Source organism: Triturus cristatus, chromosome 3_1 (assembly GCF_964204655.1).
Source record: "Triturus cristatus chromosome 3_1, aTriCri1.1, whole genome shotgun sequence".
Lineage (NCBI taxonomy): Eukaryota > Metazoa > Chordata > Amphibia > Caudata > Salamandridae > Triturus > Triturus cristatus.
The window spans coordinates 369,155,282-369,227,370 of record NC_140583.1 but is presented as its reverse complement, the minus strand read 5'-3'; positions in this window follow the sequence as shown (position 1 = coordinate 369,227,370).

Below are 72,089 nucleotides of genomic sequence, written 5' to 3'. Positions count from 1 at the left end.
ATTTGCTGATGAAGTTGCACGGTATTGTACACTTGTGACTTGCACATTTAATGAGGCTTACACAAAGGAACCTGAAGAAGAGACAGATTTTTTAATGTTGTTGTCAGTGGCAGATACATGGGAAGAATTATAGAGTTTGCAGGAAAATGTTTCAGACGAACAGTAGGGTTGGATCAGAGCACGATGTGGGGAAAATGCAAATGACATTTGGATTTCAGGAGATAAGAGACCAGCACTTTCAGATAGTTTCTTCTTTCTCATGACATGACATTTCTGTTGTCCAACACATTTAGGAAGAGATGCAATAGTGGGATTATTCAGACAGAATTGGTTTAAACCGAGATTTAGGATGCCTGCAGAAGAATTGTGCCATTTATGTGTGACATGTCAGCAGATGACTATAAGGAAAAGGACACCAGCAACACTTAGTCACATAGGAAGAATAGGTGGTTCCTTCAACAGAATGCAGATGGACTTTATGGAGATGCCTGTTTGTAACGGGTTGAGATACATCCTGGTTATAGAGTGCATTTTCTCTTGATGGGTGGAAGCCTAACCAACATGGAAAAATCACAGTCTCACTGTAGCAAAAGTGCTGTTGCATGAGCCGATATCCAGGTTCGGGTTACCAGTTTTTTTCTGGAGTCAGACAGTGGGACTCATTTCAACAATGATGTCCTTAGAATGCTTTGTGCAGCTCTACAGATAGAACAGAGATTACACTGTAGTTATCGTCCAGAGGATTCTAGAGTTTTTGAACAACTCAATGGAACAATAAAGTCCCGGTTAGTGAAAGCCATCATTAAAATGACCTGATGCTTTGCCTTTGGTGTTGACCAGTCTCTGAAGTACACCTGACAGGAAGACAGGGATATCGCCACATGGAATCTCATTAGGCAGGCAATGAGATTGCCTGCTGTGCCTGCAAATGCACTCTCGAATATCACAGATGACATGATACTCGATTACTGCAAAGGATTGGCTGATGTGGTACATTCTGTCTCTCCACAGGATAAAGCTGTCACTGCAAATCCACTTCTAGAATAATGCCACAACCTTAGTCTTGGCCACTAGGTTCTGATAAAGAAACATGTGAGAAAGTCTCGTCAGGAACTGAGATGGAAAGGTGATTCTCATCACAAATACAGCTGTTAAGTGTGCTGGAGTCCCAAACTGGGTGCATGCATTGCAGACCCGGAGAACAAGAAAGTCATATGAAGAAATAGTGTTCTTTGAGCCAGAACCAAGAACGCTGGTGACAATACCACTGCAAGCTGTACAAGTATACGGCGCAATACCATAAGAGAGACAACAGCAGAGAAAAGAAAGGGGTGAAGAATCACAGACAGTAGCACCAATCCAAGTTCCTGTGATTTTTAGAAAGTAGCATTGATGTTTCCAGTGAAGAAGTGACAAGAGCTGAACCTAGGGTAACAGTTGAGATGTCCCCAGAACAACCAGAAGATCCAGATGAAGGGACAAGTACAGGATGAAGAAGAGTTCCTTACAGTGTTCAATGGCCACAACACGATGGTCGGAAGAAATTGAGATGAAGTGTATCAGTTGAACGCTTACCGCCAACAAATGCTGAGGAGACAGAATCAAGTGGTATACCTGGCACCACAGAAGGAGATCAGCAAATACCCAGGAGATCAAAAAGAGCGAGAGTACCTTTTCGGAAGTATTCTGCACCTGAATGGATTTACTACGTTAATCAAGTGCTAAACACAACAATATCAGATTTGATTGACCTGAGATCAGAAATGTTTGACCCTCCATGACATAAAAATAAATAAGTATTCGAAAAAGCTGATGAAAAAAAAATTCTCAAAGAAATAAAAAAAAGTCTGATAAACCTTTTGAATGAAAAGTGTAAAATACTGAAAATAAAGATTGATAAGTTGTTAAATAGAAAAAAGAATTAAGAATATTTTCCTAGGTCCAAGGTTGCAGTAGAAGAGTAGGGATAGCCTTTTAGAAGAAGACGGAGTAAAGATAGGGATGACTGTACGAAGATTGCTGTGTCAGTCTCACCTGTAGTTTCCGCAGGGGCAAGAAGCAAGGGTCAGATGCAGGGTCCCAACTTCCCACATCTGCCAGTGTCAGCCCAACAAGGTCAAAGCCAGACACGGTGGGATGGGGAAGAGGGGAAACAAAACAAGGAAAGTAAAAGGAGACGTGGAATTCTTGCACTGCCGTTATAGGTGGAACGGGTATATGCAATTCCTAGGTAGACACGAAATACAATGGTTACCTAAAATATAGTTAGGCTGGGATATTTATCTATATCTAACGTTATTTCCCTCTAAGCGTAACTACCTTCGCAGAGTCCCTCTGCCGTTTCAAGCAGTGCATAGAGAAGCAGAAAACTAGTAAAGTACAGGTTGATATAGCTAGAAATAGATAAGCTAAGTATTAGACAATATACTCTATGTAACTACAGAATTACATATGTAAACATAAGTAGTGAAACTATCTTGTTATATATCATGAATCAATCCAATCAAGCCCACAACTTACATCCAACATATCCCAGGAAAAAAACTAAAAACATTTTCCCAGTTGCACAGAATAGTAAAATACACAAAGATGTGCAGGAACTATTGATCTAACTAGTTCCTCATCAGAGGCATTACGTGGTTAGAATATCAAATGCACCAACGGAAATTCCTTCTTTTATTTTGGTGATATGGAAATTCAAACTGCAAGTGCAGTGCTTCATGGGAACCGTAGTGCAAAATTTTAATAAATGAAGCCCAAGTGGGCTGACATCGCCACTTCACCCGCAAACTATCAATGGCGAGGACTCCATAGAGGCAGCTTTCTTTTAACACGAGTCCGGTTGTGCCACACCTGCCCGCCCAAATAAGCAGACTGTGGCCCTGCTACAATCCAGCAGTGGTGCATTTCGCGACCGGGCTGGCCGCTAATGTGTTTCAAAGAAGAGTTGCCCCAAAGGTGAAATGCTCACAACAGCCGGTTGATCCTCACGAAAGTAGCTTCATAGGAATCCTTTTCCCAGCCAAACATGCCTGACGCAAGCTGCGTTTCGGGCCACCGCCCTCATCTGAGGCATTACGTGGTTAGAATGTCAAATGCACCAACGGAAATTCCTTCTTTTATTTTGGTGATATGGAAATCCAAACTGCAAGTGCAGTGCTTCATGGGAACCGTAGTGCAAAATTTTAATAAATTAAGCCCAAGTGGGCTGACATCGCCACTTCACCCGCAAACTATCAATGGCGAGGACTCCATAGAGGCAGCTTTCTTTTAACACGAGTCCGGTTGTGCCTGCAAATCTGCAAATTCTATTTTGAATAACTTTGGTGCCGGTTGACGAATCTTCGTGAAATTTTCAAAACTAATGGGGCGCTCTGCTCAGCTCCTACCCTGAAAGTCTCGGGGTGATTCGTCAAGCGGGGGCTGAGAAAAAAGGGGGGTCCCAAAACGCGTTTTCCCCATGCATTTTCCCATAGGACCTTTAGTCGAAGGTACAGCCCGAACGGCTGAACAGAATTACTTGAAATTTGGCAAAGAGGTAGTCCTCAGGTCAGAGATGTGCCTTTTGGATATATGGTGTCAATCTGTTCAGTAGTTTCTGAGAAAACTGCAGTTAAAAGTACATGGTGGTTAGATGTCAGTCAACATTCGAATCGGTCGAAATCAGGAAGTGTCAGACGCCATTTTGTGTGTGGCAGTGAAAAACAAAGGTGGAGAACGTGAAAAGGGGGCAGGGTAGAGAGTTCCTGAACCCCTAGCCTTTGTCAGGGGGTCCCTGAAGGACCCCGAAGGGTGAAAAAAACATTTTATTTTTTTTCAAAACTTCGCGGTGTGCGCGCACGGTGTGCGCACGGTGCGCGCACGGCGGCAAAAAAATCATTAAAAAATAGAATTAAAAATCAAGTTTAAGTATTTAGATGTTGGTGAGTCCTGAAAAGAACTGTTTTTTTGTCTTTTTTGTTTTGTATTTTTTTTTAGTTTTTTAAGAATTTTGTATTTTTTTAAATTTTTTTAGAGCAGCAAAAAAAAACAGGGAACGAAAAACTGTTCAACAGGAACAAAAAAAAAAATGGGAAAAATTATGGGGTGGAGCATGTGTGCTGCTGTATTTTGTTCTCTATTAAGTTGATGCTGCTCTCACCATAACAGAGAAGAACATTGCACACATTGAACCGTATATGAACCTTCTGGAACAGAGGGTGGATATCCAGAGGTCTTGAAGCAGGTGAATCTGCGGCCGCAGATGATGTGCTCGGCTGAGCTCCTGGAGGGTTGTCTCTTGTGGCTCTTGTAGATTCACGAGCATTAGCCACAGGATGCACTTTTTGGAAGTGCCTCATCATAGAATAAATACTAAAGGAGTATTTTTTTTTTTGGATCTCCTCTAGATAGGACAACTCCACAAACAGTGCATGTGACTTTTGGGGCATTGACCTTCTTCTGCCCCTCTGGAAAAGTAAAGAACTTCCATATGAATGAGTCCTTTTGTTTCCTCTGGCTTCTTGTCACAAAGGTCTCCTCTTCACTCTCTGTAGAAGATTGTTGTTCTGCCATTCTCACGTAGTGGAAAAGCTGTTCAGCTCCTTCTCCCATGAAATAAGAAGAAATAATGAGGGGAGTGGGTGTGGTGTTTGAAGATTCTGCAACTGAAACTACTATGAACCAATGAAAAGTGTTGTTTCATAATCACATGACTTGCCGTGCGCGCACCGTGCGCGCACGGAGCACGCACGCATGCGCACACGGAGCCGGTGCGCGCACAGTGCGCGCACCGCGAAAAACCCTAAAAAAAAAATTTAAAAAAACAGTTTATAAGTTTATGGAAGATATTAACTATGCTGTTCAACTTTATCCAAATTAAAAAAAAAAGAGCTGAGCCATTCCATATTACAGGATACAGTCAATCTATAACTATATACATAGGTAGTTTATTGTAAAATAAATATATAGAAAATATAATAATACATACATAAATTAGCATTTAAAAAACCTTACAAATTCACTTAAAAAACCATAGGTTTCACACACGTTATAGTTAGGAATTAGCATTTAAAAAACCTTGCAAATTCACTTAAAAAACCATAGGTTTCACACATGTTATAGTTAGCTGGACATTTCACTCGTAAAAAACCATTGAAATTCCCCCGTTATAGTTAGTTCAGATAACTATAACTCGCGCGACCGCCACTCTATCACAAGGATGATGTCATGAGTGATGTAATATGTGACGTCATCAGCAGTGGATTGCGGGCGCGTGAGTTTAGTTAGCTGAACTAACTATAACAGGGGAATTTCTAGGGTTTTGTACAAGGGAAATGTCCAGCTAACTATAACGTCCCTGAAACCTATGTTTTTTTCAGTGAATTTCTAAGGTTTTTTAAATGCCAATTCCTAACTATTACACCCCTGAAACCTTTGGTTTTTTCAGTGAATTTCAAAGGTTTTTTAAATGCCAATTCCTAACTATAACGTGCATGAAACCTATGGTTTATTCAGTGAATTTCAAAGGTGTTTTAAATGCTAATTCCTATCTATAACTTATCTCTAAAGATATCATGTTTAATGATTTTCATTGGATTTCTATATTTTTCAAATTCAGTGTGTCAATTTCATTAATTATGTTTTTTTAGAAATACTTTTTATCACCATTTTTTAAACTTATTTTTTCAATTAATTCTTTTAAAAATTCAAAAATATGATTTGTTTTTATTGGGTTTTTCAAACATATTTTTTTATATTTTTAAAAATATTTTTTTAACTATATGTCCAAAACTTTATTTTATATATATTTTTTCCATGTTTTTGGATCCGCGCACCCTATGCGCACCGTTCTCGATCCCTACGCGTTAGCATCCGCGCATGGTATGCGTTGGGTACATGTTTAGTGCGCGATCGCAATACGACCGGTACGCGACTCCCAGCCTATACGCAACACGTTCGATGTACGTGAAATATTTAACATTTAAAAAAAACATATATATGTATTTCATGTGAATATTAATTGAAGACAAACTCTAAACTAATCTTAAAAGTAATATATTTTTACATGTAATCCTATATTTTTTTTAAATTCAATTTCGCGGATCTGCGCTGGGTGCGTGATGCGTAAGCGCAGGGTGCGCGGATCCCATGTGACCTGCAAAAAAAGAGATTTGATTGGTTCATTACACTTCCTGTTCTAACTATTGAAATACCCCACCCAATTCAATCATTCTTCTTTCACCTTCTTTGGAGGAGCATCTCTTTGCAGAGAAGAAGATTTTTTAGACTAAGTTTACACTTAGCTCTTACTTTTCACAACTAAAAATGGCTTCAGGGCAGCAGGCATCACCTGCATCTCCTTATTCATCTGAGGATGATTTTTTGGAGGAGACACCACCCACACCACGTTTTTCATCTGTGGTGTGGAAATTTTTTACGTATCCTGAGGGGCAAACTAAAACCAATGCCACCTTGGTCACGTGCAAGATTTGCAAAAGAGTGCTGTCGCGAGGGGATCCTAACAAGAAATACTCGTGCGGCACGGCAAGTATGATGAAGCACCTAAGGAACCTTCATCCGAACAATCTTGCACGAGAAGAGTGCAAACGGATGAGAAACACTCCTGCTCCTGCGCCTTCCACCTCATCGCAGCCGAGCACTTCAAGAGTGCATCCATCAGCCCAAAACTTATACATCTGTCCTCAATTTCAATTTTTAAAAGTGCTCTGCACTAAGTGCAATGCGACTTTGTGCTACGGTGAGCAGTCGATCGATCTGATCTTTTTTTGTTTTTTTTGTTCCCTGAAGTTCATTGCTTGGTTCCTCCTGTTTTTTGGGTTTTTTTTTTCCAGAAAACCTTCAAAAATCACAAAATTTTTAGAAAAACCAAAAACTAAAACAAAATATAAAAGAAGAAAGAAGAAAAAAAAAAAGTTCTTCTAAGAGCTAACTTTCCTGGTTTAAAAAAAGAGCTAAATTTCTTTGTTAGTGTGTGAAAGTTTAGATGAATGTATGTGTAGTATGTAATTGACTGAATGAATGCATTAGTAGCGTATGGTGAATGTATAAGTGCAGAACTATGAGGAAGTGCTGCAGCATCACACAGTAACCTCTTTAACTGCAGTGTGCTGTAGTACTTCCGAAGCACAGGGATGCAACATATGTACATAAATATGTTGCAAATCTATGCTTCTCTCTGCACAGCTGCTTAAACTGCAGCCATGTGGTGACACAGGCACCCTTGCACCATAGTGAAAGGATATCTGTGTCATATGCTGTTTGTTTTTCTGCAGGAAGACACACCTGCCTGCACAAAAACAATGAGAAAATGCATTTTTCTCCTTCAACGTATGCTGAACATTTCAGCAGGCATTGAAGATATAAAAATGTGGAGAAATGAAAACAATTCTCCTTGTTGTGCTTTCCTACACCAATTTTAGAATGGTGCAGCATTCACACACATATCGAGATCTATGATTTATGATAAATCTAGACATGTGTCTTGTTCTATGAGTATTCAGTGCAATCATGCACAACAATTTATTTATTTATTTATTTATTGGGTTTTTAAAGCGCGACAGCTACCCAAAAAGGGTTTCCCGGCGCTAAGAGATATTTAACCACTTGAGCAGGACTAAAGACTCAGGGGAGAGGCGGGAGCAAGTTACTGGCAGAAGAGCCAGGTCTTGATGGCTTTGCGGAAGCGGATATAGCTGGTTTCCACACGTAAATGCTGAGGGAGGGACACACTTATAGAACACCCTTTCAACGCAAAGTGGTGTGCATAATGAGGTTGTATTTACATGGAGTATAAAAAGTGCACAGAGTGCCTTTTCCTCTCTTTGTAAATATGAAAGAGTGTCTTGCGCAATAACTATGTTACAAAAAGTGACATATTTCCGGTTTTAAAATTCCTTGCGAATGATAGAAGGTAAGCACAGAGTTTTGTCTGCAAAGATGTTCAAAGAAGAATGATTGAAATGATTGCGGTCCTTTAATTGGTACAATGGGAAATATTATGAACCCCTCAAATCTTTTTTTTTGCAGGTCACATGATATCTGATTATGGTCAGATTTCAAAACTACATAGGTATAAACAGAGTGTTTTTAGAAACGTGTTTCAACTTTGTAGCTTCTTGCAGACCTCCTCAGTCTACATATTGAGACTAAGTTAAACTTACCTTCACAATAATAGGAATAAAAAATGGTATACATTTTTTTCAGATTTTCATTGCAATCTAAATTCATATAAATTGCTTATTTTAAAATTTGGATTTGTGAAAGAAAAGAAAAAAAAATTATTACATGTAATAATACATTTTTTACAACACAGCATAATTTCCACAAAGTAATTTGTTTGCCTATTTTGCTGTTCTCAGAATATATTGCAATTTTACTAGAAATAGTGATTTCAATCGTACTCATCACTTAACAGCGGGCAAAAAAAAAACAATCAGAAAGATTGTTAAAAAAAAACAACATGCTATTCTCAGTAAAATACCACAAGATACAAATCACACATTTATAAAATGCTTATGGCTAACAACATTTTATAAGTTTAACTTACAAAAACTGTAAATGTTGTCGCTTAAAATTATTCACCGAATCTAAGGATGAATTTTTGGAGGAGGCACCATGCCCATAACGTTTTTCTTCAGTGGTGTGGAAATTATTTACTTTTCCCGAGGGGCAAACAAAGACCAATGCCACCTTGGTCACGTGCAAGATTTGCAAAAGAGTGCTGTCGCGAGGGGATCCTAACAAGAAATACTCGTGCAGCACGGCAAGTATGATGAAGCACCTAAGGACCCTTCATCCGAACAATCATGCACGAGAAGAGTGCAAACGGATAAGAAACACTCCTGCTCCTGCGCCTTTCTGAGTTTCTTTTCTTTTTCTTTTTTTTTCTGCCATGATTTCTCTTTTTTAACGTTGAAAAACAGTATCTGTAAAAAAGAATCACAAATAAATGTATATTAATAACTTTCAAATTTACACTATTCCATTACTGTACAAACACATTTTATATAAAAACTGACTAAGAAACTATAGCCCTGAACCACAAGTGTGACGATGGTTAAAACACTACATGCATAGTGCATACTATTTTGAAGCAGTTCATGCCCTGAAGCCTACCTCACTAACAGCCTCATGCATCAACCCAAAATCCAGTCGGTAAAATACCGATTCGGTAATAGCTCCCGGTATTAAGTAAAAAATACCCAATCCCAATGCATCAACCCAAAAGCAGAAATCGCTATTTAAGGAATCCTTAAATAGCGATTCCTTAAATAGGGATTCCTTAAATACCGATTCCTTAAATAGCGATTGCATTTAAGGAATCCCAAAGTGAGATTCCTTAAATGCAATGCATCAAAGTTAAAAAATTAGCGATTTCGCTAATAGGGGGAGCAAATTACCATGAAGATGAACTGCATGGTAATTTGCAAAAACTTTGAAAAATGCACTTTTGTGCATTTTTCAAAGTTTCATGCTGCGCACACACATGCCCTTAGAGCATGTGTGTGTGCAACATATGTGCACATATCATTTTCAGGGGTGCAACAGGGTGTCCTTTTGACACCCTGGGACCCTTGAAAGTGCTCCCGCTATTAGCGATTCGGTAATACCGAATCGCTAATACAGACTGGCTTTACATTCATTCCTATGGGCCTCCAAGCCCATAGGAATGAATGGGTAGGTATTCCTTATTACCGATTCGGTATTACCGATTCGGTAATAAGGAATATTAAGGAATCGCTATTTGAATAGCGATTCCTACATGCATAGCCTTTTGCTATTCCTTATTAGCGATTCCTTATTTTTCGCTAATAAGGAATCGCAAATGGCATTGTTGATGCATAGGCCCCTAAAAGACTACATGCTAACTGACTGAAGGATTACAGTACTATAAGGAGACACACTGGGTGAGTAACAGGGTGTTTGCTAGAAGTGTATGAATACTGACTGGGGAATTGAAGGTGTGAAAGACAACTGTGTAGGTGGTTAAGAGGACTGCATACATAGTGGATAGGCGTTTGAAGCAGTCTATGTACTAAGGCCTGGCTCACTGCATGAGTACTTGGGTACTGACTGAATGATTAGAGTACAGCAAGGAAAGTGCCTGGGTGAATTTATAAGTGGTTGGCTTTTGGCACAGTGAATGGATTAGTACTTGGTACTGAATGGGTCACTAGAGGAGTGCAAAGGGAGTGACAGGATGTTTGCTGGACTGTATGGATACTGACTAGGGAATTGAAGGTGTGAAAGACAAGTGTATAGTATATTAGAAGACTGCATGCATACTGCATAGACATTTGAAGCAGTCTATGTTGTAATGTATGGTTCACAACATGAGTACTTGGAAACTGACTAAATCATCAGACTACTGCTAGGACAGTGCCTGGGTAAAACTTTTAAATTTTCAGTTCTGGTGCAGTGAAGAGAATAGTACATGGTACTGCACTTTAGTGTCAAACCCTGACTCATTTTATCAATGCATAAGCAAAGACTAGCTTCTAATGCTACTAAAACTTGACAACATGACAGGTTTCAAAACAGCTATCTGTCAGCAAATACACAATGTTACCAAATGCTTCTCTCACAGTGTTTCCCAAATGCACACTGACTCACAGTGTGATTCTAGACAAGCACCACCATCTCTAGGAGTTTACCAAAACTCATTCACTACAGTGGAAGTGGTAAGGGAACTGCACACAATCTACATATTTCAGGACTGCACTTTTGTGTCAAAGCATGACTCATTTAATCAAACCATAAGCAAAAACTGCCTTCTAATGCTACTAAAACTTGACAACAAGACAGGTTTTAAAACAGTTATCTCTCAGCAAATACACGATGTTATCAAATGCTTCTCTCACAGTGGTTCCCAAATGCACACAAACACACAGTGTGATTCTAGACAAGAAACACTATCCCTAGCAGCTTACCAAAACTCATTCACTACTGTGCAAGGGGTAAGGAGACTACACACAATCTACATATTAAAGTACAGCACATTAGTGTCAAAGCATGACTCATTTTATCAATGCATAAGCAAAGACTGGCTTCTAATGCTACTAAAACTTGACAACATGACAGGTTTTAAAAGAGTTATCTGTCAGCAAATACACAATGTTACCAAATGCTTCTCTCACAGTGTTTCCCAAATGCACACAGACTCACAGTGTGATTCTAGACAAGCACCATCATCCCTAGGAGTTTACCAAAACTCATTCACTACAGTGGAAGTGGTAAGGGAACTGCACACAATCTACATATTTCAGGACTGCACGTTTGTGTCAAAGCCTGACTCATTTAATCAAACCATAAGCAAAAGCTGCTTTCTAATGCTACTAAAACTTGACAACAAGACAGGTTTTAAAACAGTTATCTCTCAGCAAATACACGATGTTATCAAATGCTTCTCTCACAGTGGTTCCCAAATGCACACATACACACAGTGTGATTCTAGACAAGCAACACTATCCCTAGCAGCTTACCAAAACTCATTCACTACTGGGCAAGGGGTAAGGAGACTACACACAATCTACATATGAAAGTACAGCACCTTAGTGTCAAAGCATGACTCATTTTATCAGTGCATAAGCAAAGACTGGCTTTTAATGCTACTAAAACTTGACAACATGACAGGTTTTAAAATAGTTATCTGTCAGCAAATACACGATGTTACCAAATGCTTCTCTCACAGTGGTTCCCAAATGCACACAGACTCACAGTGTGATTCTAGACAACAACCACTATCCCTAGGAGTTTACCAAAACTCATTCACTACTGTGGAAGTGGTAAGGGAACTGCACACAATCTACATATTTCAGGAGTGCACTTTTGTGTCAAAGCCTAACTCATTTAATCAACGCACAAGCAAAGACTGGCTTCTAATGCTACTAAAACTTGACAACATGACAGGTTTTAAAAGAGTTATGTGTCAGAAAATAAACTATGTTACCAAATACTTCTCTCACAGTGGTTCCCAAATGCACACAGACTCACAGTGTGATTCTAGACAAGCACCACTATCCCTAGGAGTTTACCACAACTCATTCACTACAGTGGAAGTGGTAAGGGAACTGCACACAATCTACATATTTCAGGACTGCACTTTTGTGTCAAAGCCTAACTCATTTAATCAACGCATAAGCAAAGACTGGCTTCTAATGCTACTAAAACTTGACAACAAGACAGGTTTTAAAAGAGTTATGTGTCAGAAAATACACAATGTTACCAAATGCTTCTCTCACAGTGGTTCTCAAATGCACACAGACTCACAGTGTGATTCTAGACAAACAACACTATCCCTTGCACTATACCAAAACACATTTCTTCATCTAGAAGGAGTACTACATTTTAGTGTAGAAACATAACTCATTTCACAAATTCATAAACAATGACTGGTTTCTAATTCTACCAAAATATAAAAACAGCACAGTTATCTGTCTGCAAGCACATGAAAAACACAAATGCTTATCACAGAATGGTTTCTACATGCACACACACTGTCAATAAGATTGTAGAGAAAAAAAGTACTCCCTACACTTTAGCAGGAGAAATACATTAGTCTGATTAAAATCAAAATAGTCTACATACATCCCCTCACAATTAAATAACTCACCTTTCAAGTTGTTTTGTAGATTAAGAAGTATATCAGTCACACACCAGATATCAGCCACACACCAGATTTTCTTATACAGAATCTCTGCACTGTGCACCTCTCAGCAGAACCAAAGAATGGCAAAGTTTCCCTCTCATTTCCCACACATATACATGTAAACATCAAATCACATTCCTTCCCGCATAAATTCAAAAGCAAACACACATTTCTATTGGTTAAACATTTCAACCCTTTCCAAATGGCATAAATTTGAACCCTTCCCCCAATCTGCCTTCTGCCCGTTACCATAGAAGCAGATCATGGAACACTGTACTGAGCACACAGGTCACAAGTTCAGCACACAATGTTGCTAATCAAGACAGCAAGTGTGCTTGACTTTTCAACATATCAGCTTATCATATATAATGTTCCTTACAATCAGTTTTTGTTAACCAATAAGAATCATGCGTTTAAAAAACAGAAATATACACCCTACCTTTCAGTGTAGAAGGTTGTCAAACAACCAATGATTTCTTGTCTTTTTTCAAAACTGCATCTTAGCCACCATTTTAGAAACATCTTACTTTCCAAACTGCCATTTCATTTACAGAGACCATCTGAGTGCATCCAGATCTCCTTTCAAGATGCTTAGAGTGTGGATTGTGGGACACAGCTATATTTTCTGGAGCCAAAGGTATGCAGAAAACAAAGGCATTCACAAAGACCTAGGTTTGCCAAATGTAGACATTAAATGGATTGGACAGAGAGGGTTAAAGTGGCACCAATTGATGCCATTGGTGAAATCCTTCATGCATATCCAACACCCTGACCTCATAATAGTGCACTGTGGTGGCAATGACCTAGGCACTTTGACTGGGGTAGGTCTGGAAATCCTTATGAAGGACACCTTTGCAGAACTGTTTTCACTTTTCCCCAAAACTGCCTTTGTGTATTCTAACATATGCCAAAGGCAGAAATGGAACTGGTCCGATCATTTTTGTCCACAAATTGAGAAAGCTAGGAAACATGTGAATAAATCTGTTTCTGCTTTTCTCCGAGACTATAGAATGGGGTCCATTTACAATAACAATCTGCGCTTTCATATGCAAGAGATGTATAGGAGAGATGGAGTACACTTTACTGATGAAGGAAACAGAGTCTTCCTCAACAACTTTAGACTCTGTATAGGTACTTACTTATAAGTACCAAAAACTCTCAATGAACACAACGGCTCTTTTTAGAGCCACTCAAGAACAAAACACTTAAGCTTGATCTTTAGCTCCCAAAAATGTCAATTTTTTTTCCTTGGATCCGCGCACCCAACGCGTTAGGATGCGTGCACCCTGCGCGCATTTCGCCATTTAAAAAAAAAGAAAAAAGGGGGCCCCAGGGGGTCCTTCTGGGACCCCCTAAGCACCTCTAGAGGGTCAGAGTATTTCCACGCTGCCCCCTTTATATGTTTTACACACTTATTCCCCTTGCTTCTTCAGCCTCGCTTCTACCGAGGCAGAAAATAGCCGCCAACAGTTCCTGGTTTCGAATGTAGACAGACACTCGATAGCCAATTAGCATTCAGCGCGTGATCGGGAGGGTGCGCGCTCGGTTCGGGGAGGATGCGCTTACGTGGCGGGTAGGGTGCGGGGATCCTCTCCGGCCATAGATATCACTAACTTTTTTACCCTAATTTTCTCAGGAACTACTGAACAGATTCACATCATTTATGCAAAAGGCACACGTCTGAACTGAGGACTACCTCTTTGCCAAATTTGGTGTCATTCCGTTCAGCGGTTCAGGCTGTAGCTGCGACAACAGATCCTATGGGAAATTCATGGGGAAAACGTGTTTTGGGATCCCCCCTTTTTCTCGGCCCCCGCTTAACGAATCACCACGAAACTTTCAGGGTAGGAGCGTAGCAGAGCTGGCCAAAAGTTTAGAAAATTTCGCGAAGATTTGTCAACCGGTGCCAGACTTATTGGGAATAGAATGTTGCGGATTTCCTATGGAAAATAGGTCCTAAATATAACTGTCTACTGGCGACCGCCAGTAGATAATATACACATACATATATATAAATGCATATGCATATATATATATATGTGCATATGTGTGCGTGTAGAGAGAGGTAGAGAGGTAGTGGTCTAGAGGTAGAGAGGTAGAGGTAGAGGCAGAGAGGTAGAGAGTAATAGAGAGAGAGGGGTAGAGAGAGGTAGAGAGGTAGAGGATGAGAAGTAGAGAGTAGAGAGTGAGTAGTAGAGAGTAGAAGAGAGAGTAGCAGAGAGTGAGTAGTAGAGAGTGAGTAGTAGAGAGTAATAGAGAGTGAGTAGTAGAGAGTAGTAGAGAGTGAGTAGTAGAGAGTGAGTAGTAGAGAGAGAGTAGTAGGGAGTAGTAGAGTAGTAGAGAGTGAGTAGTAGAGAGTAGTGGAGTAGTAGTGCGTGAGTTGTAGAGAGTAGTAGTAGAGTGAGTAGTAGAGAGTGAGTAGTAGAGTGAGTAGTAGAGAGTAGTAGAGAGTGAGTAGTAGAGAGCAAGTAGTAGAGAGTGTGTAGTAGAGAGTGAGTAGTAGAGAGTGAGTAGTAGAGAGTGAGTAGTAGAGAGAGTAGTAGAGAGTGAGTAGTAGAGAGAGTAGTAGAGTAGTAGTAGAGTGAGTAGTAGAGAGTAGTAGAGAGCAAGTAGTAGAGAGCGAGTAGTAGAGAGTGAGTAGTAGAGTAGTAGAGAGCGAGTAGTAGAGAGCAAGTAGTAGAGTAGTAGAGAGCGAGTAGTAGAGAGCAAGTAGTAGAGAGTGTGTAGTAGAGAGTGAGTAGTAGAGAGTAGTAGAGAGTGAGTAGTAGAGAGTGAGTAGTAGAGAGAGTAGTAGAGAGTGAGTAGTAGAGAGAGTAGTAGAGTAGTAGTAGAGTGAGTAGTAGAGAGTAGTAGAGAGCGAGTAGTAGAGAGTAAGTAGTAAAGAGTGAGTAGTAGAGAGAGAGTAGTAGAGAGTGAGTAGTAGAGAGTAGTAGAGAGCGAGTAGTAGAGAGTAAGTAGTAAAGAGTGAGTAGTAGAGAGAGAGTAGTAGAGAGTGAGTAGTAGAGAGTAGTAGAGTGAGTAGTAGAGAGGGAGTAGTAGAGAGAGTAGTAGAGAGTAGTAGAGAGTGAGTAGTAGAGTAGTAGAGAGTGAGTGGTAGAGAGTAGAGGGTAGTAGAGTGAGTAGTAGAGAGTAGCAGAGAGTGAGTAGTAGAGAGTGAGTAGTAGAGATTAGTAGCAAGTGAGTAGGAGACAGTGAGTAGTTTAATTTAAAAGGAACACAATGAGGGGGTTCATTTTGCCATAGAAATTATGATTAGTGCTGAAAAAAGAAAAATTAATGCACATTTTGAGTGACTTCTCAAATCCTCTTCTATTTCATTAAACAATTCTGACATGCAGGTGGCTTTTTAGCTTTGCTTGTATTAGTGTTTTTCAAACTTTCATGTACATAACATGCATATGTATGCATATATGAATATGTATGCATGCATTTATATTTGTATTTATATAGATATGCAGATTATATATATGTTTATATATGTATGTATATATATATTTATACACATATAAATGCATATGCATATATATACATATTATCTACTGGCGGTCGCCAGTAGATAGTTATAGTTAGGACCGTGTTTCCACAGTAAATCTCAAAATTCTATTTTGAATAACTTTGGCGCCGGTTGACGAATCCTCGCGAAATTTTCCAAACTAATGGGGCGCTCCGCTCCTACCCTGAAAGTCTCAGGGGGATTCGTCAAGCGGGGGCCGAGAAAAAAGGGGGGTCCCAAAACGCGTTTTCCCCATGCATTTTCCCATAGGACCTTTAGTCGAAGGTACAGCCCGAACAGCTGAACAGAATTACTTGAAATTTGGCAAAGAGGTAGTCCTCAGGTCAGGGATGTGCCTTTTGCATATATGGAGTCAATCTGTTCAGTAGTTCCTGAGAAAATTGCAGTTAAAGTACATAAATATCTATAGCCGCGCACCGTGCATGCACGGTGCGCACACACTAATGTGCACAAGCGTAATTCTGATTGGTGGTTACATGTCAGTCAACATTCGAATCGGTCGAAATCAGGAAGTGTCGGCTGCCATTTTGTTTGTTTTGAGTGCGAGAGTGAAAAAGGAAGGTGGCGAACGTGAAAAGGGGGCAGGGTAGAGAGTTCCTGACCCCCCTAGCCTTTGTCAGGGGGTCCCTGAAGGACCTCGAAGGCCGAAAAAAATATTTTAATTTTTTTTTTAAAACCGCGGGATGCGCGCACGGTGCGCGCACCAAGCGCGCACAGTGAAAAACCAAAAAAATAATTTTTAATACGTAGTTTATTGTAAAATAAATATATAAAAAATATAATAATAAATACATAACTTAGCATTTAAAAAAACGTACAAATTCACTGAAAAAACCATAGGTTTCACACACGTTATAGTTAGGAATTAGCATCTAAAAAACCTTGCAAATTCACTTAAAAAACCATAGGTTTCACACATGTTATAGTTAGGTGGACATTTCACTCATAAAAAACCAATGAAATTCCCCCGTTATAGTTAGTTCAGATAACTATAACTCGCGCGACTGCCACTCTATCAAAAGGATGATGTAATCAGTGATGTCATGAGTGATGCCACTGACCATGTCATGAGTGATGTAATATGTGATGTCATCAGCAGTGGAGTTATAGTTATCTGAACTAACTATAACGGGGGAATTTCATTGGTTTTTTACGAGTGAAATGTCCACCTAACTATAACATGTGTGAAACCTATGGTTTTTTAAGTGAATATATATATATATATATATCATCAAAAGATGCTCCTGAGCTTCAAAGACGCGACTATATGTGTGCGTGTAGAGAGAGGTAGAGGTGTAGATGTAGAGGTAGAGAGGTAGAGGTAGAGGTAGAGAGTAGTAGATGGAGAGGTAGAGAGATGTAGAGAGTAGAGAGTGAGTAATAGAGAGTAGAGAGTTTGTAGGAGAGAGTAGTAGAGAGTAGTAGAGAGTAGCAGAGAGTGAGTAGTAGAGAGTGAGTAGCAGAGAGAGAGTATTAGAGAGTGGTAGAGAGTGAGTAGTAGAGTGAGTAGTAGAGAGTAGGAGAGTGAGTAGTAGAGAGTGAGTAGTAGAGAGTAGTAGAGAGTGAGTAGTAGAGAGTGAGTAGTAGAGAGTGAGTAGTAGAGAGTAGTAGAGAGTGAGTAGTAGAGAGAGAGTAGTAGAGAGTGAGTAGTAGAGAGTAGTAGAGACTGAGTAGTAGAGAATAGTAGAGATTGAGTAGAAGAGAGAGAGTAGTAGAGTAGTAGAGAGTGAGTAGTAGAGAATGAGTAGTAGAGAGTAGTGGAGTAGTAGGGCGTAGTAGAGAGTGAGTAGTAGAGAGTAGTAGAGAGTGAGTAGTAGAGTGAGTACTAGAGAGTAGTAGAGAGCGAGTAGTAGAGAGCACGTAGTAGAGAGCACGTAGTAGAGAGTAGTGGAGTAGTAGAGAGTGAGTAGTAGAGAGCACGTAGTAGAGAGTGTGTAGTAGAGAGTGAGTAGTAGAGAGCAGGAGAGAGTGAGTAGTAGAGAGAGTAGTAGAGAGTGAGAAGTAGAGAGAGTAAGAGAGTAGTAGAGTAGTAGAGAGTGAGTAGTAGAGAGTAGTAGAGAGTGAGTAGTAGAGAGTGAGTAGTAGAGAGTAATAGAGAGAGTAGTAGAGAGTAGTAGAGTGAGTAGTAGAGAGTGAGTAGTAGAGAGTGAGTAGTAGAGTAGTAGAGAGTGAGTGGTAGAGAGTAGTAGAGAGTAGTAGAGTAGTAGAGAGTGAGAAGTAGAGAGAGAGTAGTAGAGAGCGAGTAGTAGAGAGTAGTAAAGTAGTAAAGAGCGAGTAGTAGAGAGTGAGTAGTAGAGAGCGAGTAGTAGAGAGTAGTAGAGTGAGTAGTAGAGAGTGAGTAGTAGAGTAGTAGAGAGTGAGTGGTAGAGAGTAGTAGAGGGTAGTAGTAGAGAGTAGTAGAGATAGATTAGTAGAGAGTAGTAGAGAGTGAGTAGTAGAGAGTGAGTAGTAGAGAGAGAGTAGTAGAGAGTGAGTAGTAGAGTAGTAGATAATGAGTGGTAGAGAGTAGTAGAGTGAGTAGTAGGGAGTGAATAGTAGAGAGCAGTAGAGAGTGAGTAGTAGAGAGTGAGTAGTAGAGAGAGAGTAGTAGAGAGTGAGTAGTAGAGAGTGAGTAGTAGAGAGTGAGCAGTAGAGAGTGAGTAGTAGAGAGTGAGTAGTAGAGAGTGAGTAAGTGAGTAGTAGAGAGTAGTAGAGTAGTAGAGAGTGAGTAGTAGAGAGAGAGAGAGTAGTAGAGAGTGAGTAGTAGAGTAGTAGAGAGTAGTCAGTCAGTGTCAGTCAGTCAGTGTCAGTCAGTCAGTCAGTGTCAGTCAATCAGTGTCAGTCAGTCAGTCAGTGTCAGTCAATCAGTGTCAGTCAATCAGTCAGTTAGTGTCAGTCAGTCAGTGTCAGTCAATCAGTGTCAGCTAGAGCAGCTCTGCTGACCTGGTTCTCTGGCTCTAAAGCAGCTCTGCTGACCTGGTTATCTCCCTCTAAAGCAGCTCTGCTGACCTAGTTTCTCTGGCTCTACAGCAGGTCTGCTGACTTGGTTCTCTGGCTCTAGAGCAGCTCTGCTGACCTAGTTTTTAGGCTACAGAGCAGCTCTGCTGATCTGGTTCTCTGGCTCCACAACAGCGCTGCTGACCTGGTTCTCTGGCTCTAAAGCAGCTCTGCTGACCCGGTTCTATGGCTCTAAAGCATTTCTGCTGACATGGTTCTCTGGCTCTAGAGCAGCTCTGCTGACCTTGTTCTCTCCCTCTAGAGCAACTGTGCTGACCTGGTTCTCTCCCTCTAGAGCAGCTCTGCTGACCTGGTTCTCTCCCTCTAAAGCAGCTCTACTGACCTGGTTTCTCTGGCTCTACGGCAGCTCTACTGACCTGGTTCTCTGGCTCTAGAGCAGCTCTGCTGACCTGGTTTTTAGGCTCTAGAGCAGCTCTGCTGCCTTGGTTCTCTGGCTCTAAAGCAGCTCTGCTGACCTGGTTCTATGGCTCTAAAGCAGCTCTGCTGACTTGATTCTCTGGCTCTAGAGCAGCTCTGCTGACCTGGTTCTCTGGCTCTAAAGCAGCTCTGCTGGCCAGATTCTCTGGCTCTAAAGCAGCTCTGCTGACCTGGTTCTCTCTTTCTACAGCAGCTCTGCTGACCTGGTTCTCTGGCTCTAGAGCAGCTCTGCTGACCTAGTTCTTAGGCTCTAGAGCAGCTCTGCTGACCTGGTTCTCTCCCTCTAGAGCAGCTCTGCGGACCTGGTTCTCTCCCTCTTAAGCAGCTCTACTGACCTGGTTTCTCTGGCTCTACAGCAGCTCTGCTGACCTGGTTCTCTGGCTCTAGAGCAGCTCTGCTGACCTGGTTCTTAGGCTCTAGTGCAGCTCTGCTGACCTGGTTCTTTGGCTCTAAAGCAGCTCTGCTGACCTGGCTCTAAAGCAGCTCTGCTGACTTGGTTCTCTGGCTCTAGAGGAGCTCTGCTGACCTGGTTCTCTGGCTCTAAAGCAGCTCTGCTGCACTGGTTCTCTGGTGCTAAAGCAGCTCTGCTGGCCTGGTTCTCTCCCTCTTAAGCAGCTCTACTGACCTAGTTTCTCTGGCTCTACAGCAGCTCTGCTGACCTGGTTCTTAGGCTCTAGTGCAGCTCTGCTGACCTGGTTCTTTGGCTCTAACGCAGCTCTGCTGACCTGGCTCTAAAGCAGCTCTGCTGACTTGGTTCTCTGGCTCTAGAGGAGCTCTGCTGACCTGGTTCTCTGGCTCTAAAGCAGCTCTGCTGCACTGGTTCTCTGGCGCTAAAGCAGCTCTGCTGGCCTGGTTCTCTGGCTCTAAAGCAGCTCTGCTGACCTGGTTTCTCTGGCTTTACAGCAGCTCTGCTGACCTAGTTCTTAGGCTCTAGAGCAGCTCTGCTGACTTGGTTCTCTGGCTCTACAACAGCTCTGCTGACCTGGTTCTCTGGCTCTAAAGCAGCTCTGCTGACCCAGTTCTATGGCTCTAAAGCAGTTCTGCTGACCTGGTTCTCTGGCTCTAGAGCAGTTCTGCTGACCTGGTTCTTGGCTCTAAAGCAGCTCTGCTGACCTGGTTCTCTCCCTCTAAAGCAGCTCTGCTGACCTGGTTCTCTCGCTCTTAAGCAGCTCTACTGACCTGGTTTCTCTGGCTCTACAGCAGGTCAGCTGACCTGGTTCTCTGGCTCTAGAGCAGCTCTGCTGACCCGGTGCTTAGGCTCTAGAGCAGCTCTGCTGACCTGGTTCTCTGGCTCTAAAGCAGCTCTGCTGACCTGGTTCTATGGCTCTAAAGCAGCTCTGCTGGCTTGGTTCTCTGGCTCTAGAGCAGCTCTGCTGACCTGGTTCTCTGGCTATAAAGCAGCTCTGCTGACCTAGTTCTCTCCCTCTAAATCAGCTCTACTGACCTGGTTCTCTGCCTCTAGAGCAGCTCTGCTGACCTGGTTCTATGGCTCTAAAGCAGCTCTACTGACCTGGTTCTCTGGCTCTAGAGCAGCTCTGTTGACCTGGTTCTCTCCCTCTAAAGCAGCTCTTCTGACCTGGTTTCTCTGGCTCTAGAGCAGCTCTGCTGACCTGGTTCTCTGGCTCTAAAGCAGCTCTGCTGACCTGGTTCTCTGGCTCTAGAGCAGCTCTGCTGACCTGGTTCTTTGGCTCTAAAGCAGCTCTGCTGACCTGGTTCTCTCCCTCTAAAGAGCTTTGCTGACCTGGTTCTCTGGCTCTAAAGCAGTTCTGCTGACCTGGTTCTCTGCCTCTGGAGCAGCTCTGCTGACCTGATTCTATGGCTCTAAAGCAGCTCTGCTGACCTGGTTCTCTGGCTCTAGAGCAACTCTGCTGACCTGGTTCTCTGGCTCTAAAGCAGTTCTGCTGACCTGGTTCTCTCCCTCTAAAGCAGCTTTGCTGACCTGGTTTCTCTGGCTTTACAGCAGCTCTGCTGACCTAGTTCCTAGGATCTAGAGCAGCTCTGCTGACTTGGTTCTCTGGCTCTACAACAGCTCTGCTGACCTGGTTCTCTGGCTCTAAAGCAGCTCTGCTGACCCAGTTCTATGGCTCTAAAGCAGTTCTGCTGACCTGGTTCTCTGGCTCTAGAGCAGTTCTGCTGACCTGGTCCCTTGGCTCTAAAGCAGCTCTGCTGACCTGGTTCTCTCCCTCTAAAGCAGCTCTGCTGACCTGGTTCTCTCGCTCTTAAGCAGCTCTACTGACCTGGTTTCTCTGGCTCTACAGCAGCTCTGCTGACCTGGTTCTCTGGCTCTAGAGCAGCTCTGCTGACCTGGTTCTCTGGCTCTAAAGCAGCTCTGCTGACCTGGTTCTATGGCTCTAAAGCAGCTCTGCTGACTTGGTTCTCTGGCTCTAGAGCAGCTCTGCTGACCTGGTTCTCTGGCTATAAAGCAGCTCTGCTGACCTGGTTCTCTCCCTCTAAATCAGCTCTACTGACCTGGTTCTCTGCCTCTAGAGCAGCTCTGCTGACCTGGTTCTATGGCTCTAAAGCAGCTCTACTGACCTGGTTCTCTGGCTCTAGAGCAGCTCTGCTGACCTGGTTCTCTCCCTCTAAAGCAGCTCTGCTGACCTGGTTTCTCTGGCTCTAGAGCAGCTCTGCTGACCTGGTTCTCTGGCTCTAAAGCAGCTCTGCTGACCTGGTTCTGTGGCTCTAGAGCAGCTCTGCTGACCTGGTTCTTTGGCTCTAAAGCAGCTCTGCTGACCTGGTTCTCTCCCTCTAAAGAGCTTTGCTGACCTGGTTCTCTGGCTCTAAAGCAGTTCTGCTGACCTGGTTCTCTGCCTCTGGAGCAGCTCTGCTGACCTGGTTCTATGGCTCTAAAGCAGTTCTGCTGACCTGGTTCTCTCCCTCTAAAGCAGCTTTGCTGACCTGGTTTCTCTGGCTCTACAGCAGCTCTGCTGACCTGGTTCTCAGCTTCTAGAGCAGCTCTGCTGACCCGGGTCTCTGGCTCTAGAGCAGCTCTGCTGACCTGGGTCTCTGGCTCTACAGCAGCTTTGCTGACCTGGGCCTCTGGTTCTAGAGGAGCTCTGCTGACCTGCTTCTTAGGCTCTAGAGCAGCTCTGCTGACTTGGCTCTCCGGCTCTACAACGGCTCTGCTGACCTGGTTTCTCTGGCTCTACAGCAGCTCTGCTGACCTGGTTCTCTGCACTCACGATGCACGCACCCGACTTCGCGAAAATATATTTAAAAATAATATACGTTTATTATAAGTAAAAATATTTTATTTTTATGAATATCTTAGATAATCTCTTGCCCTGATATGTATATTAAAGACACATACATATCTTTTTGGATCATAACATTTTATTGCGGGAGTTGCGCACCCATCGCGCCCCAGCACGTATATGACGTCACGTGGGACCCGCAACCGCGCATGCATCTCATACCATAATGCGCATCTGTCGCGAATGTGCAGGAGCAGGAGTCGCGGACGGGTCGCATACCAGTCGCGCACATCACGTAATATTAAATGTATATGATGTAACTGAAAAACACGCAGCCGTCGCACACCGTACGTGGATCCTTCACAACTTTTCTAAAATGGCGGCTAGAATGCGCACATGCACCGTGATGTATACGCGACTCCGAAAAAAAATGTGATTTTTTTTCAAGAAAATAATATAAATATATTAAAATAAAAAATGAAAACAAGAAAATTAATCAATATTTCAGTTTGAATTTTTTAAAAATCTTTTTTTTGCAATTTTCAAAAAAATATATAATGTTATTTAATGAATAAAATATTTATAAATGAACAGTTAAAAAACTGTAGAAAATCAGTACAAAAAAATAGGTATAACTACTATCACACTTAAAAATTAACATTTAAAAAACCTTTGAACTTCACTGAAAAAATACATAGGTTTCAGAGACGTTATAGTTAGAAACTAGCATTTAAAAAAGCTTTGAAATTCACTGAAAAACAATAGGTTCAGAGATGTTATATTTAGAAACTAGCATTTAAAAAACCTTAGAAATTCACTGAAAAAAACATAGGTTTCAGGAGTGTTATAGTTAGCTGGCCATTTCACTTGTACAAAACCATAGAAATTCCTCCGTTATAGTTAGTTCTGCTAACTATAACTTGCGCGCCCGCAATGCACTGCTGATGATGTCACATATTGCATCATTCATGACATGGTCAGTGACATCACTGATGACATCACTGATGACATCATCCACGTGACAATCAGATACACCTCATCATACACTAGTATAACCTTTCATCACTCACTGTAAAATACAGAGTACCATATTTGAAACTATTGACACACCAATACCAGTTACTACATACCCACTCACTGAATCCTAAGTCTACACGCACAACTACCCATTCAACAACAGAATCATTTAAACATGCAGTCACTAATTAATAGAACACTATCAAATGCACTTATACACATATATAGACATTGACACATCAGCAGTCATCTTAGTCGGTTATGCAGTCATCCTACTCACTCATGAAAAAAATTAATCACAGTTATATTTACTCACTTACACAATTATCCAACAACACCTCATTTATTCAAATACATAGTAACTCATAGTTAATATGTCAAAAAATCACCATTACAATTATACACTCATTCATATAGTTACTCTCACAATCACTGACTCTTACACATACTTATGTATATACACCAACTCTCACACACAATGCCTTTTATTTTTTTAACTTTGTTGAAGATGTACAACTAAAACAAATACTCGCTCACCAACACACAAATAAATACACTCAGTCACCCAAACAACTGTTTCCACATGCACTTTTGAACCTACACACCATTCACACATCTATGCATAGAGTTACACACACCCCATCCAACCACACACAAACTCAGTGTCCCATACAAATACTCACCCAACTAATCAATAACTAATATACACACTCATGTAGTTAGTGACCAACTGATGCAGCATGTTATACAACAACAGAGACAGTGCTGCACACATTCACATAGTTTAGTTACTAATCCATGTATTAAGTGAGACACTTTTAATTACTCACTTAAACAGACAGTCAGACAGCTACTTAATCCTCCATCCAGACAGTTATATATCCACTCAATCTTCAATACAGATTGGTATATATATAATACATATTTAAATTTCAAACTAAACCACATTCACTGGATGATGTCAACAGTGATGTCATCAGTGATGGCATTTGAGATGTCATCAGTGATGTCACTGACCATGTCATGAATGATGCAATATGTGACATCATCAGCAGTGCATTGCGGGCGCGCGAGTTATAGTTAGCAGAACTAACTATATCGGAGGAATTTCTATGGTTTTGTACGAGTGAAATGGCCAGCTAACTATAACACCCCTGAAACCTATGGTTTTTTCAGTGAATATATATATATCTATATATATATATATATATATAAATATATATATATATATATAGATATATATATATTCACTGAAAAAACCATAGGTTTCAGGCCTGATATAGTTAGGAATTAGCATTTAAAAAACCTTAGAAATTCACTGAAAAAACAATAGGTTTTAGGGGTGTTATAGTTAGCTGGACATTTCACTCGAACAAAACCATTGAAATTCCTCCGATATAGTTAGTTGTACTAACTACATCTCGCTCGCCCGCAATCCACTGCTGATGATGTCACATATTACATCATTCATGACATGGTCAGTGACATCACTGATGACATCTCAAATTACATCACTGATGACATCACTGATGACATCATCCAGAGAATGTGGTTTGGTGCGTTATTTAAATATGTATTATATATATAGCAATTTACATTGAAGAATGAGTGGATATATAAATATAAATATCTGGATGGAGGATTTAGTAGCAGTGTGATTGACTGTTTACTTGACTAATTTATAGTGTCTCACTAAATATATTGGATAGTGACTAAACTGTGTGAATATCTGTATCACTTTGTCAGTTGTTGTGTAAACTGCTGCACTAGTTGGTTACTAGCTACGTGAAAGTCTATATTATTTATTGATTAGTTAACTGAGTATTTGTATGGGAGAGTGAATGTGTGTGTGGTTCGGTGGGGGATGTGTGACTGCCCAAAGATGTGTGAATAGTTGATTCAGTAGGTATATGAAGTTAAAACTACATGTTATAACAGTTGTTTGGGTGAGTGAATATCTTTATGGGTGTGGCGATGAGCAAATATATGTCTCAATGGTACATGTCCAACAAACTAGAAAAATAAAAGCCAGTGTATGTGTTAGTTGTTGTAAATAAATAAGTATACATAACACTCAGTGATTGTATGAGTGACTGTATGGATAACTGTATAGTTGTAATAGTGATTTTAAAACACACTTAGTATGAGCTATTATCTATATGAATAGATGAAGTGGTGTTTTTATAAGTGTATAGCTAAGTAAAACTAAGTATGATCCCTTGTTTGCATAAGTGAGTAGGATGACTTCATTATTGATTAGGATTTGTGCTGGTGTGTAATGTCGATATAGGTGTATAAGTATATTTGATAGTGTTCTATTGCTCATTGACAGCATGTATGAGTGAATCTATAGGTAAGTGATTAGATGTGTGTATAGATTTAGGAATCACTGAGTGGGTGTTCAGAAACTTGTATTGGTGTGTCAATGGATTTAAATCTGGCACTCTCTATTTTACAGTGTGTGATGAAAGGTTATACTAGTGTATGATGAGGTGTATCTGATTGTCACGTGGATGATGTCATCAGTGATATCATCAGTGATGTCATTTGAGATGTTATCAGTGATGTCACTGACCATGTCATGAATGATGTAATATGTGACATCATCAGCAGTGGATTGCGGGCGCGCGAGATGTAGTTAGTACAACTAACTATATCGGAGGAATTTCAATGGTTTTGTTCGAGTGAAATGTCCAGCTAACTATAACACCCCTAAAACCTATTGTTTTTTCAGTGAATTTCTAAGGTTTTTTAAATGCCAATTCCTAACTATATCAGGCCTGAAACCTATGGTTTTTTCAGTGAATTTCAAAGATTTTTTAAATGCTAATTCCTAACTATATCAGGCCTGAAACCTATGTTTTTTTCAGTGAATTTCAAAGGTTTTGTAAATGACAATTTTTGATGTATTAATTGTTATACTGATTTTTTTTATACTGATTTACTACATTGTTTAAACTGTTTATTTTTAGATATTTTATTTTTTAATTACATTATACATTACAATACAAAATATACTTTCTCAGAATGAATTACTTTAGTTTAAATACTTTGCAAATAGACAATAGACTTTTAAGTACAGTAGTTACAGTTGTTGCAATGGGCAACACAATTTCAAACACAAAGCAACATTGAGCTCAATGTGAATTTCTAGTCAAATGCAATTAGTTACTTTATGGATTACTTTTCTAACCACAGGACTGGATGCTAGATTCAGTCCTTGGACATCTCATGTAAACAGTTGAGTAAAAGCGTTTTGGTTACAGTAGTGTTTTTTTAAGGATTATTATTGTATTTTAAAAGTTCGTTTTCCCATAGAATCACCAATGTTATCCTATGGCAGAAAATTCACTCAGCAGGTAAGTAGTGTTATCGTTACTTTTTCTTACTTAGTGGTGGATCATGGATCCAGCACAGGTGAATCTCCTGTAAACAGTTGAAAGAATGTGTTTAAGTCATACAGACGATTTTTTAGGAATATTTTTAGTTTGTGAAAATAGACACTTAGAAACTTTTCTACTTAAAAGCAGGCAATGGATTCCTATGGAAGGAAATACAAGTTACTGTTAAGTATGCTTTCAATTACTTTTCAGGGTCAGTGCTGGGCTAAAAGATGCAGCCCTGTATATAATCAACAAACACCCTTGAGCTTCAAGAATGCACATGGCAGTTCACCCACCATCCGGTCTGTCAATATAACTCTCCGTAGTCGCTCGGTTCTGAGTTTTCAAGCCTGACGCGTTTCGAGGCATGGACGCCTCTTCCTCATAGGCTTTGCTGTGACAAAAGTGCAGGTAAGGCCTTCTTTAATTTCAATGCCTTTTTTATCATTTCATCAACCTATAGTAGGTTTCGCCAGGTGATTAAGGCGCATAGCATGATGGGACACGTAGTCCATGATTCTACAATAATCCCTAAGTGGGGTCCGGTCACTTTTGTCAAAATTGTTCAGCATTAAAATCCTTAGGTAAGGTCCAATGGACCACGGTGAGTTTTCTTTACTGGGGTTCACTGCGCTGATTGCTTCGGACACAGTTCCGTGCACAGCCTCTCAATTTACATAAGATGGTGCTCCTCTTCACGGCAGGGCACGCCGTGTGGTAATTTCAATCAACAAATGCCCTTGATCTTCAAGAAGGCACACAGCAGTTCACCCACCATCCGGTCTGTCAATATAACTCTCCGTAGTCGCTCGGTTCTGAGTTTTCAAGCTTCTATGGAGAGTTATATTGACAGACCGGATGGTGGGTGAACTGAGTGTGCCTTCCTGAAGCTTAAGGGCGTTTGTTGATTAAAAATTATTTTAAAAAATATATATATATCACTCACTAATATATATATATATATATATTGTTATTTGCAGCTATCAAGAAGTGCAAGTACCAACATAGAGGATGATGTCCACTCACTCTTCAAAGCATGTAAGTTCCACTCGTTGAATTTCAGGATGCACAAGAGGAAACTGACATGTGTTTTTCCACAGCGAAAGGCAGCCATGGTAACTTGAGATCCGACATAGGAACAGGGACCTCGATAGATTCCCGGAAGAGACTGCAATGAACCGGATGCGGAAGCACAGACGTCCTACTAGGGAACCGCCGGCACGTCCGTAAACAGTGGCGTGGAAAATGAGGTAAGTAAATGCGTGCAGGGAAAGGGAGGCGCAGCGAAAAGGGGAACCGGCCGAGCTGAACACGAAGTGCGTTCAAGCGAGGCACAGCCCGTTTTGCACTGGCTTGACTTCGCTCCGTGAACACGTGCGATCGGTAGCCAAGCAAGCCGCACATGCTGTAAATAAAGCTGAAAGAACTAACTGCAACAGAAAATCAAAGAAACTGTTTAAGAAAAATCTGAAGCCAACTGTTGTCTCACTGCTGCTACATTTTTGCTTAACATTCTGAATACAGACAAAGGTGTTTTGTAACTTTGGCTAGAAGCAATATTATTATGGGTATTACATTTTTAGTAGTAGCTATAGTATTAATAATAGTTATAAATTACACATCAGAAACTGAGAAATCTATGTCTGTATTTAGTAACATGACATCTGCACACACTATAGATGAGACGAAGTTGAAGACATCACTTTTAGATTACATGGAAGAAGATTACACAACAAATGTTTATTATAAATCAGTTCAAGAATGGACACAGGCATTAGACCCAAAGCACTGTTCTGTATGTGTACATTTACCTTTATCAGCTGCAGAGGAAGTGGCATACCATCACATACCTTTGTCATATACAATCACATGTAGTATTTTGCTTAGTTTAGTATATTGGCAAGTACATTTTAAGTATTATTATTCAAATTATGACATGGTTCTTTCCAAAGTCCCCTTACAGAAAAACATTAATTTATATCCACGAGCAAAAGAAATGGACACAGCTTAGCATTATTTTAGACCATGTGTACCTATAGACACTGTTAAGGCCTATTAAAACAATTTGAACTGTCTAATGTGACCATTAGAAAATACATTTATCGTGAAGTTAAAAGAATGGAGAGCACACATTTCACATAGTAAACACAGAGAGGGAGATCTTTTGAAAAATATTTGGAAAAAGTAGGAAGATGAATTTACAAAGATAAGGATCTATTCTAAATTAAAATTATACAAAAGGGAAAATATGCATTTACAGAAGAAGAACTCAATCTAGAAAAATAATTGTAGGGATTAGCAGTTGTGAACACACATTCAAAATTATGGGAGGTTCTCTGCAAATTTTACAAGGAGGAGAGACAGTCATTCCATGAGTTTATTTTTTGTATATAGTATTGATGCTTTAACACAGTCGTCATCACACAGACATACACATAGCATAGGCGGTGGAACCCAATTAGTGAGTGATACTTTTGGAGTAATCATCCCACCAGTAGGAGTTGTCCTGAATGACAAGAAAACTAAAAAAATCTTTCAACAGTAATGGATAAATAGACAACTAGTACTTCTGGAGGTTTTTTTAGGAGTTAATTGCTTAGCTTTAGACACTTTGCTCACAGAAAAAGGAGGTGGAGTCTGCATGATGCTGATTGCTCAGCATTGCTGTACGTATATTCTAGATGTGAGTAAGAACATTTTCACAGAGAACATTTTGGCACTGAAACCTGAATTAGAATCATTAGAAATCACTAGTGTTTTAGAAAGTCTGGGAAAAGGAGTTTCTGTCATAGGCAATTGTTTTACAACAGCAGGTGAAGGAGGAATTCTCAAAGCCATACTAGTACCTATATGAATGAATGAATGAGGCATTTTGAATGAAGCATTTCTATAGTGCCCGGTTACAAAAGAGTGTCCCGGCGCTTTTAGGTATGCCGAAGGTCAGTAGACTCAGAGCCAATGCCCATACTCCCCCTTAGAGTTGAATAAGCATGTTTTCAGCTCCTTTTTGAATCTCACTTCTTCAGGGATCTGTCTAAGATAATCCGGTAGGTTGTTCCACATATTCGCTGCTTTGACGGAGAAGGAAGAAACGCCCATCTGTTGTTTACTGGGAACAGGGGGTCACATTGAGACCCGCTGAGCTCAATCGCAACAGCCTCCCGGGCAGTATGCCTTGACACGGTGATTAAGATACCTGGGTCTCCTGTTGTGGAGGGCTTGGTGTGTTAAGGTCAGTGCTTTATACTTAATCTGCCGATGTACTGGCAACCAATGGAGTTTACACCCCGAAAACTAGACACTGAAATATGGTTCAGAATTTTGTATATGAAGTGGAAAGCCATGTTCTGCATGACCTGTAACTGCTGGATCAGATATTCTGGGAGGCCAAATCAGCGCTCTAACCACTGTAATTTGGGCCTCGTTAGGAAGAAAATGAAGTAACTTCCTTAACATACAAAAAATTAGGCCTGGGCGAAGCACTACGCTACGCTCGCGTAGTTTGCGAAGTTCGCGCTACTTCGCACTACGCGAACTGCACGTAGCACAGTGCGAACACGCGTAGCGTAGTGTTGCGTAGTGCTGCGGTCATTTTTTGCTTCCTCGCGGTCCTCAACGTCAAGTTGGCGACCGCGAGCAAGCAAAATGACATCCTGGCGAGACTTTTTCCTTGTTCGCGATCGCGAGCATGGAAAATAAACCTCCCCGGCGAGATTCCCAACGCGAGAAGGTCAGGTTTCTCATTGCGAGGGGTCACGTATGCTCGCGACCGCTCGCGATGAGAAACTACCAGTTCGCGTTGAGAAAGCTGCAGCTCGAGTAAAAATCTACTCGAGCAGCAGAAAACTACAGCTCGCACTGTGCAAGATGCCATTTTCAATGATTGCACAGTGCCGGTTGCTTGTCCGCACTGTGCAATCATTGAAAACAACATCTTGCACAGTGCGAACATGTTACTTCGCAGTTCGCGAAGTGCTACGCGTAGCTCGCGTAGTGCGAACTTCACTTTGCGTAGCTTCGCGAAGTGCTACTTCGCGAACTACGCCCACCCTTACAAAAAATCCTAAAACAGGATTTCACCTCTGCTGACACCTGCACAGCGAAAGGCAGCCATGGTAACTTGAGATCCGACATAGAACCAGGGACCTCGATAGATTCCCGGAAGAGACTGCAATGAACCGGATGCGGAAGCACAGATGTCCTACTAGGGAACCGCCGGCACGTCCGTAAACAGTGGCGTGGAAAATGAGCTAAGTAAATGCGTGCAGGGAAAGGGAGGCGCAGCGAAAAGGGGAACCGGCCGAGCTGAACACGAAGTGCGTTCAAGCGAGGCACAGCCCGTTTTGCACTGGCTTGACTTCGCTCCGCGCACACGTGCGACCGGTAGCCAAGCAAGCCGCACATGCTGTAAATAAAGCTGAAACAACTAACTGCAACAGAAAATCAAAGAAACTGTTTAAGAAAAATCTGAAGCCAACTGTTGTCTCACTGCTGCTACATTTTTGCTTAACATTCTGAATACAGACAAAGGTGTTTTGTAACTTTGGTTAGAAGCAATATTATTATGGGTATTACATTTTTAGTAGTAGCTATAGTATTAATAATAGTTATACATTACACATCAGAAACTGAGAAATCTATGTCTGTATTTAGTAACATGACATCTGCACACACTATTGATGAGACGAAGTTGAAGACATCACCTTTAGATTACATGGAAGAAGATTACACAACAAATGTTTATTATAAGTCAGTTCAAGTATGGACACAGGCATTAGACCCAAAGCACTGTTCTGTATGTGTACATTTACCTTTATCAGCTGCAGAGGAAGTGGCGTACCATCACATACCTTTGTCATATACAATCATATGTAGTATTTTGCTTAGTTTAGTATATTGGCAAGTACATTTTAAATATTTTTATTCAAATTATGACATGGTTCTTTCCAAAGTCCCCTTACAGAAAAACATTAATTTATATCCACGAGCAAAAGAAATGGACACAGCTTAGCATTATTTTAGACCATGTGTACCTATAGACACTGTTAAGGCCTATGAAAACAATTTGAACTGTCTAATGAGACCATTAGAAAATACATTTATCATGATGTTAAAAGAATGGAGAGCACACATTTCACATAGTAAACACAGAGAGAGAGATCTTTTGAAAAATGTTTGGAAAAAGTAGGAAGATAAATTTACAAAGATAAGGATCTATTCTAAATTAAAATTAGACAAAAGGGAAAATATGCATTTACAGAAGAAGAACTCAATCTAGAAAAATAATTGTAGGGATTAGCAGTTGTGAACACACATTCAAAATTATGGGAGGTTCTCTGCAAATTTTACAAGGAGGAGAGACAGCCATTCCATGAGTTTATTTTTTGTATATAGTATTGATGCTTTAACACAGTCATCATCACACAGACATACACATAGCATAGGCGGTGGAACACAATTAGTGAGTGATACTTTTGGAGTAATCATCCCACCAGTAGGAGTTGTCCTGAATGACAAGAAAACTAAAAAAATCTTTCAACAGTAATGGATAAATAGACAACTAGTACTTCTGGAGGTTTTTTTAGGAGTTAATTGCTTAGCTTTAGACACTTTGCTCACAGAAAAAGGAGGTGGAGTCTGCATGATGCTGATTGCTCAGCATTGCTGTACTTATATTCTAGATGTGAGTAAGAACATTTTCACAGAGAACATTTTGGCACTGAAACCTGAATTAGAATCATTAGAAATCACTAGTGTTTTAGAAAGTCTGGGAAAAGGAGTTTCTGTCATAGGCAATTGTTTTACAACAGCAGGTGAAGGAGGGATTCGCAAAGCCATACTAGTACCTATATGAATGAATGAATGAGGCATTTTGAATGAAGCATTTCTATAGTGCCCGGTTACAAAAGAGTGTCCCGGCGCGTTTAGGTATGCCGAAGGTCAGTAGACTCAGAGCCAATGCCCATACTCCCCCTTAGAGCTGAATAAGCATGTTTTCAGCTCCTTTTTGAATCTCACTTCTTCAGGGATCTGTCTAAGATAATCCGGTAGGTTATTCCACATATTCGCTGCTTTGACGGAGAAGGAAGAAACGCCCATCTGTTGTTTACTGGGAACAGGGGGTCACATTGAGACCCGCTGAGCTCAATCGCAACAGCCTCCCGGGCAGTATGCCTTGACACGGTGATTAAGATACCTGGGTCTCCTGTTGTGGAGGGCTTGGTGTGTTAAGGTCAGTGCTTTATACTTAATCTGCCGATGTACTGGCAACCAATGGAGTTTACACCCCGAAAACTAGACACTGAAATATGGTTCAGAATTTTGTATATGAAGTGGAAAGCCATGTTCTGCATGACCTGTAACTGCTGGATCAGATATTCTGGGAGGCCAAATCAGTGCTCTAACCACTGTAATTTGGGCCTCGTTAGGGAGAAAATGAAGTAACTTCCTTAACATACAAAAAATCCTAAAACAGGACTTCACCTCTGCTGACACCTGCACTCCAAATGAGAGCTAAGAGTCAAACAACACCCCCAGGTTTCAGACCACTGTAGTTGCAGGGGGAATGGGGGGACCCTGTCAGACAAAGCCCCGACCCAACTAGGGAGGGGATCTCGCCCAAGTAATAAGACTTCCGTCATATTTGGGTTGCACTGTTGTCTATTGGTCTTCAGCCAATTTAACCGTGCCACCAGACAGTTGGCAAAGGCTGTTCTTGCCCTCTCAGGCTCCCCATCATAGTCGAGCAGGAGTTGGGTATCATCAGCATACAAGATGATCTTGATATTATGGGATTCCACCAAGTGTAAATGTTGAAAAGTGTAGGACTAAAAGACAAGCCCTGAGGCACCCCCCCATTTCAGTTCTTTACTTCCCATAGTGTATAGTTTCATCCAGACTACCTCTTTGCGGCCTTCAAGGAAAGAGCTCTGCCAGCTCAGTGCTGATCCCATTACACCAAGGTGTTTTAGCCTGTGCAGCAGGATGTTATGATCCATAGTATCAAATGCTGCTGACAGGTCGAACAGTACCAGTGCCACATTGAGGCCTGTGTCCAGATTAAATTTGATGGACTCAGACACCTCTAATAGTGTGGACCCGGTGCTGTGGCGGGCTATGAACCCTGATTGAGAGGGGTGTAGTAAGTTATTTTCTGTCAAAAAGGCGGTGAGTTGTCGATCTACCGATTTCTCCAGCACTTTTGATGCTGCTGGCAACAACAACACTGGTCTGAAGTTTGCTAAATGTTCGGGATCTGTACTGGCCTTTGTTAATAAGGGGATTACACTATTAATATTTGGTGTTTGTTTCCTGACCTTATTAGCATTTTACAAAGGTATCAAAGGTTATCTTGAAAAGAAGAAGTGCAGAGAAAGACACAACCAGATAAATAAGGAATTAGAATTAAATTATCTCATCAATCAAGAATATAAAAGGTTCAGGACATCTGAGAGTTTGAAAAGAAACAGGAAAGACTCAACTGAATATGAGTGAAATCTAAAGATTGATAAGTGAAGAAATTATGATGGCTGATAACCATCAGAGGGGGAAATGATGGGGCATTTTAATAAAAATTGGAAAATAATACAGTTATAATAAATGTGCAAAATTAACATGTAGGCTTTAATGAAAATCAATGCAAAATTTGTAGTAGGCAATAATATTTATTCTCTAGGCCTGAATAGCTGAAATTTCCTTGCTTCGACCTCACCGCAAAGAACGTCCCGCATTAGTCTTGCACCTGGATGAAAAAAAGAACATAATGAAAAGGAGAGACGCATTAACAGACTTGACTTTACTAAGCGCTGAGCTCAGTTGCAACATCGTGCTGCAAACAAAGGTATCCAGCGTTTTTGTTCAACTTATACATACTGTTGGCAGCGCCCTGCCAGAAAGGACTTGGGTGAGGCTAACCCTGTCCAAATTTCCTTGTGAGTTTGATGCTGAAATCACATACTCACCACAGTTTTGAAAATTTTGATAAAGGAGTCTCTATGGACAATCTAAATGAAAATAAAAAAAACCAACAAAACTAAAGGTTGGTTAAGATTTGAAAAGCTTTTGTGCGGTGATACCTTAAGAGACAGTGTTAATATTTGTTTGTTTATAGGTCCCATATCTGACGGTACCATTCATCAGACTGGTGTGAATGCCTGCTGCAGTGTTGCTGTTGAATAGACAAGCTACAGCATCTTTGACTCTACACGCTCTCACCGTCCCAACCCCCTTACACCAGGGATTTGCCACAGGAGCAGTGTCTACTCCTGTAAACCGAGGGTAAGTCTCAGGACGATTCGGGAGCTAGTGTTGCCTCCCCATTGGAATAATCTCAGATACAGGTAGGTAGCTTATGACATAAGGTTATGTGACATCATTTCTTAGGATGATGCTGGGAAGAGATTGTATGATGTCACTTCCTGTGACATCATTAAGGTCAAAGGGTATTTGATGTCACTTCCGCTACCGCTGGCATGTTGGTGAATCGATCTCCATGGTGTAGTCACCCTAAGGGTGAGTAGCCCATTGGCTACAACCTGTCACTCCACATAACACCCCTAAATTGAGTATTAAGGTGGCACCCTTGATGACAGGAACTTAGATTCAACGGACCCAGAAGTAGCGGACAAAGAAGAGCCACAAAAATAAGAACTGAAGATTTGCTGTGGACTTTTTGGTGCCAAACCCTGCCTGCCTACACCAGGCTCAACAACCATTAAGAAACCAATTTGCCCTGCAGCTGAAACTCTACCAATAACCCCGGTGGAGTGCCAGCCCATTGCAAATTGCCAGCAATTTCCCTTGGAGAATAGCAGCTACTTCCCTGCAGTCCGCAGGGACCAAAACATCAGAGTCCGGTTTACCAAGCTCCTGACTGACTAAGCAGCCACCCACGAAGTGGTCACAGTGTTGCTTCAGAAGGTCAGATTCGTCTCCCCACCAAGTGAGATCACACCAGGACCCCCGGAGCCACACAGCACCAATACCTGGGGTACCGGACATGCAGCAACCTAAGGCTTTTTGAGTCCATTGCAAAGTTCAACTATGCCAAGACCGAGCAGCCATCGAGGGACGTAAGTATCGCAGAGATCCACTTCCATAGTGGCCCAGCTGTCCTGATGTTTGCTCCTTCAACCGGTGAGACCCACAACTGCAATGATCTGTGATGCACAAGTGCAGCTGACTTAACCCCTCTGCACCCAAGCACCACTACCTAGGTTCTCGAGAACCGACTGTGCTACCTTGTTCCCAGGACCCTTGTGATCAGAGCCCCCTGTTAGGAGCTCCTGACTTTTACTTAAGTCCACCTCTTCAGCCCGTTTGTAGGTGCCCCCCTTCTCCTTTGGTGTAGCACGTAAGGCTACCAACCCGACCAGCACCTATGCACCAAGACGTCCAGGGCAGATAAACTCTAATTGCTGGTGGTACTTTGGACCGTACCTCCCCTACAACCATAAATCCTAATGGGGACCCCCGGAAGCCTAATGAATGATTCCAGTATACTGTACATGTCTTTTTCTCCCACAGGAAAGCATTACGAGTAAAGACGTATTTAAGTGAGCACTTGACTTACCTGTGAAAATCGATACCTTAAAAAGTAGCCTACCTGTGAAGGACGTTCTTGGTATCAAAATGTAAATAAAAATAAGAGCTATTTTTCCAAATTGGTCTCAGATTTATTCTTGGATCATCTGTCTCATTTATTGCCTCTATTAGAACAACAAATGCTTAGCACTACACTCTCATAAGCCTAAACTGCTCACACTACCACAAAAGAGAGCATTTAGTGTTTTAATTTTTGCCCCTGTAAACCAATAAGGGTTGCCTGAACTCTTTACACAGTGTATCTTGTTTTGGTGCACTATATAGAGAGCCAAGGAACGTAAAACAAGAGTAAACCCGTTTACCCAGTTGAGACCGGGTGAATTATGATAGCAAAACAACAATGTCCCAACCAGTAATTAAAAAGGCAATTAAAGTGAATGCATAAATCATTAAGGATGGGAAACAGGAGACCAAGATAAGAAAAAAAGTGTTATTATTATGCAAATGGTTATGACAGCACTATATTACAACTGAATTAAAGTAGCCAAAAAACACACCAATTGTGTACTGACCGTGCTCAGTGCAAGTGATAAGTGCAGTGACACAAGTGATATATATACTGCGTGAAGCGGCGCAAAAATAGAGACAAACAATAATCACAATCAAATAATATGAATACAATAAATAATTTGTTTTGAGGATTTAATCCTGTGTTGGCCGTAAATTACACTGGAATGTCAACGGCGTTTCGACCTTGTTCAATAAAGGTCATCATCAGGACAATGGCTACAATTTTTAAGAAGTGCTGTTTGGAAATGAAAGAAAAATAGAATAAGGGCTATGAAAGCACATGGACCATATTTAGAAAATGAGAAATATCAAGGGAGAAAGAGTAGGGGGGTGGAGGGGGGTTGGGTATGTGTAGGGGGAAGAGGGAGGGAGCGGGGAGGGGGGGAGGGGATAGGAGGGGAAGGGGTGTGAGAATTAGTTTGTCACCTGAAGGCATGTAGTTAACAAATCCCAAGAAAGTCGCAAGGGTCACTGAAAGGCGATCGCAATCAATGGATATTGTTGACAAATGAATTGAGAATGGGCATCAACGCTGCAAGGTAAAGGGATATGTTTATAACCAAAGCAAAACGCAGAAAAAAACAAAAAGGGAGATATAAGCTCTCAGTAGTAGATAATCATACCGGGAGATGCACAGGAACACTCTCCACAAGTTAACCAATGCAGCGTTATGGCCGTAAGTTCAAGGCTCAGTTTGGCAGAAGGATATCAGCTGTGCCGGTTCATGACTAGAAGACGACTAATGAAAAGTCTAACGGACAAAAAAAAAGAGGGGGGGAAAGGGGGAAGGGAAGAGGGGGATAGGGGATGGAATGGGTAATGAGCGGATAAGGGTCATAGGAATGAATGGAAGGGAGGAGGGGAAAGGGAAAAAAACGTGAATCAAAACTCGACTTTGTTCAATAAAAAGGATTGTGCACCATAAAATGTGGGTAAAGAGGAGAAAGTCTTACCGGTAAATGAAGGAATTCTTTTAGATTAGCTCCCAGTAGCAAGAAAAATCAGTGCACGGGCAAGACTTAATCACCAAAACGGATAAACCATATGGAGATGACACGGTAACCATTAGTAAAGCCGAATATCCGTGGTGCGCAAGTCGGGTGAACAAGAGAAAGGCTAGAACGTATAGAACGTCAGAGCTAAGTGCCCCGGGGAGACTAGAGATAGAAGAAAACGTCTCAGTGACTGATGACGAGACAGAAAAAGCCGGCAACTATTTATGAAACTCCATCACAGTCAACAGATTCAACGCGGAAAACATTACTCAAATGTAAATTTCAACAAAGACAACTTTTGTTGAAAAACCATAATTACATCTCCTGTTTCCCTTCCTTAATGATTTATGCATTCACTTTAATTGCCTTTGTAATTACTGGTTGAGACATTGTTGTTTTGCTATCATAATTCACCCGGTCTCAACTGGGAAACGGGTTTACTCCTGTTTTACGTTCCTTGATATTGAGCAACCGCTGGGTTGCGAGAGTATAATCTTTATACATTACATATTAATTGTGTTTTATTATGTACAAATAACTGGCATAATATGTTGTCTAGGGACACCCCCACTTATACGGACGATTATATCCTACGTATCCTCAGTGGACCTTCTTTACTTTCACATTCCTCTACCCCTTTGCCTTCAGCCCCAAACTCTTCTAGGGCCTTGATAGAAAAATTTGAAAACCTTAAGAAAAAACAGATCCGCACTGACTTGCATGCTTACGGAATATTTGAAATCGGACACCATTCCATTAGGCTTACAAATACGTAACGTTCCAGCAATTTTCACTCAGGATCCCAAATTCCGTCAGGGCTTTAGTCATCTAGCCACTACCTGTTCAAGACATTGGATGGTTTTGGGTATTGACACCGCAATAGAGCATAGTAGGAAGGAACTTGAAGAAATAGCGGAGCTTGAGAAAATCATCTTGGCAGATACAACTATCTCTGATGCTAAAGGACTTTTAGAAAAGGTCATTTGTGACTATTGCTACCTTTAATACCTTTGAACAAAATAAAAAGGTTAACAGGATTCAACAGGATATAAAGAACTATAAGAAAGATCAAACTTATCCTTACCTACACGACACATTCTACAATACTCCTTATCAACCTCCTAGAAGTAGGAATTGGGGCAGATATAGAAATAACCAGATTATAACTTTCTCAGATTCTTCCAATACTTCTATTGAAGACTCAGATCCAGGTGAAGGACCTAGCTCTGAACGCCCACAAAACAGAGCTCACCCTCCACCACTTCTGACTACTGGCCGACAGAGACAAAATTATCATTATCAATACGCCGGCGAACGTCAAACTCGCCGCAAGTTTTACCAATGGGGCCCACCTCAGTGAATGTTGAACCACAAGTAATTTCTTCACAGGTAATCTTGACTGACTCTATTGTAGAATCTACATCATTACAGCCACCGCAAGCTCTTTCTTTCCCTATTGTGTCCATGACAAATTTTCCAATGACTTCAATTATACCAATGGTAGTTGACGAAGTCCCTAATCGGTATATAGTGGATCATCCAACATCATGTTTCAATATGACCATCCCTATTTTTAATCTATCTAGACATTTATTGTCAATTGAGGAAACATCGCTTCTCTCTAAAGGTCTCTCTTTCGTACCAACAGACCGCAATAACTTCTTCAAATTACAGGAAGATCTGCTTCTATTTTTCAGACGTATTCGTCTGAAACATTTTTTCGCTGATAAACCTAGTACGGATAGACCTTTTGAGAAACAATTCCATTTGCCTTCTTCCTTTTTGCCCCCTGCGTCTATGATGCCGCCTGATATTCTTACCTTTGAGAGACTTGTGTTACATGAGGTTACGGAACTACAAAAACAATTTGAATTTGTTCCATACAATTTGTCGCTTTTGGAGAAACATGCCATTAATAGTCTGAGTAACAACAAGGGTATAACAATAAAGCCCGCAGACAAGGGTGGTGGAATAGTCATTATGGATCAGGACAAATATGATGCAGAGATCACACGACAACTCAGTAACCCTACACATTATTTAGCTTTGCCTTCAGATCCAATGTCCAAAATTCGTTTAGTAACTAATCAGGCCCTTTTTTTGGGCATCATAACCAAAAAGTAACATGCATTTCTTAATAATTCTCACCCCAAGATGCCAGTTATATATTTGCTTCCTAAAGTTCATAAAAATGCCTCTGAACCACCCGGCAGGCCTAATGTATCTGGCTGTGGCTCAATTTTGGAGCCACTTGGAAAATACATTGATTACTTTCTAAAGGAATTTGTTTCATTGACCACCACTTTTGTACGTGACAGTACACATATGATTAATATTATAGAGGACCATCCATTCCATGTCGGGACTGACCTCATGGTCGGTCTCGACATTGAATCTCTATATACCAATATTCCTCATAGCGATGGACTCTCTGTTATTAAACATCTTTTGGATACTAGACAAAGGCCTTTTCGTATCCCTAGTGAGTTTATTTTAGATCTATTACACATTGCCCTGACTAACAATTACTTTCTTTACAAAGATATTTTTTATCTTCAAGTAAAGGGAGTTTCAATGGGAGCTTGCTTTGCTCCAAATTTTGCAGTACTGTATGTTTATCATCTTGAAATCACACACATCCTATCTGTTCAGAATCCTTTTGTGATTAATATAAAACTTTGGCGTCGTTATATCGATGACATTCTTCTTTTTTGGCATGGTACACGAGATGAACTGAAATTATTCATCTCTTGACTCAACAGTTGTCAAAATTATTTGACATTTACCTCGGACATCAGAGGAAATGATTTACCCTTTTTAGATTTGACACTACACTCTGAAGATGGCATTATTGGTACCAAACTCTACCGCAGACCCACTGAGCGTAACACTTTGTTAATGTATAACAGCTACCACCCTTGTGGTTTACGCGATGGCCTACCATATGGACAGTTCCTCCGGATCAGGAGGCACTGTAAATGGCGGAAAGGTTATTTCCGCGAAGCAGCCATTTTGACTGAAAAACTTACAAATAGAAGGTATCCTAAACATCTAGTAAGAAGGGCTTCCAAGAGAGCTTGGTATTGTCATAGGGAAATACTTTTGTCTCCCTCGAAAAGAACCCTCAATCAACGTATCCCTGTCCTTCTAGTAATAAGGTCAGTAAAATAATCAAGAAGAACTGGACGATACTCCGGACCTCTGGTCTGTATAAGGACCCTCCTTTGTTTTCCTATAAAAGAGGCGACAACCTTTCTGACAAATTGGTCCATGCGATCACATGGCCTGAGAAAGACACGACTACCCCATCGGTTACATCAATGTGGGGTTTGTCCCCCGTTATAGGCCATTTTAAATCCCAGACATGTATTGCATGTGACCTTACCTTTAACACCAAGGTCTTTGCCACAACTGACCGTACTTATCAGTTGAAGCATTTCTCAAACTGTCGTACAACTAACGTTATTTGTGCAATACGTTGTCCATGCAATTTGTTGCATATTGGCCAGACTACACAAATGATAAAACAACGTATCAGCCAACATAAAAGCGGCATCAGGTGTAACGTTGATACGGCTCCATTGGTAACACATTTCAAACAACTTAATCACACAGAAACTGATTTCACGTGGCAAGTGATTGATCGGCCACAATTACCAACTCGAGGTGGTGATTTACAACTTCTACTCAATAGATGTGAGTGTCGTTGGATCGCACGCTGAAACTCTGTAAACTTTGGCCTTAATTCACTTGATGAATGGAATTCGGTGTCAGGCCGTGATGAAACGAGCCGCGCCTACCCCCGACATTCAGCAAGAACTACCTTTCCCGGCTGCCCTCTCCGGAGGGGAGGAGCCACGCGCATATAATTGCGTACGACGCTGGAAGCGTCATACGTGATACTGACTCGATTGCCAACAGGACGCGTTGGCGAGGAGAATCCGCGTTCTCGTGGAGAACGCCAGGAGCGAGGACATCGCCAACCCCGGGCTCATTTCGGAGCCACCCGTGTTGCTCCGTCGCACGGCTGAGCGTTGGGAGAACCTTGGGGCCTTTTTGCCGCAGTGGCGGACCTGCAGCTGGCCTCCCTCGGAAGCGGGAGTAATCGTCCGGGTCCGAAGCCGTGTCCCGCCAGACAACCAAAGACTCACCAAGGGGGACACAGTTCCTTGGAAGGGAATTCCCGGAGGGACTCCGAGACCCGTGGGCATGCCGAGAAACTGATTGGTAAGCCTCTTTACGTCCGGATCGGAGGTTGAGAGAATCCATTCACATTTCCTTGGTACATTTGGTCACCGCCTCTAGACTTCCGGTGAGGAAGTGAAGAGGCTCGTTTCTTTCTTTTTGTAATACTGGGGCGGACTGTGAGACCGTTCGTCAATTGACTCAAGAGGCCATTATTCAGGAATACTTGCAAGGGTCTGTGGTGTTAGAACATTTGCAAAGGAATCTACAGTCTCCCGTTTTGTACATTCTCATAATCAACTCTAAACTTTGCAGCATCGTTTTCCCACCCCTGTGGGGGTTTTGTTTTTCTTTTCCTTGATTCTTGGAGTTGGCTGAGATCTTCTGTGCTTTATAAGGGGTTAGGAATGTGCTTCCCATTGGTGAGAGACGCATCTTACTATCAGCACCACTGAGGGGAGATATCAACACCCAGAAAGAGAGACTGCTTATGGTACGGAAGGGTCTTAGCGAGAATGAAATGAGAGTAGTCAGGGAATTATATATTGCTAACCTTTGTGTTTCTCTCATTTCAGGTATCCCTTCCCTTGCGGTTCCTTCCCTACCCTATCCCACGCTTGATTACCTCTATGCTCTGTAAACGTTTGTATAGTCAGAGTGTGGGGAAATCAGGAGGTGGACCCATATGAGCATCACCCTGATCCTGGGGAGCTTGGACACCCGTGACAGAATCACGTACCCACGAAACCGTCTCCTCCCGGTCAGGGTTCTGCTCAGTGATGGCCACGTTAGAAGAGGTGCTACAAGCTTTGGGTATGGTCCAACAGGAAGTAGCCGCTTCTCGAGCAGAGAACGCAGTGCTTAAGGAGAGACTTGATAGACAGTCTAGAAACCCCTTTGATGTGTCTACAGGCAGTTCACAGATACAGGTGAATGTTCCCCCACCGATACCCTTGGCTAGTCCGGAAAGATATGCCGGCGACCCACATAAAATACAAACCTTCCTAACAGAAATCACGCTACATTTCTCTTGTAGGCCTGCTTCTTTTTCCACAAACATATTCAGGGTTGCGTTTGCCATATCGTATCTCACCGGGGACGCCGCCAATTGGACGGTTCCGTTGGTCAGAAACGACGATCCGCTACTTTCTGATTGGACAGCATTCAGGAGAGAATTCGAGAGGGTGTTCGATAGGAGAGCCACTACTCTCAGTGCGGATCGGGAATTGTTGGAGCTGCGGCAAGGTAGAAAGGATTTGATCACTTACATGACTACCTTCAACCGGCTGGTGGGAGAAACAGCATGGCCAGAGGAAAAACGAATGGCCCTGTATTACCAAGGGTTACGGGATGAAATCAAGGACGTTCTAGCCCAAATAGACCCCCAGCCTACGACTTGTACTGATCTAATAAACCTCACACTGCGGTTAGATCACCGAATGTCCGAAAGGGGTGGGGACCGTAAAGGAAGAGAGAGAGGGCCGGTAGGTATAGAGAGAATAACCCGATCCTCTCCACCCTCGAACGAGGCAGTTCCCGAGCCCATGGACGTCGGAGCACTAAGGCCCCCACTGTCCAAATCTGAACGCGAATCTAGGCGGGTGCAGGGGCTCTGCATGTACTGTGGAAAGAAGGGCCACTACGTTAGGGATTGTCCCGTGAAGCCCAAGAAAAGGAACGTTTCATACTCCGGGAAACAAGTAGCCACCGTACGAGCGGAGTCCGAAGAACGTAGAACCGGGGAGCTCATTGGAGAGGAGGTAGCAGAATGCAAGTGGATAGTGCCGTCGTTGGGGGTGTCAGGGGTGCCGGGTGCAACCGCACACATAGTGCTGACAATGGTTCTACGAACCGGGCGGCAACAACATCTGGTCCGGACAAAGATTGACTCCGGAGCCACCGGCAATTTTATAGATTATGGGCTGGTACAGCGGCTGGGACTCGGTAGAGTGCCCAGCGACAAACCAGAAACAGTATTAGCCGTAGACGGCAAGCCGTTGAAATCCGGTCCCGTTACCGAGCACACGGAAATGGTAGAGTTAGTGCTCGAGGGTTCGCCACAAGACCATGTGGAGAACCTCGCACTTAACATTATCGAGGCACCACAATATGAAGTTATTTTGGGCATGCCTTGGCTATGGCAACACAATCCCACAATGGACTGGAGACAAAAAACCATTGAGTTCAACTCTCCAGACTGCTTGTCCTCGTGTATGAAAGAACATACCTCACAGGTATTGTCCCTTGTTCAGGGTTACCAGGTAGCCACAGCAACCGAAAAAGACGTTATGTTGCCCGCGGAGTATCGGCAATATCGAGACGTGTTCTGTGAAGCCAAGGCGGAGAACCTACCTCCACACCGCGACTATGATTGTCGAATTGATCTAATAGAAGGCGCCATCATTCCATCATGCAGGGTATATGCCTTATCAGAACCAGAAACTAGACACCTACGGACATACCTGGATCACTTCTGTTCCATTGGCTTTATCCGCCCTTCGCGTTCACCCGCGGCATCCCCCCTTTTTTTTACGGCGAAAGCCAATGGCGAACTACGCACGTGTATCGATTACAGGCAACTGAATAAAAACACCGTCAGAAACCGATACCCGCTTCCACTCATTCCGGTGTTGTTGGATCAGGTCAGGGAGGCCAGGATATATACCCGACTGGACTTAAGAGGGGCGTACCACCTGGTGAGGATCCGGGACGGGGATGAGTGGAAGACGTCTTTTAAAACTCGTATTGGTTTATTTGAATACTTGGTTATGACGTTCGGGCTGTGTAACGCCCCGGCGGCTTTCCAGTATTTCCTTAATGATGTTTTAAAAGAATACGTGGACCGATTTGTGATCGTCTATATAGATGACATTTTGGTCTATTCGGTCACAGCGGAACAACATACCAGACACGTCATGCACATCTTACACGCACTACAGGACAATGATCTCTATTGTAAACTCAGTAAGTGTGAGTTTAGCGTTACTGAGGTAGAATTCCTGGGAGTCATATTAAATCCCCGGGGGTTTAGAACGGCAGAGAGGAAGGTGGAAGCAGTCCAGAATTGGCCCATTCCCAAGAGCGTGAGGGAGGTGCGATGCTTTTTGGGGTTTTCGAATTACTATAGGAGGTTCATCCCTCATTTCTCGCAGGTGGCCTCTCCCATACCCAGATTGCTACGAAAGGCAACCCCCTTTCTTTGGACCTCCGAGGCCACGGAGGCTTTTGTGCAATTGAAAAGGGCCTTCTGTACCGCACCCATCTTACGACATCCCCAACCTGAGATCCCGTTCATAGTGGAGGCGGACGCCTCGGATGTGGCCACAGGGGCGGTGCTATCACAGAGGGACAAACATACAGGACAATTGCACCCGGTGGCGTTCCTATCCAGAAAACAAAATGCAGCCGAAGTCAATTACACGGTGGCCGAGAAGGAACTTCTGGCCATAAAAACCGCCTTCCAAGAGTGGAGGCATTACCTTTGGGGAGCACAACATCCGATAACCGTCTACTCGGACCACCGAAACTTGCAGCACATGAAAACGGCACGACACCTGTCGCAACGACAAATGATGTGAATGCTGTTTTTTGCAGGATATGAATTCGTGATCACCTTTAGACCAGGGGCAGACAATAAAAAGGCGGATTCGCTGTCTAGGCAGGGGGAAGCGGAGGAAACCCCCCAGGAAGAACATAGAGCAATCATACCCCCTGAGCGAGTCGTATGTACCATATCCGCAAACCAGTTCATGGAACAAGTTACCAGAAACCGATCTCCGCAACAGTGGAAAAAGTGGGCCGCGCAGGATGTCCGAAGAACTCTCAAACATGGCATCCCCCTGCATGAGAACAAACTATATATACCTACCCACGCCCTCCGATTGAAGGCGTTCAACTGGTGTCACAACGCGGTTATAGCAGGCCACCCGGTACATAAAAAGACCATGCACATGATGCAAAGGCGATTCTGGTGGGGAAGTCTGGCCAAGGACGTAAAACTATGGGTAGAACAATGTGAAACCTGTGCTAGAGCCAAAGGCGAACAGAACAAGAGCAAAGGACTGCTGCTGCCTCTACCCACTCCATCGCAACCGTGGCAGTCGATCAGCGTGGATTTTATCTTGGGCCTCCCACTGGATCAGGGATGTAACGCCATATTGGTAGTCATAGACAGCCTGACGAAGATGGGCCATTTCATTCCCTGTAAAAACCTGCCTACGGCAAGTCAAACGACGCAACTACTATTGACCAATATAGTTCGGTTGCACTGAATTCCCCGGGTCATCATCTCCGACAGAGGCCCCCAATTCGTGGCCCGGTTCTGTCACGTGTGGTGCAAGGCTCTACGAGTGGAAGACGCTCTGTCCACCAGCTTCCACCCGCAGACAGATGGGCAAACGGAGAGGCTGAATCAGACAATCAAGAAATATCTGAGATGCTATGCCAACGAAGCAGCGAAATCGTGGGTATCCTTGTTGTGGTTGGCCGAACTGTCGTACAACAATGCGTGGCATTGTTCTATAGGAGAAACTCCTTTTCGGGCCAATACGGGTTTCCATGCAAACACCTTGCCCGTGGCCATCCCTAGTGAAGTGCAGAACCATCCGACAGTATCGGCACACATGAAAGCCCTCTTAAAAATTCACCGACGCATCCAAGTCCATCTACAAAAGGCCAAGGCATCCTACAAGAAGTGGGGGGACCGACATCGACAGGAGGGTCCAACATACCAAGAGGGCGATAGAGTCTGGCTCTCCACAAAGAACCTACGATTCCGTTATCGCAGCATTTTTCACCCGCAGTATATAGGTCCCTAAACCGTCCTGCGCAGAATAAATCCAGTGGCCTATAAACTGAAATTGCCAGGGTCATTGAGAGTTCACCCTGTATTCCACTGCAGCTTTCTGAACCGGCAAAAAGCACACACCGTAGAGCTCTGCCACCAGTGATAGTAGATGGGCAAAAGGAATATGAGGGACAGTGCATCCTAGATTCCAAGTACCGCCACGGATGCCTGTGGTACTTGGTGTCATGGAAGGGTTACACTTCGGAAGACGATTCTTGGGAACCGTGCTCAGGGGTCCATGCCCCCCGTGCGGTGCGATCGTTTTATTCCTGGAATCCGAACAAACCAGGTGCTAGGAGGCGCTTGGGAGGGGGCCGTACTGTCAGGCCGTGATGAAACGAGCCGCGCCTACCCCCGACATTCAGCAAGAACTACCTTTCCCGGCTGCCCTCTCCGGAGGGGAGGAGCCACGCGCATAAAATCGCGTACGACGCTGGAAGCGTCGTACGTGATACTGACTCGATTGCCAACAGGACGCGTTGGCGAGGAGAATCCGCGTTCTCGTGGAGAACGCCAGGAGCGAGGACATCGCCAACCCCGGGCTCATTTCGGAGCCACCCGTGTTGCTCCGTCGCTCGGCTGAGCGTTGGGAGAACCTTGGGGCCTTTTTGCCGCAGTGGCGGACCTGCAATTGGCCTCCCTCGGAAGCGGGAGTAATCGTCCGGGTCCGAAGCCGTGTCCCGCCAGACAACCAAAGACTCACCAAGGGGGACACAGTTCCTTGGAAGGGAATTCCCGGAGGGATATCGAGACCTGTGGGCATGCCGAGAAACTGATCGGTAAGCCTCTTGACGTCCGGATCGGAGGTTGAGAGAATCCATTCACATTTCCTTGGTACATTTGGTCACCGCCTCTAGGCTTCCGGTGAGGAAGTGAAGAGGCTCGTTTCTTTCTTTTTGTAATAATGGGGCAGACTGTGAGACCGTTCGTCAATTGACTCAAGAGGCCATTATTCAGGAATACTTGCAAGGGTCTGTGGTGTTAGAACATTTGCAAAGGAATCTACAGTCTCCCATTTTGTACATTCTCATAACCAACTCTAAACTTTGCAGCATCGTTTTCCCACCCCTGTGGGGGTTTCGTTTTTCTTTTCCTTGATTCTTGGAGTTGGCTGAGATCTTCTATGCTTTATAAGGGGTTAGGAATGTGCTTCCCATTGGTGAGAGACGCATCTTACTATCAGCACCACTGAGGGGAGATATCAACACCCAGAAAGAGAGACTGCTTATGGTACGGAAGGGTCTTAGCGAGAATGAAATGAGAGTAGTCAGGGAATGATATATTGCTAACCTTTGTGTTTCTCTCATTTCAGGTATCCCTTCCCTTGCGGTTCCTTCCCTACCCTATCCCTCGCTTGATTACCTCTATGCTCTGTAAACGTTTGTATAGTCAGAGTGTGGGGAAATCAGGAGGTGGACCCATATGAGCATCACCCTGATCCTGAGGAGCTTGGACACCCGTGACATTCGGTCATTATGACATCTTAGAATTCCATATGGGTCTGTACCAAATTTGTACATACAGTCTTTTCAAGTTGAATGCTTAATCTAAAAGAACTTATGATAAAAGAACCTTTTTGATATAATTCAGGCTGAAGCAAGTTCATTCCATCTGGCCACAGTCATATATCTTTTTAATGACGTTCCTTGTATAAAAATACCTCATTTCCTATTCCAACGACGATTGTTTAGGTGGCATGTATAGTTTATGCGACCTGACTTCCTCCCTACTTATGAATATGTATTGATGTATATTTAAATTTGTTAAAATTTGCTGATTGTGACCTTACCTTATGTAAGCGCATATTTATTTACTTATGTGATATTGATGTATTATGCATGTTTGCAGATATGCTTTTTGTTCCTCTTTCCCCTTCCTCCTCCTTTCTCCTTTTTTCTTTTTCCTTTTCCTTGTATTTGAAGACATGATAACACCTCTACCTCGAGGTGTTTTATTCTATTCATTTCAAAACCCCTCCCCCTCCCCCATTGTCCATACCCTTCCTTCCTTTCCCCCTCCCCTATTGTCCATACCCTTCCTTCCCTTCCCTCTCCCCCTCCCCCCCCGGGGAATCTTGTCTAGTTTAAACCGATATGTATGATGTAATTATGGTTTTTCAACAAAAGTTGTCTTTGTTGAAATTTACATTTGAGTAACGTTTTCCGCGTTGAATCTGTTGACTGTGATGGAGTTTCATAAATAGTTGCCGGCTTTTTCTGTCTCGTCATCAGTCACTAAGACGTTTTCTTCCATCTCTAGTCTCCCCGGGGCACTTAGCTCTGACGTTCTATACGTTCTAGCCTTTCTCTTCTCCACCCGACTTGCGCACCACGGATATCCGGCTTTATTAATGGTTACCGTGTCGTCTCCATATGGTTTATCCGTTTTGGTGATTAAGTCTTGCCCGTGCACTGATTTTTCTTGCTACTGGGGGCTAATCTAAAAGAATTCCTTCATTTACCGGTAAGACTTTCTCCTCTTTACCCACATTTTATGGTGCACAATCCTTTTTATTGAACAAAGTCGAGTTTTGATTCGCGTTTTTTTCCCTTTCCCCTCCTCCCTTCCATTCATTCCTATGACCCTTATCCGCTCATTACCCATTCCATCCCCTATCCCCCTCTTCCCTTCCCCCTTTCCCCCCCCTTTTTTTTTGTCCGTTAGACTTTTCATTAGTCGTCTTCTAGTCATGAACCGGCACAGCTGATATCCTTCTGCCAAACTGAGCCTTGAACTTACGGCCATAACGCTGCATTGGTTAACTTGTGGAGAGCGTTCCTGTGCATCTCCCGGTATGATTATCTACTACTGTGAGCTTATATCTCCCTTGTTGTTCTCTTCTGCGTTTTCATTTGGTTATAAACATATCCCTTTACCTTGCAGCGTTGATGCCCATTCTCAATTCATTTGTCTACAATATCCATTGATTGCGATCGCCTTTCAGTGACACTTGCGACTTTCTTGGGATTTGTTAACTACATGCCTTCAGGTGACAAACTAATTTTCACACCCCTTCCCCTCCTATCCCCTTTCCCCCCCTCCCTGCTCCCCCCTCTTCCCCCCTACACATACCCAACCCCCCTCCACCCCACCACCCCCCCCCCCACTCTTTCTCCCTTGATATTTCTCATTTTCTAAATATGGTCCGTGTGCTTTCATAGCCCTTATTCTTTTTTTCTTTCATTTCCAAACAGCACTTCTTAAAAATTGTAGCCATTGTCCTGATGATGAGCTTTATTGAACAAGGTCGAAACGCCGTCGACATTCCAGTGTAATTTACGGCCACCGCAGGATTAAATCCTCAAAACAAATTATTTATTGTATTCATATTATTTGATTGTGATTATTGTTTGTCTCTATTTTTGCGCCGCTTCACGCTGTATATATATCACTTGTGTCACTGCACTTATCACTTGCACTGAGCACGGTCAGTACACAGTTGGTGTGTTTTTTGGCTACTTTAATTCAGTTGTAATATAGTGCTGTCATAACCATTTGCATAATAATAACGCTTTTTTTCTTACCTTGGTCTCCTGTTTCCCTTCCTTAATGATTTATGCATTCACTTTAATTGCCTTTGTAATTACTGGTTGAGACATTGTTGTTTTACTATATAGAGAGCCAGCTTCCTACAGAAAGCCCCCCATAATGGGCTAATTTCCATACCTTAATTCTCTTTTTTTTAGTAGTCTTTTGTGGATTCCATGATAATATTCCACAACTTTGTACCCCTTAAGTGGTAAGTGTAAAATCGTGGCGGGGTAGTTGGATTTTCCAGAGCGATTGGTCCAACAAAGTTCACAGAAGAATCTCAGCATTACAAACAATGGTCATGAGGACCCTTGAAACGAACCACGTGTCTATGCAGGAGGAGCTGCCGTGTATGGCGTGATAAAAGGTGTGTACGTAGGTATAATGCCCTCCACCATCCACTAAGTCTCCAAGTTGAATAACATGAGTGAATGCAGCTCATGCACGAGTAGGTGGCCTAGGTCTCTCAGATAATACATCGAGTGCTTTTGACAAGTACAAAGGAAAACCACCCTCCATATCATTGGCCATTCCTGTAGAGGGAGCAGAGTAACAACATCTCATCAAAAACAGTTAGGTTCAACTTTGGGGACGTATACTTTCAGAAGCAGCAGATTTCAACCCTCAAGAATACCAGCAGCAATTTCCACACTAACAGATGTGTTTTTCATATATTGCAACTAATGTAAAGTTCAGGGTTTTCTTGATAAGAATGACCACCCCATGAGAGTAAGTGGAGTATGAGGAAAAGTATTGGTGCGAACCCCAACTAGGGCAAAAGCGGGTTGTCCCATCGGTGAGCAGTAGGTTTTCTGTAACACCACAAAGCCTGTCTTGTGGTTCTCCAGATATGACAATATCTGATGCGCTTTTTCAGGGATTAGCCACCTAATGAACATTGCAGGTGACAACCTTCACCATATTTACTAGTGAGCATATAGTTCTCCAGTGGCCACCCCACAGATGCAATGGTGTACCAGTGACAACTTAGTATAAACAACATCGAAATATTTGGATACAGAAGAGCTGATGCAAAAAAACTAATTCCAAACACTAATAACAAACAGAATTCCCCACCCTCCACAACCCCAACTGTCAGTGAATATCCCTCCCTGAAAAGCCAGTAAAAGAACATAGTGAGGGTGATCAATATAACTGTGCTCCACGTGCGTGGGAACCCAGGGAGCATGGCATTGCCCTTGGCAGAGACACCTTGACTGGTGATAAAGTGTGTTCTATTCTACCTTACGCCACTCACCAATGAGGTAGAAATCCCACCCATGTTTGTGGGAAGGTACAGTACTTTCAAGTTGCAACAAGCAGTAAAATCATACACAGAACCCTGCAGGATCATATAGAGAAAGGTTCAAACAGATGAAGCCCTTATGTGGTGCACTCATGTAGCTGCTAGAGGGAGCGCTAGTTCACAGAGGATTGAGGGACTGACTATTGATTATCACTGAGAGAAAATGTTCCTTGTAGCCTACCACTCCTGGTGGTGGCCAGTCCACCAGGCTCCGATTAATTGGGTCTTCCCCGCTGTACATGGTGATCAATGAATTCAAGCGTCATTTTCGGTTGCGTGAAAAAATTTGTTGTACTCTTAAATTCCATCCAATGTTTGGTCGGGAACAGAATGGAGTACTTAATTTCGTTGGCTCAGAGAATCTTCTTAACCTCTGTAAAGGATCACCAGGCTTCTTGCACCGCCGGGGTGAAGTCTAGGTAAAAAGACACACGAGCCCTTATACTGGAGATCCGGGTTGCCCTATTGAGTAGCAGTATAAGGTCTCTATCCCTGTAGTTGAGGAGCCTCACTTTATTGTGAATTCAGCCTTCTTTATCGAAAAACATTTCCACAAATCCAATTATTTATAAGTAACCACCAGCTTCATTTTTTCGCTATTTATAAATCAGCAGATTTTTCTTATCTTCCTGTTGCCAATGTATAGTACATTGTATTTTTCATTATTTACCATTAGGTGATTTTTGTCACTATAGGAGTCGAGTAGAGTCAATGTGTATTGCAATCATCTTCTTGTTTGGTTGAAAATGACTGTGTCCTCAGAGTACTTCACTAATCGAATCGACCTGCCTCCTAATTTTGTTGGATATTATCTTCTCTTCTTTGACAATGCTAGAAACATAAATATTGAGGGTAGTAGGGCTAAAACACAACCCTGTTTTAAGCCTCTAGTCGTATAGATCATTTTTGTAAAGTGGATATCGTTGCCTAGTTTCATACAAACCCATTATCTCTGTGTAAGACTTGACGAGCTCTTGATAGTGTGCTGTCAATTCCCAACATTTCAATTTAAGCCATAGTTTGCCTCAGTCTATAGCATCAAATGCAGTTCTAAAATCGATGAAGCAAGTGTAGAAGAAGGGGATATATGTTTGTTGACCAACACTGAGAGTGTCATTGTAATCTCTGAATCCTGTTTGGTACTAAAGGATTAGCTCAAAATGATCCGCCCAATTTCAAATGTCATTCAGAAGTAAACTTGCAGATTGTTTTGCATCTGTGACTAACAGGGTAATCATTCTATAGTTGGCAAGAGAGGTACGAGAACCTTTTTGGTGCAACGGTCAGAGTACAGAGCCCTACCAAGATGGACGTATTGATCCTGTCAGGTAACAGCTCTGCATAAAGGATGAAACCATTGTGACTAATATGCAATATCCAGATTCTTTAATGAGGTGGGGAGCAGGGCACAAGTCAGGGGTACATGCGGGTGGATGGTGTCCACCCACTATTTTCACAGGGAGGATGCCTTCTACTCTCCCAAGAAGGTGGGCCCCACTGAAATAAGCTGAGCTTGCCCCAGTGTAATTTTCAGACACCAGGATGACTCCAGCAGCACTTTCATGTTGTCTGCTTGGATCCGAGAAACAAAAAGCAGGCGGCGAGGTGGTCTTTCCAATTTCAGACTCCAGCTGGGCCCATAGCAAAGGCCGAATTTAAGGAGTCATTAGGCCTACTTTTGTTGGAGTACCCCTGGCTGGAAGCTATCTGTAGAGTCACACCTAGATCCAAAAGAAGTGATGGGTAAACCAAGGCCCATAACTTGTTAGCACTTCACCCACACTAAAGCGAGGCACACTTTTGACTTTGTTCAGTCCCTGTATATGAGAAATCTGCATGCACTGTAAGAATGTCAGATGTGTTAAATACTACTGTCTTTTTTAATTCTGTTATAGCAGGGTGTCAGAGTGCTGTACATCACATATACTCATTACATTGAAAATAAATCATACAAGTTTGCACATCAATGTCAGTATATGTTACATAAAAAAATGAGGGGTACAAGGTATAGGAGTCACATATTGTCCTACATAGCTCACTGTGCTATATTTGAAAGATTACAATTTATGAACTGCAAGTAAGAAAATGTTGTCTGTGTTAAGCAGTAACCCACTTAAAAATCTACCTAAAATAAAAATCTGTCATCTGCATGTTAAATTGTGTGCTTTGCAGGAGACACATTCAGCCTCTATGCTACTTCGAGTCAAAACAGGCACTAGACAAAACACAGATCTTTCAAGTAAATGCGTTAACCACCAAAGTTATCTTACCATTATTATTATTCCCTCAGATTTACTGGACGCCTAAAGATCTCTGCTGCAGGTGCCTTAATCCCATAAGATATTTTAATATTCAGACTTTGCAATCAATTAAGCAGAACATTTGTCCTTGTTGCTAATGTCTTTGTGGGCGAATGTTTAAAAATAGATGTATAAACTGAGGCTCAGATTTTGCATCAGGGTTGATTCACCTTTCTGGCATGCAAAATCTATTTTCGAATTTACAGTGCTGCACAAATCCCGGTTGCCCTGCCAAGCATTACCGTGCGTCTCTCAGGCGTTACATGCGTAGGCAGCTAAAGCAATTTCATCTAACATGGAAATGTGCTGCATATAGATTATTATGCCTGTCCAAGAAATTATGTTCAGTCCTTGGCTAAAGGAAGTTATACGCTGACAAAAGGCAACATTGTTTTATGTGTAGCTTACAAAAATGTGAGTCTTCTGTCTAAATCAGGAGTGTTTGCAATGATACTTTTAATGCGCTCAAATGTTCTCATGATAGACCATTATGTTTGAGGTTTTAATATCTGCTGTCCCTGCTCATGATGTCACTTCCTGTAAATTCTGGGTTGTGATGCCACTTCCTGTGATGTCACTTCCTGTAATGACAGGTGCGTGTGATGTCATATGCTGTGATTTCACTTTCATACGCCTAACTTGGATAGTTCCCCCACTTATTTTCTTAGAACTTGTGCCCTGATTGGGAGGCCCTTTGAGTCTGGAGCACCATCTTGCCTAGCGTTTCTAATGTTATGAATAACAAATGTTGCTGTACACTTTTGCACTGGTATCATGGTGTCCTGTACAACTATGTTGGGTATTGGCTTTGCTTGTGGGTGGAACATTGAGGGTGGAGCATTGATAGTCGGTTGATCTGGCATGTAGGGGTGGAATTTATGGCTTTGAATGTGGGCACTTATTCTCTCTCTGGCTGCCCTGATGGTTGCAAAGGTCGAATTTGGATTAAATAAACATACACCCACAACATTGTGGCACCTGTTGCTTCTGAAGAACCAGCACTTCCCTGCATTGGTGACGATTGGATTGGCTTTCTCCTGTAGTGTTAGCGAGAAAACCTAACGGTACATTGAGGATGTGTATCGACCTGAGAGATCTTAACAAAAAGATTTGGATCAATAGACAGCCTCTGAATAACGTTACTGAAATGTTGGCCATGCTCAAGGGGGCTAAAATATTTACTATGCTTGATATGCCGTCTGCATACCACCAGATAGTGTTACATAAGGACTCATGTAATTTGACATCCTTTGTCTCACCCAAGGGGGCGTTTAGATTCAAGCGCATGCCCTGTGGGTTAGTTTCAGCCTTGTCCGTGTTCTAATGCTTGATTGAGACCATGTTCAAGAGTGTTGACAAAATAAAATGCTTCCAGGATGATATACTGGTCTTTGAGGCAGATCAGGTGGAGCACGATAAGCCTTTAGTAGTCGTTTTAGCCATACTAAAAGACAAGGGGTCACTTTAAGAGTGAGCAAGTGCAGGTTTGGAGTCTCCAGTGTGTATTACTTAGGTTGCAACCTGCCAGCTACATGTGTGGAACCAAAAGAGAGTTTGGTAAAAGTCATAAGGATTTTCCTGCACCCCAGAGCAAGTACTAATTTTTTGAGATGTTGGAATTTTATGCTCAGTTCATACCTAAATGTGCAGACAGGACAAAAAGTATGAGGATATTACTTAAGATTTGTTTTAGATTTGAGTGGACGATGAGGTTGAGAATTAATTTTGTGTGATAAAGGGTAAAGCGGCAAATGCCTTTCCACTCAAACCTTTTGACACACACAATCGCAGTATAGTGGTGATGGATGCAAGTCAGTATTGGCTGGATGCTGTATTAATGTAGTCTAGAAATGTCAAGAATGATGTGTGGCATTTGGTTCATGTGCATTGAGAGGGGCAGATGCAACATACTCTGTCATAGAACGTGAAGCCCTAGCATATTGGTGGGGAGTAAATTATTTTAGAAAGTATTTTTGGGGTGTGGAATTCACTTTACGCATGGACCATAAGCCATTGGTCGGTTTGTTTTCTACCCGAGGTGCTTGCAAAGCAACTCCCAGGATTGCCAAGTGGCATTACAGGCTACAGAAATTTCAGTTTAGAGTATATTCCGGGCGTAAAGAATATTTTTGCTTACTGCTTGTCATGGTTGCCCTTTATGATTAGTGGTGAAGATGACAAAAAATATGATTTTTGTGTGGTGGCTTGTACGATGAGGGATGAGAAAGAGTGTAGAAAGGGAGAAGAATGGAAAAATGAAGTGAAGAAGGATAATGTGCTTCAGGAGTTAATTTTCAGATTGAGTAAAAGATGGCTAATGGATAAGGTAGATAATATCCTTAAGGTGTACAAGGAAATATTTGAGGAGTTGAGCATGTCAGAGGGTATTTTGAGAAAGGCAAATTTATTAGTGGTGCCCCTGTTATGATTCTGCCACGTCAGTTTCCTGGTGCACCTTGTCTGGCACCTGTTTACTGTTTTCCATTGTTTTTCCCAATACTTCTTGTGACTTTTCCATTTGTCTGTGTCAAAGCTTGTTGCAGACTATTGTCCCTTCTCAGCTCCAGTAGTTACCTGTGAGCTGGAATCTGGAAGCTTCTTCCTGAGCCCTTTAAATAGAGGCCACACCCTGTTCTCATTGATGGTTATTGAGAACCATGAGCTTGAGCAGCAGCTGTTCCAGTTCTCTGGTTGCCGAAAGATGATTCCGGTTGCAGCAAGGAGACTTCTGTGTTTTTTTCCCCAAGTTGTAGATCTTCTCTCAGCCACAATCAGGTAGGATTGTTCCTTTCTTAACCAACTGCATTGTGAAAGGCACTAGGTGCTGTTTTTGTTATTTTGCATTATGAAAGAAAGCTGCATATCGCTTTGAAGCGCTCTTTGAGCATTTACATGTTTGGTAATTTTGGCACTTTGTTCATCGCGCTGAAGCGCTCTTTGGTCATTTACATGTTTGGTGATTTTGGCACTGTTGTACATCGCGCTGAAACGCTCTTTGGTCATTTACATGTTTGGTGATTTAGGCAACTTGGCACATCACGCTGAAGCGCTCTTTGGGCATTTACATATTGATGACTCTGGCATTTTGAGCACATCGCGGTGAAGGATCTCTTGGGGGGATTTGGATACCTGATAACTTTGGCATTGTGTCAGATTGCGCTGAAGCGCTCTTTGAATATTTGCATATTTGGACTCCGTGCATCACGCTGATGCGCTTCCTGGACATTTGCATATTTGAACTCTGATACATAGCACTGAAGCGCTCCCTTGGGCATTTGAATATTAATCTGCCTCATTAGCATAAGTAATGTGTTGTGTATTGCAAAAAGGTTGTTGGAAGTACCACTGTGATATTTACCAGTGGCTAAAGCACATCATTACGGAAACATTGTGTCTAAAGCCAAGTGGCTCTTTATATGGATGTGTGCTTTGTTTTGAAACATGGTTGTTTAGCCATAACTTTGTATCCTTGAGAATTATAGGAACAGATATTGCCAGTGAAGCCTGAGAAGACGTACACAACGACTGTTCTATGCATAACCTGCTTTTCTTCTACAGGTATGTTGTCATGTTAAATATAGTCAAAGAGTTTACTAAGCACGAAAGGAAAGCTAATGAAGGACAAAGTCTCGTTCCAGGCCTTCTTCCCCGCAGTACCCTCCCTAATTCCCTTCCCTCCCGTCTAGCCACTTTGATACTCAGTGCAGTCAAGCTTAAGTCAAGGCTGCTGGAAAGTAGGCATCTTGAGGGTCCTGCTCCTGAGGAACCCAACGGAATTTTAGCAGTTCTGACAGCCCCAGTCTATGCCAAGGAAGGTATTGGTGTTAGCTCATGAGGTTCATGTAGGGATGAGCGCCATGAAGAGAAGAATTAGGGACCCATTTTGGTTGCCCGGATTGGACAGGTAGGTGGAACACTTGGAGAGAGAGAGAATGACTGTACCCAGTCCTGTCAAAGCAGTGCCAGAGAGACAGTGGGTCAAGTTAGGCATGGACATAATTGGACCCATGAATATGTTAAAAGATAGCTATAGTTACAGTATAGTCTTAGTAGACTATTATTCTCGTTGGTCAGAGGTGAAGTTTGTAAGGTCTATTAACACAGGAGAAGTGGTGACATTTTCTATGCGAATTATTCATGCTTGAAGGAGCCCCATCAGAATTGGTTACTGATAATGGCGTGCAGTTTACGTCAGAGGAATTTAGTAGGTTCATGAATAACTGGAGGGTGAAACATGTAACAACTTACTTCTATCATCCTAGAAGTAATGGCATGATAGAAAGTTGTAATCAAGGATAAAGTTCAGTTGTCTTTGGTGAATGGGTTGATGTGGAAACAAGAGTTGCAAGATTTGATATGGGCATTGCGTACAATGCCTAGTGTGGTCACAGGGAATCGCCTTTTGCACTGCTCAAAGGAAGAGAGGTGGCCAATAAATTGGTCGGTCCATGGATGAGTAGTTTGTACCATTTCTTATACCGTCTTTGAGTTCCAGTCCATGATGCTTTAAGATCGCCCGCGACATGGTGCTTAATTAATGAGGTGTCACTGCTTTCCAAAATGTGACATGATCACTGCGTCCTACTGGCTGTGCACATGGAGATGATACCTCTACTTGAAAGTCGATTGATGATTCTAAGCTTGATTGCCATTAAGTCACCATTTCATCATCTTTCCAAGCTACCAAGGCGTCTGGCCTAGTCATGTGCCACTTTAACCTATTCACTGTTTGAAGACATATATAGCAGAACTAAGTGAGTCTTACAAATGTGTAGTCGAATGTTTTTGTACTATATTTAGTAACTCTGGTGTAATTGGCAGGTTCATCATATTGAAATCTCCTTTTAAATTGTATAGGGAGTTCAAAATTGTAATTCCTTGATTTGAGCTGATGAAGGGTGTTACCCAGAAACCAGTCCCAGGATGCTTGTTTCCGGTTCAGGGAAGACCTGGCTTGGCAGTACGGGCTGGACTGTTCCCATGTGGCACAGGGTCAAGACTGATTTGCATATAGCTGGGTCTGAACTGAGGTGGCGAAGTGAGCTAAAGAATGATGATGGATTCAATCCAGATCTGTGACTGGGAGTGAGTATCTGGAAAGTTTCAGCGCTCCGTCCATCATGTCTTTGGGTTTACTTTGTTCGCTCTAAGTTGGCAGGGTATGCCCAGAAGTGGGTCCCTTGCTCACTTTGCCACTGGATTCAAGCTAGCCTTGCTGATGAAGGCTGTTACCCAGAAACCGGTCCCAGGATTCTTATTTCCGGTTCAGGGAAGACCTGGCTTGATAGTTCAGGCTGGACTGTTCCCATGAGGCACAGGGTCAAGACTGATTTGCATATAGCTGGGTCTGAACTGAGGTGGCGAAGTGAGCTAAAGAATGATGATGGATTCAATCCAGATCTGTGACTGGGAGTGAGTATCTGGAAAGTTTCAGCGCTCCGTCCATCATGTCTTTGTGTTTACTTTGTTCGCCCTAAGTTGGCAGGGTATGCCCAGAAGTGGGTCCCTTGCTCACTTTGCCACTGGATTCAAGCTAGCCTTGCTGATGAAGGCTGTTACCCAGAAACCGGTCCCAGGATGCTTGTTTACGGTTCAGGGAAGACCTGGCTTGATAGTTCAGGCTGGACTGTTCCTATGAGGCACAGGGTCAAGAATGATTTGCATATAGCTGGGTCTGAACTGAGGTGGTGAAGTGAACTAAAGAATGATGATGGATTCAATAAAGATCTGTGACTGGGGGTGAGATACAGAAAAGTTTCAGCGCTCCGTCCATCATGTCTTTGTGTTTGCTTTGTTCGCCCTAAGTTGGCAGGGTATGCCCAGAAGTGGGTCCCTTGCTCACTTTGCCACTGGATTCAAGCTAGCCTTGCTGATCAAGGCTGTTACCCAGAAACCGGTCCCAGGATGCTTGTTTTCAGTTCAGGGAAGACCTGGCTTGGCAGTTCGGGCTGGACTGAGGGTCAAGACTGATTTGCATATAGATGGGTCTGAACTGAGGTGGCGAAGTAAGCTTAAGAATGATAATGGGGGGGAGGAGCCTAGCGCTTGACCAAGATGGCCGCGTGAGCTTTGAGCTCCCGAGACCCTCGTGCCCTCCGTCGACTATCCTGTCTCTAATCCTGTTTGCATGCATGGCATCGTGCAGATGACTGGTCAGGGAGGCGATTGATGCTACCCGCGGTCGGATCGCCCACCGGGAACCGGAGTTATGCATGGCGGAAGATTGAAGCCTATCTCCGAGGGATGCCAGGGGCTAGAGTTGGCAGGATGCCCGACCTCTAATTGAACAACAGCGGCCAGTCGAGGTGTGAACTACCGGACGGAGGCCCCCATCCTTTCACTTTCACTTTCTCGCCCTTTGTTGGCCCTGCCCAGGGAGTGCTCTCGGCTGCTTTATTATCATTTGGACGCTCTGCACGCTACCCTGGCGGCCCATCGCAGGACTGCGCACTCCTGCCTTATTTCGCTGGAAGAGGGTCGTCCTGTTTGAACCGACCTGCTTGAGCCAACCATGTCGGGCAAAGCAGAGGTGGATCGGCTGAAGCCTAAGGCCACCAGGCGGGGAGCCTATACTCAGGCCAATAATATGGACCGCTACGCCCAGCAGAAGGGGTCACCGGGTGGACCGACCCAGTCGCCGGATGCACAGAAGACTGCCTCACCCTTGGCCCCGGAGCTCTCGCTCCAGGATGTCATGGGCGCGCTCGAAGGGCTGCAGATTTCGATTGGGAGACAGTTTGATGCCCTGGCGCACAAAGTGGATGCCATCTTGGTGGACGTTAATCTGATCCGCGCGGATTTGGGCAAATCGAATGAACGAGTTAAAACCCTGGACCTCAAGACCACGGGCCTCGCTGATGATGTGTAGCGCTCACTGGCTTCTCGACATGGGGCAGGCGGTCCTACCTGCGTTCCCTAAGGTGGAGCGCCAGGAAGAGGCATTCTGAACTGCATAGAACGAGTTCGGATCCCTCAGGTCATAGAACACTACAACTCCCAGAAGCCCCACCGCGGAATCACCGGAAGGGGAAGCTTGCATTTCGAAGCTACAAAGCCCCGCCTCTGGTTTAGCGCGGGGCTTTGCAAACTGCCTGGACGCCAGTTTCCAGCCTTTCCCGTTCTATGCCACATTTCCCTGTTGCTGAAGATACCTCCGCCGTTCCAGTTAGCCGCCTCGTAGCGGATGGGACAACCCGCTTATCCGCTGCCTTGAACATCTGCGGTTCGTAATTACAGTACGGAAGCCGCTACCCTTTTCGCCTCATTTGATCCTTCACTACAGGCAGTGGGGACCGCAGCGGTGGTCCGGAGTCAGGCAGAGCGGATGGTATTCCCCGCAGGACTGCTGTAGCTCCGTGAGCCACATACTTTGGTCTCAGTGGGTGTCTTCCCACATCGTGCACGCATTTGGATTATTCAGGTATTTAGGTCGTATTGTACTTTTGGAGCTGAGCGCGGTTGCGCTGTTTTGTTTGTTGAACTTCTGAGTCCGGATTCATTATAGTCTTCCTGAACATTTCCCGTGAGGACTACACTGTTCTCAGCGCTGCTTGCCATGGTTCTTGGTGAGTAACTGCCGAGGTAGAATAGTAGGCGAGGGTACGCACCATTACTTGTATTAATCCCTTCCTCTCTCTCTCCTGTGTGCATACAGAACCTTCCTGCTCCCCCGACTTCTACACATCCCCCCCAGGGCCATAGAGGGAGGACAGGAGACGGAGAACATCTGGCAGCCTTTTCTTGTTTTATCCACTTCCCCTTTCCCCAGGGTGCAGGGTCGCCTAGGAGTTGTACATACCCTATGCGCCGCTGTGCTTTGGGGACGAGGGAGGATACTCTGCTCATCATTGTTCCCGCTGACGATCCTCAGAGGTTAGTGGCTCATCACTTGCATATGCCATTGACATCCGACAGATTGCAAAGCCCACGTTTACGTGTCAGCCTGAACAATGGATACCAATGTGGTTCTTGCCTCCCTGTTGGATAGCCTTACCGCCCTCCAACAGGAATTACACACGTCCCGGGCAGAAACCCATGATTTAAAAAACGAGGTAGGGTCATTAAGAAGAGAGGTAGCGGGTATTTCTAGAGCAGGGAAAACATACGCCTTTGGTAAATGTCCCTATATCAAGGACAGTACTCTTCCCCCTCCTTCCTCTTCTATGGGGGTACCATCACAGGGAGCTAGTTTTCTACCCGACCCCACGTCACTACCCCCTGCCCAGGGCACTTCACCCACCGTACACATAGTGCAGAACCCCGGTATTCCTTTAGCACCCCCGGAACGATATTATGGCGATCCGAAAAAATTTGAGATATTTCTTAATCACTGTAGACTTCATTTCTTGTGTAAACCGATAATCTTCCAGGACGATGCCTCAAAAACGTCGTTCATGATGTCCTACATGGGGGGTAACGCTGCAAGTTGGACCATCCCATTAATGGAACGAAATGACCCGGTGCTCCATAACTTTCCTGAGTTTTGTAACGAGATGCGGAAGCTCTTTGATAGAAAGACACACATGATGGCCTTAGACAAAGAACTGATTACCCTTCGACAAGGGTCTCAAGACTTGCTCACTTATATTACCACCTTCAATCGTCTTGTTGTTGAAACCGATTGGCCACAAGAAAAAAGGACCACTCTCTTTTATCAGGGGCTGCGGAATGAGATGAAAGACGTCCTCTCCCAAGTGGTAAGACTCCCCAATACTTGTGAAGAGATGATAGAGTTAGCCGTCCAATTGGATCATCGACTGCAAGAGAGAAAGGGTGATCGAGGCCGTGGAGACTCCCGTTTCCCTATACCCAGGGCTCGTGCCTTTCAGGAAGAACAGACAAAGACGGCAAACGGAGCAGAGCCGATGCAGATTGGGGGGATCAGGGGCCCCCTTACACCGGAAGAAAGGGAGAAGAGGCGCCAACGTCAGCTATGCCTCTATTGTGGCAAAAGCGGCCATTTTATCAAGGACTGTAGAGCCCGAACCAGAGGACCCGACCGTGGAACAGAGGCCAAGCCACAGAAATCTGCCCTTCAGAAGACGGAAAACTAATGAACCCAAGTATGGACGGGATCGCCTCCTTGGGTTATGGATCACACCAGATCCCCTCTATGTTAGCCAACACCATTCAGCCCTCCGTGGCACACATCAATCTGAACGTAACTGTTTGGGTGTCCACTGATAAGGCTATATGTGTCGCGGCCTTGATTGACTCCGGAGCCACCGGGAACTTTATTGATCAACAATACGCACAACATATAGGAGTATTGTGTGAACGTAAAACCATCCCTGAAGTAGTAAAAGCAGTAGACGGCAAGACATTGACTTCAGGTCCAGTACGTTTTCATACTACCCCTGTGAAAGTGCGAGTGGGCGAGGACCATTATGAACTTATTCAATTTGATTTGATAGATGCCCCGGATTTTCGCCTCATTCTGGGAATGCCCTGGTTAACCCTGCATGACCCAGTCATCAGATGGACGGAACGTACTGTTTCTTTGACTTCTCCGTTTTGTCAAGAGCATTGCTATAGGAGTGCCCCGTTACAGGACAACACCGTGACATCCCAAGCTGGGTTGCTGTCCACCGGATGCGAAGAGAAGAAGTTCTGCTGCTCAACCTCCCTACCTGAGGAGTATACTGATTATCAGGAGGTATTTGACAAACAGAAAGCTACCCAGTTACCACCACATAGACCATACGATTGCCGTATAGATCTCATTCCAGGTGCCGACATACCGTGCAGCCGGGTATACGCTCTCACGGAATCCGAAACACGTTATCTCAAGTCCTACCTCGAAGAAAACCTTGCCTCCGGATTCATCCGCCACTCATCTTCGCCTGCTTCATCCCCCCTTTTTTTTATTTCTAAGAAGGACTGCGATGAGCTCAGAACATGCATTGACTACAGAGCCATAAATAAAGTAACCATTAAAAATCGGTACCCATTACCATTGATTCCGGTGTTGCTGGATCAACTAAAAGGAGCACGTATCTTTACCAAATTGGACCTCCGAGGCGCTTACCACCTCGTAAGAGTCAAAGCGGGGGACGAGTGGAAAACAGCGTTCAGGACAAAATTTGGATTATATAAATACCAAGTAATGCCTTTCGGTTTATGTAACGCCCCTGCCGCGTTTCAATTTTTTATGGATGAAGTGCTCAGAGGCTTATTGGACACTATATGCATTGTCTATATAGACGATATTCTCATTTACTCTGCTAACCGTCAGGAGCACATCATCCATGTGAAAAAGGTATTGAAGCGATTACAACAACACTCCTTGTTCGCCAAGTTAGAAAAGTGCCTGTTCCACGTCAATGAAGTTGCCTTCCTGGGTTATATCATCAATGCCGAAGGTTTTCAAATGGACAACAACAAGGTGACAGCCATCACGGAATGGAAGGCTCCAGGAAACGTTAAAGCTGTTCAGAGATTTTTGGGATTCGCCAATTACTACAGGCGGTTCATAAAAGACTTTTCAAAAGTCATACAACCTATTTCTGGTCTGCTAAAGAAAAACACCCCGTTTGTGTGGTCCAAGGAAGCCGACCATGCGTTCGAAACGCTGAAAGAACGGTTCACCCAGGCTCCCATTTTACGTCACCCTGATCCGGCGGCGCCCTTTGTGGTGGAAACTGACGCTTCACAGTACGCCTTAGGAGGAGTTCTTTCTCAGCGACATCCTACAACCGGTCAACTACATCCGATTGCTTTCTTTTCAAAGAAACTCACACCTTGTGAGATAAACTACTCCATCACAGATAAAGAATTGCTGGCCATTAAACGGGCATGTGAGGAATGGCGTCATTATCTCTTGGGAGCACTTCATACAGTAGAAATTTACACTGATCACCGCAATCTCCTTTTTCTCAAGACTGCAAAAGCTTTAACTCCTCGCCAGCTAAGATGGTCGTTATTCTTTTCTGACTACGATTTTGTCATTAAGTACAGACCTGGACCGCAAAACGGGAAGGCAGATGCCCTATCACGGAGAAATGATTCTGGAGATCCACCTGAGGAAGACCTGAAGGAACCACCAGCCATTATTCCTGTCTCTGCCTTCCCTGCACAAGTGTTGGTGACCAGTCTTTCACAGGAGTTCCTCGACAAATTGAAAAGTGCTCTAACAACCCTGGATGTCCCTGCATGGGTTCAAATCAATCCAGACCAGCGGAGCACGACCGGCGGTTTAGCGTACCAAGATCACGCTTTATATGTACCCATCACATCCCTGCAACAACAAGTACTGGCCTGGGCTCATGATTCGTCGCTAGGAGGACATTTGGGAGAAACAAAAACCATCGCCTTAATGGAAAGACATTTTTGGTGGCCCACGTTGAAGAAAGATACCAAGAACTATGTCAAGAATTGTGCCGTCTGTGTGCAAGGAAAAGCCAAACACACCAAACCTGCTGGCTTGCTACAACCCATTCCGATTCCCCCTTCTCCATGGCATACAGTATCAATGGACTTCATAGTTGAAATGCCACCGTGCAAGGGGTATACCACTGTCTTAGTGATAGTCGATCATTTAACGAAGATGGGACATTTCATTCCACTCACACACCTTCCCACTTCCCACGAACTTGCGTTTCTGTTCTTGCAACATGTCATCAGGGCCCATGGAATACCCCGAGCACTCATCACTGACAGGGGAACACAATTCACCTCACGGTTTTGGAAAGAGCTGTGTCGCACTTTAAACATAGAAGCCCGTCTATCTTCCAGTTATCACCCTCAAACTGATGGTAAGACGGAGCGGCTTAATCAAACCCTAGAACAATATCTTAGATGCTTCACACTCCAAAACGCTTCTGATTGGTTTCCCCTTATCTGGATGGCTGAATTCGCCTATAACAATGCAGAACACTCCACCCTGGGTTGCTCCCCTTTCTTCTGTATGTATGGTTCACACCCAAACATGCTCCCCTTTGACTGGCCTGTCAGATCCAATCACCCCAGCATACAAGAACATCATGCTCACTTACGAGCGGTGCTTATCGACGCCAAACATCAATTGATCTTGGCCCAAACCGCTCAAAAACGACATGCAGACACCAAAAGGGCCCCCGCACCTTCTTATGCTGTAGGGGATAAGGTATGGTTGGCCACAAAGAACCTCCGTCTTAAAGGGGTGGGTAAATTAGCTCCCAAATACATTGGTCCCTACACCGTAGAGAAAGTAATCAATCCTGTAGCGATGCGCCTATCTCTTCCAGCGTCATGGCACATCCATCCTGTCTTTCACGTGTCCCTACTTCTGCCTTGCCCGGTTACTACACGATTACCTCCTAAACCCGTTCCCATCCACATAGATGGTGAGAAAGAATACGAAGTACACAAACTTCTAGACTCTCGCATGGTCCGGGGAAAAGTGCAGTACCTGGTAGATTGGAAGGGGTTTGGAGTAGAAGATCGAACCTGGGAACCAGTGGATAATTTGCATTGCCCTCTCTTGTTGAACAGGTTTCATGCGGAAAATCCCGGGAAACCAGGTCAACCACCGAGACGGCGGTTATTGAGAGGGGGTTCTGTAGCGCTCACTGGCTTCTCGACATGGGGCAGGCGGTCCTACCTGCGTTCCCTAAGGTGGAGCGCCAGGAAGAGGCATTCTGAACTGCATAGAACGAGTTCGGATCCCTCAGGTCATAGAACACTACAACTCCCAGAAGCCCCACCGCAGAATCACCGGAAGGGGAAGCTTGCATTTCGAAGCTACAAAGCCCCGCCTCTGGTTTAGCGCGGGGCTTTGCAAACTGCCTGGACGCCAGTTTCCAGCCTTTCCCGTTCTATGCCACATTTCCCTGTTGCTGAAGATACCTCCGCCGTTCCAGTTAGCCGCCTCGTAGCGGATGGGACAACCCGCTTATCCGCTGCCTTGAACATCTGCGGTTCGTAATTACAGTACGGAAGCCGCTACCCTTTTCGCCTCATTTGATCCTTCACTACAGGCAGTGGGGACCGCAGCGGTGGTCCGGAGTCAGGCAGAGCGGATGGTATTCCCCGCAGGACTGCTGTAGCTCCGTGAGCCACATACTTTGGTCTCAGTGGGTGTCTTCCCACATCGTGCACGCATTTGGATTATTCAGGTATTTAGGTCGTATTGTACTTTTGGAGCTGAGCGCGGTTGCGCTGTTTTGTTTGTTGAACTTCTGAGTCCGGATTCATTATAGTCTTCCTGAACATTTCCCGTGAGGACTACACTGTTCTCAGCGCTGCTTGCCATGGTTCTTGGTGAGTAACTGCCGAGGTAGAATAGTAGGCGAGGGTACGCACCATTACTTGTATTAATCCCTTCCTCTCTCTCTCCTGTGTGCATACAGAACCTTCCTGCTCCCCCGACTTCTACACATCCCCCCCAGGGCCATAGAGGGAGGACAGGAGACGGAGAACATCTGGCAGCCTTTTCTTGTTTTATCCACTTCCCCTTTCCCCAGGGTGCAGGGTCGCCTAGGAGTTGTACATACCCTATGCGCCGCTGTGCTTTGGGGACGAGGGAGGATACTCTGCTCATCATTGTTCCCGCTGACGATCCTCAGAGGTTAGTGGCTCATCACTTGCATATGCCATTGACATCCGACATGATGTCTCGGAACTACAGACCGAGGTCCGTAAGTTGCGGACCGAGAGTGATCTCGCTGCCCGTCGGCTGGAGGACTTTGAGAGCCGGGCCAGGCGCAACAACGTGCGCGTTATCGGGGTCCCGGAGTCCTCGGACGAGACTTCTGTAGACCTGCTAGTGGAGGACTTGGTGCTTAATCATCTGCAGCCTAAGGGTCTTGGAAAGTTTTTCGCAGTTGAGAGGGCCCATAGAGTGCCGGGTGGTAGGCCCAAGGTGGGAGCCCCACCGAGGCCGATTGTCGCCCGGCTCTTTCATTTTCGAGATCGGGACGCTATCCTGCAAGCATCGAGGGTGACGGGCCCGGTCCCCTTCCAGAACGCTTCGGTGAATTTCTATCCTGACTTCACCCAGCAGGTGCAGAGGCAGAGGCAGGGCTTCCTGGGGGTGAAGAGGCGGCTTCGGGAGAGGGAACTGAAATATGCCATGCTCTTCCCTGCCAGACTACGTGTGGTGTACGAAGACCGAACATTCTTTTTTGAGTCGCCTGTCATGGCCGATGAATGGCTGGACGCTCTGCCCCGACGACGGACGGGAGAGGACACTGCCGCAGACGGGGACAGTGGCCGGGATGAACAAGGTTGATGTCTTCGGAACCGGACTGACTCGATTTGACTCTAGTTAATGACTTGAACAGAATGCAGTAAATACGGAGGGTTGTGGGAGGACGAGGGGAGCTCTTTCCTCCCTTAGGGTACTTTTTGTAGATTTTGGGTTTGGTAGGGCGACAGGCACACTGCAAGTTGGGGGGGCTTTGTAAGCTGCAGCAGGGGTGCAGGGTGGGGGGGATAGTTGGGATTTTGGGTTTGTTGTTGGGGGGTTTGTTTCTGCAAGGTGTATTGATTATTTTCAGGACTGTTCCATGGTGGCTCTCCGGGTGTGGGGTGGGCCTCCTTACGTTTGGGGATGGGGGGTAGGGGTTTAAGTGTTATTAGCTGGAATGTTAATGGTTTGGGGGATCGCATTAAGCGCGGGATTGTTTTGCAATTCCTGAAACGGTCATTGCCGGATGTCGCCCTACTGCAGGAGACGCACCTTATAGGTAACACGTGCTATGCTCTTAATAGGAAGGGTTATAAATTCATAGCACATTCGGGATTTTCCTCTGGGTCCAGGGGTGTGGGCATCCTAGTCAGAGCCTCGCTACCATTTGAGGTGGACTCTACCATTGTTGACGATAGGGGGAGGTTTGTGGCGGTGGCGGGGCGGTGGGAAGGAAGAACTTTGGTTTTAGTTTCGGTTTATGTCCCGCCGGCCCTGCAGGCCTCCACGTTTACGGATCTGGGTAGGGCCTTGCTGGATCTCCCGGGGGGTATGCTTGTGGTGGGAGGTGACTTCAATGCTGTAGGCTCTGGGCTGCTGGATAGATACCCGCCCAGAGACACAGGGGGGGCTCAGAAGTGGCTTCCAGACTTTCTTGACACTCTTGGCCTGATAGACTGCTGGAGGCTCCGGCACCCCACACAGAGCCAATACACCTTCCACTCCGGAGCGCATGGTAGCCTCTCTAGGATTGATTACCTGCTCACTCTGGCTGCGCATGCCTCAATGGTGTCCGAGGCCAGGCACATGGCGCGTGGTATATCGGACCATTCGCCAGTGTGGGTCAGGCTGGATGTTGGCCGTGCGGGAGGGGGAAGAGTGGCTCCTATTAACCCTTGGTACTTCCGAGACCCCAAGATGCGCAGCGCACTGGTGAAGACAGTGGATAATTTTTTCAAGGATAATCGGGGATCCGTGGACTCGGCAGTGTCGCTGTGGGAAGCATTTAAGACCGTGCTGCGAGGGGAGGCCCTCTCCCTTGTAGTGGCGGCCAAGCGGCGGAGAGATGGCGAGGTTATGCAGGTTGAGGAGGAGATCGTGGCTTTGGAGGGAGCGCTAGAGGAGGAGGTTACAGAGGCCTCACTGCATGAGCTGAGCTTGAAGCAAGCCGAGTATAAGGACCTGGTGACGAATGCTGCTAAGACCCTCAGTAGGGAACAGCAGGGCCGCTTGTATGATGTTGGTGACAAGGCCGGGAAACTCCTAGCTGGGCTGGACAAAAAAGAACGGGTTAATAGAGTAGTGCCGGAGTTGACGGGAGAGGGGGGAGAGGTGATTGTGGAACCTGAGAGGATTGTACAGTGCTTCACGGACTATTTCCGTATGGTTTATGCCTCAGTGTCGGATAGGCCGCCCGAGGACTCGCGTGACCTCTTGCGTGATATCGCTTTGCCCTGTCTTTCCGACGTAGATAGGGACGATTTGGATGGAGACATAACGGTCGATGAGGTGGCGGGAGCTATCCGCGCGCTGAACTCGGGCAAGGCCTCGGGCCCGAATGGTTTGCCAATTGACCTGTATAAGCTGTTTCCGGATAGGGTTGCCCCTCACCTGCGCGCCATGTTCGTGGAGGCGCGGGGGAGTGGGACCCTCCCGTTGGATCAGTGACTGGCGACAATTGTTGTTATACACAAAGATGGTAAACCCCGAGATAAGTGTGCCTCATATAGGCCTATCTCACTTCTTAACGCCGAGCCGAAGATTCTGGCTAAAGTCCTTGCGGCCCGATTGATCAGGGTACTTGGAGACCTGATCCACCCGGATCAATCCGGTTTTATTCCGCATCGTAACACCGCGTTAAACCTTCGGCGCCTTCATGGCGTAATCGCCAGGGCGGGCACGCTGCGTGAACCAGCCGTTGTGGCGTCTCTCGATGCCACGATGGCCTTTGATACGGTGGAATGGGCATATTTGTGGGCTGTGCTGGCCAAGTTCGGCTTTGGCCATGGCTTTGTGAGCTGGGTGAGGTTGCTGTATGAGGGACCCCTTGCGAGTGTGGTGGTAAATGGCCGGGCGTCGACTCCGTTTCAGCTTGGGAGGGGCACTCGGCAAGGTTGCCCCCTGTCGCCATTGTTGTTCGCCCTCGCCCTTGAGCCACTGGCGGCGTGGATACGCTGGAGCCCGGATATACGGGGACTTAGATGGTCGCCCGAACACGAGGACCGCATTTCGCTATATGCTGATGACATCCTGTTGTATCTTGCCTCGCCCAAGAAATCACTGATAGTGGTCTGTGACGTTCTTACATCTTTCGGTAGGAATTCGGGTCTCGTCATCAACTGGAGTAAATCGTATTTATATGTTCTGAGTGGCGAGGTTCCACCGATCCCGCGAACTTGTTCGATCCAGATCGCTCAGCAGGGCTTCGTGTATCTGGGGATCTTTATCTCCACGGACTCCGCTTTGCGGTATGAGAGGAACCTGCTCCCCCCCCTGGCGCACCTGCGGCGGGATGTAGAGGGCTGGCGGAGGCTGCCGCTCTCCCTCGTTGGGCGCGCTGCCTTGTTCAAAATGATGTCTCTTCCCCGGTTCCTCTACGCATTGCAGAATACTCTAGATTGGGTACCGGCCAAATACTTTCGGGAGATCGAAAGCCTCCAACGAACGTTGCTGTGGGACGGGCGGCCGCGAATAGCAATTGCTAAGTTGACGCTTCCATGGTATGATGGGGGTATTGCGCTTCCAGACATCCGACGCTACTATTGGGCCACTCAGCTGAGCGCGATTAATCATGGTCTCTATGGCCCTGCCCTCAGCCCTGGTTATGCCATGGATAGGTGGTTGCTGCGTGGTGGTAACTATCACAGGGCGTTGTACTCGCGGTCCCTGGACTCGTCCCTCACGGGGCCCACTGGGGTGGCGGTGCGTGTGTGGAAGATGGCAACTGACTCGCTGGGCTGGAAGGATAGGCTCACCCTCGCTACCCCGCTGTTTGAATCTGAAAGATTGGGTAGGCTTTGGCATACAAAAGGTTTTGATAAATGGGACCTGATCGGCATCTCCAGTGTCGGAGATGTGCTGATTAAGGGGAGGGTGAAGTCCTTTGAAGAGTTGCAGAAGGAGTATGAGTTGGGGACTTCCGAGTTTTTCCGCTATGTTCAGGTGCGTCATGCTCTCCGGTCAGTCCTCGTGGAGGGTGAGAAGGTGCCTGAGTCTTCTCCTTTGGAGGACCGGATCCTTGATGGCCATATGCCTG